Source organism: Pristis pectinata, chromosome 5, assembly GCF_009764475.1.
Source record: "Pristis pectinata isolate sPriPec2 chromosome 5, sPriPec2.1.pri, whole genome shotgun sequence".
Lineage (NCBI taxonomy): Eukaryota > Metazoa > Chordata > Chondrichthyes > Rhinopristiformes > Pristidae > Pristis > Pristis pectinata.
In genome coordinates this window covers 100,556,644-100,618,237 of record NC_067409.1, presented here as the reverse complement: position 1 = coordinate 100,618,237, position 61,594 = coordinate 100,556,644, and the positions used below count along the sequence as shown (strand labels likewise).

General features: G+C 40.0%; 2 protein-coding genes across 3 annotated transcripts; both read left to right on the top strand.

Annotated features, from left to right (window-relative positions):
* Positions 1-5,393: 5,393 nt before the first annotated feature.
* Positions 5,394-45,571, top strand: LOC127570260 (phosphatidylinositol-3-phosphatase SAC1-like). 2 transcript variants are annotated; one of them, XM_052015608.1, is made up of 21 exons: positions 5,394-5,528; positions 12,962-13,059; positions 14,596-14,670; positions 16,537-16,664; positions 19,869-20,018; positions 21,075-21,134; positions 23,403-23,436; positions 26,900-27,001; positions 28,260-28,345; positions 30,032-30,118; positions 32,035-32,085; positions 32,307-32,375; positions 32,465-32,544; positions 34,025-34,123; positions 34,266-34,404; positions 36,010-36,079; positions 36,586-36,658; positions 38,574-38,667; positions 41,827-41,919; positions 43,397-43,454; positions 44,078-45,571. In XM_052015608.1, exons 1-21 carry the CDS (start codon positions 5,497-5,499, stop codon positions 44,212-44,214), a joined length of 1,815 nt encoding a protein of 604 aa, XP_051871568.1. In that variant the 5' UTR covers positions 5,394-5,496; the 3' UTR covers positions 44,215-45,571. The 2 variants fall into 2 exon arrangements, with proteins under 2 accessions (XP_051871568.1, XP_051871570.1); XM_052015610.1 differs by lacking the exon at positions 32,035-32,085.
* Positions 45,572-52,194: 6,623 nt separating this feature from the next.
* Positions 52,195-60,873, top strand: snrpd1 (small nuclear ribonucleoprotein D1 polypeptide). Its single transcript, XM_052016574.1, has 4 exons — positions 52,195-52,285; positions 57,716-57,792; positions 58,996-59,187; positions 60,689-60,873. The coding sequence occupies exons 1-4, from the start codon at positions 52,272-52,274 to the stop codon at positions 60,763-60,765; spliced, it is 360 nt and encodes a 119-aa protein (XP_051872534.1). The 5' UTR covers positions 52,195-52,271; the 3' UTR covers positions 60,766-60,873.
* The last annotated feature ends 721 nt before the right edge of the window (positions 60,874-61,594 follow it).

The window sequence follows — 61,594 nt, the reverse complement described above, 5'->3', positions numbered from 1 at the left end:
CAAAGCAAGCCCAAACATAGAGAATCCAATTCTTTCAATCTGTCTCATGGAAAACAAACTGCTGATACTGAAACTCGAAATGAAAAACTGAAAATGCAGCAGATCAAGCCAAACGAATGAAACTGATTTGAAATGTATTCTTCACAGATTAGCGTGGACTTGGGGTGTTGCAAGAAGTGATTTGATGTGGGGGGGTAAAGGGGGATGGGAATAAGAGGTGCAAGGAATAATTGGAGGGAGAGGTGCAGAGTGGCAATGGTGAGGGAAGAGCTGGATCTTGCAATATTCTTAAGCAACAAACTGGAATAAATATGTAAAATGCTGGAATTATCCAGTAGGTCAGGTAGCATCTGTGGTGACAAAGTTACATTTCAGGTTCGTGACCTTATTATTCTTGTTCTTATTCAATAGCTGGATTTACAAATTCAATTCTAAGTTTCTCATCTGGGTGCTGTTTTATTAAGAGAATTAATGTCCAGTTAGTAAGCATAAAGATATTGGCCAGAAACATGGCAAGCTACTCTCATTCAAACAACTTTGTGTAACATTACATAGAATTTTACAGCATAGAAATGGGATATTTGGTCCAGCAAGTCCATGGTGAATATTCACTTTCTCTCTTGCGTGATGCAGCTTCCCCTCAAATGCATTCAGCTGTGTGTCTCAATCTTTCCGTGCATTACTGATGTATTTAATAGCACATTCTCACTCATCTTCATTTTCATATTTCCATGGTGTTGCTGGTCCATACCTCAAAGCTCCTCCTCCTTTTAAAGATCTCTGCAATTCTGGCTTTGTGATAATAGCTGAATTTAATCTTTTGCCATTGGCAGCTATGCCTGAAGCTGTCCAGGACTTAACTCCCACCCATAACACTGCCTCACTTTTCTCCCTTCTGAAACATGCTCTTTATTTTTTATATAAGATTTGCTGCCTATCCCCAATTGCCCTTGAGAAGATCAGGCCATCTTTTTGAGCTACATTCTGTGATGCAGGTGTGCTCACAATACTGCTAGGTAAAGAGTGCCAGGATTTAGATCTTGTAGCAATGAAGGAACAGCTATATTTTCACAAGTGAGGATGAGGCAAAACCTAGAGGGGAACTGTCAGAATTCCCACATTCCTTTTGCTCTTTTCCTTCCTGGTGGTAGAGATCATGAGTTTGGGACGTGCTGTCAGAATTGCTTAAGTGAGTAACAATAGTGCATTTCTCAGATGGTATACACTGTAGCAGTGTGCTGGTGGGGGGTGGAATTAATATTTAGGATGGTGAATAGGTGTCAGTCAAGCAGCCATTACTTCCTAGATGGTGTTGCTTGAGTATTGCTGGAGCAATATTCAAGCAGCTCAACACCATCCAGGCAAATGTAGAGTATACCATCATGATGATCTCTGTGTCCTCACTGGCAACAGGAGTAGTGCCAGATGATTGGAGAGTGGCAAATGTTGTTCCTTTGTTTAAGAAAGGGAGTAGGGATAACCCTGGGAATTATGGACCAGTGAGTCTTACTTCAGTAATGGGCAAATTACTGGAAAAGATTCTTTGAGACAGGATTTATGGGCATTCGGAGAAGCATAGGCTGATTAGGGACAGTCAGCATAGCTTTGTGAGGGGCAGGTCGTGCCTCATGAGCCTGATTCAATTCTTTGAGAATGTGACAAAGCACATTGATGAAGGTACAGCAGTGGATGTGGTGTACGTGGATTTCAGTAACGTGTTTGATAAGGTTCCTCATGGAAGGCTCATCCAGAAAGTCAGGAGGCATAGGATCCAGGGAAGCTTGGCTGTGTGGATTCAGAATTGGCTCGCTCATATTAGATAGAGGGTGATGGTAGATGGAGCATATTCTGCCTGGAAGTCAGTGACCATTGCTGTTTCGCAGGGATCTGTCCTGGGACCCCACCTCTTTGTGATTTTTATAACTGACTTGGATGAGGATGTGGAAGGGTGGGTTAGTAAGTTTGCAGATGACATGAAGGTTGGTGGTGTTGTGGATACTGTAGAAGGTTGCTGTAGATTACAACAGGACATTGATAGAATGCAGACCTGGGCTGAGAAGTGGCAGATGGAGTTCAACCCAGAAAGGTGTGAAGTGATACACTTTAGAATATCGAATTTGAAGGCAGACTACAAGGTTAATGGCAGGACTCTTAGCAGTGTGGAGGAACAGAGGGATCTTGGGGTCCACATCCATAGATCCCTCAAGGTTGCCGCGCAGGTCGATAGGGTTGTTAAGGAGGCATATGGTGTTTTGGCTTTCATTAGTCAGGGTACTGAGTTCAAGAGCCGCCAGGTAATGTTGCAGCTCTACAGAACTCTGGTTAGACCACACTTGGAGTATTGTGTTCAGCTCTGGTTGCCTCATTATAGGAACGATGTAGAAGCTTTAAAGAGGGTGCAGAGGAGATTCACCACGATGCTGCCTGGATTGGAGAGCATGTCTTACGAGGATAGGTTGAGTGAGCTAGGGCTTTTCTCTTTAGAGAGGAGGAGGATGAGAGGTGACTTGATAGAGTTGTACAAGATGATAAGAGGCATAGATCGAGTGGACAGTCAGACTTTTTTCCAGGGAGAAAATGGCTAACGTGAGGGGGTAAACTTTGAAGGTATAAGTGGGATGTCAGAGGTAAGTTTTTTTTTACACAGATGGTGGTGACTGCGTGGAACGCACTGCCGGCAGAGATTGTGGGGGCAGATACATTAACATTTAAGAGACCCTTAGATAGCCACATGAATGATAGAGGAATGGAGGGCTATGTGGGAGGGAAGGGTTAGATAGATCTTAGGGCAGGATAAAATGTCGGCACAACATCGTAGGCCAAAGGGCCTGTACTGTGCTGTTATGTTCTATGTACTCCTGCCTTGTCCTTCACAGATGGTGAAAGGCTGTGTGTGTATGGGTGGCGGATGTCAGGAGATGAGCCACTAACGGCAAGATACCTAACTTGTCACCTGATGTTGCAGCCATGGTCAATGGTGTTGCTGGTTACTCCCAGGATGTTGATAGAGTAAGGGGACTCAACGATGGCAATCCTTTTGAATGTTAAGACAATGGAGTGAGATGTTCTTTGTTGGAGATGGTCTTTGCCTGACACTTATGGCAGAAACATTTCCACTTATTAGTACAAACCTAAATGTTGTCTTGGTCTTGCTGCAAGCAGACATGGACAGATTAAACTGCTGCAGAGTTGCAAATGGAATTGAGTATTGTGTACTGATCAGACTTTTCAAGGATGAATAGTCATTGACGAAACAGCTGCACGTAGTTGTACCTTGGACCCTGAGGAACTGCTGCAATGATGCCCTGTGGGTCGGATGGCTGACCTTCCAACAATCACAACCATCTTCCTCTGTGCAAGCTATGATCTTATCTTTGGAGTATTTTCCCCATAATGCCCACTGACTTCGGTTTTACCAGAGCACTTTGATGCCACATTCATGCTGCCTTGATATTGAAGGCAGACACACTCATCTGACTGCTGGAATTCGGCTCTTTGTTTTATGTTCAGGCTTAGGCTGTGATGAGGTCGGAAGCTGAGTGGTCCAGGCGAAACCCAAACTGGGGACTTGTGAAGAGAATGTTGGAGAGTAAGCATCACTGCTTGATGGCACTGTCAATGTTGCCTTCCAACATTTTGCTGGTGATTGAGAGATTAAGTGGGTGGTAATTAGCAGATGCTATTTGCTTATTGTGAACAAGCAATATCTAAACATTTTTTCACAATTATAACTAATTACAAATGTTATAAATATACTTATGACCCAATAACAGGTTATAAATACAGAAAATGCTCCCAGCATGTCAATGAGCATCTCTGAGGAGAGAAAGGGGCAATATTTTGGGTCAAGGACCCTTCATCAGAACTGGAAGTGTGAAAACAAATGTGTTAAATTGGAAAAGAGGGAGGAGTGGAGAGAACAAAGAAGATGTCTCTGACAAGGCTCAGACCAAAAATGTCAAGGTAACAATTACTTTAAAAACTGGCAGCTGGAGACCGAAGAGAAAAATTAAATGAAACAGAAATACCTATATCTATGGAGAGAACTATGCTATGATTGTTTTAAATTCAATTCAATGGCTGTTGTGTAACCACATAAAAGATGAACAGCTGTTGATCAAGTTCATTGTTGGAGCATTATGGCAGGTTGAAGACAGCAGAGTAGAAGAATTTTATAGTGACTGGAAGTTCAGGGTCACCTTTGCCAACTGAACAGAGATGTTGTGCAATGCAGTCACCCAATCTGTGTCTGGTTTCTCCAATGTACAGGAGACCAAATTCAACAGATCAATTGCCATAATTTCTGCAAGCTCCAACAAAATTCCATCACCACACCATTCTCCATCCCCCTCCTCTCTCAGTACCCCAGTCACGTTGCAGCTATATAAAACTTTAGTCAGACTGCACTTGGAAATATTGCATGCAGTTCTGGTCGCCCCATTATTAGGAAGGATGTGGAGAGGGTGCAGAAGAGGTTTACCAGGATGCTGCCTGGATTAGAGGGCATGAGCTATAAGGAAAGGTTGGACAAACTTGGGTTGTTCTCCCAAGAGGGTTGGAGGCTGAGGGGAGACCTGATAGAGGTTTTTTTTAAGTTATGAGAGGCATAGGTAGGGTAGACAGAATATTTTCCCCAGGATAGAAATGTCAAACACGAGAGGGCATGTTTTTCATGTTAGAGGGGTAAAGTTTAAAGGCGACGTGAGGGGCAAGTTTTTTTTATCATGCAGAGTGTGGTTGGTGCCTGGAAAAGGTTACCAGGGATAGCAATGGAATCAGGTAGTTTGGTGGAGTTTAAGAGGCTTTTAGATAAGACACATGAATATGAAAAGAATGGAGGGATATGGATGATACACAGGAGGTGGACATTCAGACCGGCACAACATCGTGGGCCGAATGGCCTGTCCCGTGCTGTGCTGTTTTGTTCCATGTTCACTCCCAAGCAACTGCAACTTCCTGATCCACTCTTTTATTCCCAACTAACCACTTCCCACCACACTTTCCTATGCAGCCATAGGAGACATTTTGGCTCTTCCCTTCACACCGCCCAGGGACCCAAGCGGTCGCGCCAAAACATGGCAATAATTCACTAGCACTTTTCGCAAACACTCCCTCCGTTCTCTCCACCCCTCCCCTCTCTCCACCCCTCCCCTCTCTCCACCATTCAACACTCATTCGTCCTCCAGCTCCGGTGAAGGGTCCTTGCCCAGTGTCTCCCTCCTCACCGACGCGTCTCCCCGCATCTGCAGACTTTGCTCCAAAATGCAGCAGTAACGTGTGATCGACAACGACCCAGAGCGCCGGGTTCAGTCAGCAGCGGGACAAGAGCAGCGAGGCCGGCATCAGTTGAACCGAGACACGGGGCCGAGACCCCCGGGGATCCCCACCGGGCTGCTCGCTCCCGCGGCCCAGCCGGCGCGTCTCCGCGCGTCACGTCACGTCACGTCACGGCGCTGACCGGGGTCAGAGGGCGAGGCCGGAGGCGGAAACGGCAAGATGGCGGCGGCCGCGTACGAGAGCTTGAAGCTGTGAGTGCGGGTCGGGGGCAGGTCGTCTCCACCGGGGAGCAGGGAGCAAAGGAAGGAAGGAGGGAGGGGATGGGTGTAGCTTTGGCAGGACGGGCTGGGCACGTCGGTGAGTCAGGGAGGGCAAGGTGGACACCTTGGGGGGAGTGGGGCTGGAGAGCGGTGGACGTTTGCGAGGGAGAGCTGGACACATGGGAGGCGAGTGAGGGGTGGTGGACGTGGCAAGTGGTTGGGTGGGTGGAGGGAGGGTCAGTGGACGTGGAAGGGTGGATAGAGGGGGAGGAATACAGCTGGGAGGGATGGGAGAGGATCTGAGGCACGGGCATTGTGCGGATGAGAGGGAGTGGGATCATCTGGGTGTGTGGGAAGTGAGCTGTCAACATCTGGCAGAGGAAGGAATGAATTGTCGACTCCTGGGTGGAGGGTGGTGCAGGGAGTTACAGACATCTAGGATGTCTTAGAGGGTTGAGAGAGGGGTGATAGTTGAAATGGGTTGGGGGGGTGTGCAACAAATGTGCAGGACGAGGAGAAAGGGGTGCTAGACGTAGAGGGGGAGAAGAGGAATCTTTTAGGGTGGGTAATGGAGACTGACACCAGAGTGAAGGGTGACATGGTGTGAAGGGATTGGGTTGAGGGAAAGCAAAGGTGTTGGCCACATGATCAAAGGTAGTTATTGGCCACTCCTCAGTTAAATGGGGAATTGACCCTGATTAAAGAGAACCTATTACACCTGTTGAGTTCATTTCATGGATTGAAATGTGTTATGGTGGTTGGGGAAAAGCACATTTCACCCCTCGACCCCTGTTCCCTGGAACAGAAAAGTTAAAAGTAATGGCAACCCTTCATTGTTGAGAAATCTTGTTTTCTTAGAAAAATGAGGTGGAAGTTAGGGCTGGTTTACATTTTACAATGATTCTGAAATGCTACTTTTAACCCCTAGTTCAAGTAACAGCAATATGGAGTTAGATTACAGATGAACCACGACTATGTTGATTGATGGAGCGTGCTTCAAGGGCAATTGAAATGTCAATGCAGTTTGCCTTTTTTTAGGAACAAGATACATTCATTCAGTCCTTTTATGTTTCTGCATTTCAATGGGACTTTGGCTTATCTCTGCTCTAAATTGACATATCTAAATTACTTCTTCAGTCTTTAAACATCTTTGGTTAAGAAACTGTCAGTCTCAGTGTTGATTAATTTAACTAATAATAGTACTGGTGTTGTACCAATGCCTAGTGATAATAGTACCGATGTTTTATGAATGCATCGTGATAATAGTACTGGTGCTATACAAATGCATGGTGATAATAGTACTGGTGTTGCACCAGCACTTACTGATAATACTACTGGTGTTGCAAGAAAGCCTAGTGTTTAACAATTTTATCAGGAAAGATTTGCGAACAGTCATATTTCCCTGTTGACATTCAAGGAATTAAGAAATACTGACCAATAAACTTCAGAATGAAGGATGAAAGTTTACTTGAGGTAGAATTAAAGACAAATATTCCAAAGTAACCTTTGTATCTTGACAAACAGTAATGATTTTTAAAATTGTTCAAGGTTACTTTGTCTGCTGCTGTTACATTACACCTTTGCAAGACATCAAGACAACCCATAGGTTCAGGATCGTGTGGATTAACTGCAGAATGAAAATCCATGTGACAGTAGTATTCCTGTCTGTGTGGTAGACAGTTATCTGCCTAATGGTAAGGTGTCAGATGTGTACACAGTAGCAGTACTGTTAATGAATGGCCTCTGGTATGTCTACTTTAGTGTGGAGTTCTAGTTCTCTGGCACTATTTCAATCACTTTTTTTTTCCATTTCATGACTGAAGATGAGCTTTATCATTGGGAGGGAGGTAGATTGGACAATAAATTCATTTTGACATCTACTTGCATTCCACAGAGTATTATGTGGGTCACAAGCAGAAATCCTGATGTGCATCATTTGATAAATCTATGGCCTACTTATGGTGTGGGCATGACTCCTTCGTAACTTAGTTTTGAAGGGCTAAATAATCTAATCCTGCTCCAATTTCTTACATTCTTAAATTTATAACTTCCAGCATGAGCATATTCTGTGATGCTATCTGGCTTCTAAGTAAAGCTGTCCTCACAGAGGGTCACAAAAGGAAGATGATTGTTGAAGATTCCAGGGACATGAAGTAATGTATATCCAACAGGCTATACTATGAAGTATAGTCCTGATGTACCTCCAATGAGCCTTTCTTAATTAGTTGTTTGTTTTATTGAAAAGTTGAACTTCATTTGGAACACAGTAACAGTTTGCCAAATGCCAAGAGCTGTTTGGACAAATCTGCCCTTCAGATAAGTTCTGAATTATAAACTTGTATTTAACCTTTAATTTTGCAGTAAGAGCTCTGAAAGCTTTAGAAAGTTATCATTGAAAAGTCATTTGTACCTGTGATAGATATTTGAAAATAATGACCATATGGGGAGCAACTACATATAATAAAAACAACAAACTTCCAATGAATATTTTGGTGCATCGTCCAGAGAATTTATTGTTCTTATCTAAAGTATAACCATTCCTCTGACTGTGACCAATGAGTTTCCCTTCATTTCTAACCTGATTATCTAAATATTCCTGCAAATAGAAGTTGTTATGTGTATTCATGGATATCTGTACATAATCGTAGTCAGGAGACAAAATTTAATCACTAATGGTCATCAACCACTTATCTAGTACAAGTTTTATTAGATATTAGATCGCAGCTAAGTGACCCGTGATCACAAGCCATCTAATCAAAAGCAATCCTTAAAGCTTTTGAAAAGTTAAAAAGAGAAAATGCTGGGGATGTGAAAAATGATGTAAGATGTTGGAGATATTCTTTTTGATATTTATTTTACTTCCTTCAGTGCCTGATAGACCACGTGTCTTCTCAGCCTGGATAATGTTCCATGTCCCATATTTAGCATTTCGTCACAGTGTTCCCAACTGGGAATCTTGGATGGTGCTAGTCAATTGTACTAATTTAATACTTGCATCTTTGAAATTCAGAAAAAGGGTGGCACTGTCAGTGTCAGTTTTGTGAAGTGTGATTGTGCTTTCTTTAAAAAAAATGTGATCCAGCATTTCTGGTGCCCACCATTCCTTTGGATAGAAAGTTGGGCAAATCTCACTTGTATCTTTTGCAGTCTGGGGTTATCTGAGGCAGTGCATTGAAAGCTACTGTTAATTAATTCTGCTGAGTTGCACATAAATTGGAGATTTCACTATTAAATTCATTTATGTTTTGATTTTCTTAAAACCATTCCTTGGAGGAAATACACCTGCACTTTTTGCCAGGATCGTTTTTTTTAAATGTAGTCGGAGGCTTTTCCCCAGGGCTGAAATGGTGGCCACAAGAAGACATAGGTTTAAGGTGCTGGGGAGTAGGTATAGGGGAGATGTCAAGGGTAAGTATTTTACTCAGAGAGTGGTGAGTGTGTGGAATGGGCTGCCGGCAACGGTAGTGGAGGCGGATACGATAGGGTCTTTTAAGAGTGTTGATTAGGTACATGGAGCTGAGAAAAGTAGAGGGCTATGGGTAGGCCTAGTAATTTCTAGGATAGGAACATGTTCGGCACAGCTTTGTGGGCCGAAGGGCCTGAATTGTGCTGTAGTTTTTCTATGTTCTATGTTCTATCCTGCAGAATTGCCTTTACGAGATACTTGTCCTCAATTTCAAATTCATTCCTATCTTTTATTCTTCCATGTTTTTGACCTGCTTTTTATCCCTATGTGCATTTTATCCTTGTGTGAAATCACTGCTGCATGCTTAATGTCAATCTGCAGCAGCAGGATGTACGTTCCTCCCTTATGAAAACTGCTTCCCCATAACCGATGCTTGTTACCTGCCTGTGAAACATTCCTCTTCAGTATTCCCTCAATTTCCATACTTCTGCCCTCTAAAGACTTTCACTCTCTTGCATAGCTCTATCTTTCTCATCCTTACTTTGAAGAGGCATGAACTGTCTTTCTCTACATCAGTACTGTATAGGTGCAGGCTGTTGGGAATGTAGTTTGCTGAATGTGATAGCCTGTAAGTATAATAACACAGATTAATACAGCTACTTTCCATACCTTTTTTTGAAAGTTAATATTGGAGTATGTGATTAGTAAGGATGCCATGCTGAGTTCCCAATCATTCTGACCTTGGGAGTACATGATGGAGTTTTCCAGCTGTTTCCAGATACTTTTTTCTAATTTCTATGCATGGAATGAAGGAAAGTTGCATTCTTTTTTATATTAAAGAAAGGCCACCGATACAGCTCAATTGCTTCATAAGTATGCATGTGTGCACCTGCACATGCAGTTGAGCTTTGTCTTGAAGATATTAAAGGATGGGTTATATTAAGGTTACATGAAGAGAAACTATTTTTGCTAGTCAGGAAGACTATGAAGTCTAAAAATTGGAAGTAGGCCATGAGTGAAATTAGATAACATTTCTATATTGCAAAAGATGGTAGAACTTCAAAATTTTCTCCTTGAAAGTTTTTAAGAAATGTGGGAGTAAACAAGGCAGATTGCATTAGAACACAAAGCACCCATAATCTTATTGCATGACAGAATAGACGGAAGAGCTAACTGTTGCATTCCTGTGTTCTGAACATGATTGCACAAGTTATGCTCTACACCCTTGCAAACGCAACTACATGGTAGAAATGGAGAGGTGGCTGCTTTCCAGAAAGGAAATTGACTCACTAGCCATTACGCTGTGTGAGTGACATGCCTGATGCAAGTATGTGTTGAAAGTTGGCAGGTGACTAAGTTTATTGCAGCTGCTTAGAATGAGTTTGTTGCTAAAGGGTTGTATATTTGTCAGGATCATGCCTATTTGGAAGTCTGGTTGCAGATGTCTGCTGTAGGTTTTATGGAGAACAGTAGTTTTTGACTATGATCTTTAGCTACATCCCTGTACAAGACTCCAGCTATGGTCACATGAGTAGCAGTAGAGGACAGTTGCTAATGGAGCATGGGTTTGTTTTCTTTGAACCAGAGGGGGCTGAAGGGTCACTTCATTGAGATGTGTTAAAATTTGAGGGGTCTTGATAGAATAGATGGGTCTTATTTCATTTATCAAAGCAGCCAGAAATCAGAGAGCTTGCATTTAAAATAATTGGCAAAAGGATTTGAAGGTGGTAGGAGTCTGGAACTCATTGCCTGAAAAAGGTATCAGAGGCAGAAACCCTCAATACATTTGAAAAGTGCCTTGCTGAGTACTTGAAGAGATGTGCCCTATAGGGCCATGTAGCAAGTGCTGAAAGGTGGGATTAGTTTGGTAACTTTTTTTTCACTGACATGGACATGATGGGATGGATGGCCTCCTGGGTCTCAAATTGTCTCTGGTTACAACACTGTTGTTCTCCACAATCAGGCAATGCTGACAAGTGCTGTATAACCAGTAAAGCCCCACATAAATTTCTTGACCTTCCTGTTCTCAAGGACAGGATATAGCACCAAAGCAATGGGTTGCAGATAGATGTATCTTTAATAGCAATAACCTTGCTAAAGAGATGAGGTCTCCCATGGAACACCAATATCATTGTTCAGACACATGAACTGTTGAGGAGGTGTCCCGTCAATTGCAAATGTTTTGTAACATCAATGAGCTTAACAAACAATAGGTTTTCAGTGGTGGTTTTAGTTAACAGTGCATTGCACTGTACATGCAATCCTTGCCCCATAAAAAAAATCCATGTCTCATGCAGAGAACCCAAGTGTACCTGAATAAATCTTGGGTAAATCCATCTTAGATTTTTGGGTGATAGTCTTTAGCATCTTTAACATGATAATTGTCCCAGGTACATGGGGACTATGAAATAAAATTTGACTCCCAATCTACTAGGAGATATTGAGGTAGATGACTCAATCCTGGGTCAAAAAAGTAGATTTTAAGGAGTGCTTTAAAGGAGGTAGAGAGAGGTAGAAAGGCTTTAAGAAGGCATCTTTAGAGTTTACGACTTTGGAAGCTCAAGGCATAGCGACTAAGATGAAGTAGGTAAAAATAAGGGATAATCAAAACACCAACAATGGAGCCGAGCAGATATTCAGAAAGTTGTAAGACTGGGTGAGATTATAGAGGTAGGGAGGGGTGAGGCCATGGAGGGATTTGAAACAAAACTTGCTGCAAGTTAGGACATGAGTTTCAGAGAGTGCAAGTTGGACACTGGTGAGGAACAAGTCTAACAGCAACAACAGCATACAATTTAGGGTATCAACAACAGATGAACTGAGAGGCACAGTTGGGTAATGTTATGAAGGTAGAACTAGGTCATCTTAGAGCTGGCACGGGTATGTGGTTGGACATTCTCCGGGGATCAAATAAAATGCAAATTTAGGATCAGCCAATAAATTTTGTGCCCTTTCTCTTTTTGATTATTACATGGCTTTGTGCCTTGGAATGTCTACAAGTTATTAATTATATAAAAGGGAGCCTCTAATGGTAGTATATTTCTAGCTTATGCAGTGTGGGTGAATTGCTCATGAACTGACTTCGCTGCTTGGATCACTTTTTTTTCTCCATGGCAGCGGGCCTACCGGACCCAGATGGTCTTCCAAATATTTAATTGGTTGGAGTCTCTCTAACTGGGTACTTATGTGGACTGTGATGCAAATACTGATCCATTGCTCCTTGGGTGGTGTGTGTGTGTGAAATGGAAGTGAAATAGTGGTGGAGATGAGGATTGTGTAATTGGTAAAAGCTGAAATTGAATTTGAAAGGAAAAATCATTGCTATGATCTGCTGTGTGCAGTTCTGGTCTGCATATTACAGGAAAGATCCGATTGTGTTGGAAAAGCGCACCCGAGGTTTACAGGAATGTTGACAGGACTGGAAAATTGTAGCAATGGGGAAAGATTGGATAAGCTAAACTTGTTTTCTTTGGAACAGAGGATGCTGAGAAGAGACTTATTTGAGATGTATGACATTGAGATGATTTGATAGAGTTAGTATAAATTACCTATTCCTCTGATTGTCATTAGCTAGTCATCTACCTCAATATCTTCTAGTAGACTGGGAGTCAAATTTTGTTCAAGCACCAAGGAGCATGGATTTAAATTAATTAAATGAAAAATTAGAAGGGAGATGATGAAAATATTTTCACCCAGAGGTTGGTAAGGGTCTGGAGCTCACTCTGAAAGGGAGTTAGGCAGAAACAGCACATTTAGGCAGCACTTGAATTTGTACATGACAGCCATGACATTCAGAGCCATGGATCTAATGGTGGCATTAGGCTAGGCATTCTTTTTAGACCAGCAGGGGTATGATAGCCTTGTAAGCCATATAAGTTTTCCAAGATTCTGTCCTTGTTTATGTTCACCCCATGGTCATCCATAATTCGCTGCTTGCAAGATGCCTTTCTGGCAGTGATAAGATTAAGCTTTGATATTTTTTCATGTAGCTCAGTAACTTTTCAAAATTATTTTTAAGGCACACAACTCCAGAAAAATTCTACTTTGAGGCTTGTGATGATGGATCCAATGATGTTCTCACAATCGACCGGGTCTCTAATGAAATTACCCTTGGAGGTAAGATCTGTATTTGAAGCAATTCAGCGTAGTAATTTACTTTTTGGCAAGCAGCAACATCTTTTTTAATGAAACTTAAGATAGTCAAGTTCCTAGAAGTAGGTGCACATAATTATTATAGGGCATAATTATTATATTATCAAACCACAAGGCAAACATGCACTTTGCTGCTAGAGTGCTATTGAATATATTTGCTAATACTCCTTGTGTTGAGTTTGATTCAAGGAAAAAATAATGCTGTGTTAGGTGTTCAGTTCCTGCTTCAAAATTAATTGAAATGAAGCTTTGATCTTCAGGGCATTCCAAGCTGTCACCAGGTTGTTACTACAATTATTTATACTGACCTTGTGTATCTACTTAGAAATCCTTAATCTGCCTTATGAGACACAAGCACCTTCTTCTCATTTCATCCTTCCCCTCCACTCCTCACCTTCATACCTATCCCCGGTGAATGGTCTGTTGTTCTAGGGGTCGTAGCTCTTGCTAACAATGCTTAAAATCTCCGCCACACTCCTGTTGATCACATTTTACACACTATATCAGAGGACTACTTCAAGTTTATTGTCATGCGCATAAATGCCTTGAGAATTTGCTTTTTACAGCAGCAGCACAGTACATTACAAACATGACAAACAGAAATTACATAGATTTAAATTAACCTAATTATGTGTGTTCTGGTATTTTTATATTGGAACATTGCTATTATTAGAATCATTCCATGTTCAGGATTTCATGTTGGTAAATGTTACTCCAAGTTTGCTGAATTTCCTTCAGAAAGGATTCCCAGGGAAAAATTAGACTGCATAATTTGAGCTGCTAATCATTGTTTCAGATGTTGATTCTGCTTGTAACTATAGGGAATTTTCTCTCATTGACACCATCTCCACTAGTTTGAAATTAAACATTGAGTTATTTCATTCTTTTTACATAGTACATCTCTATCGCTCAACATAAGATCGTACCATAAATTATCCATCATTATCTTTTGTGTGGATATAAAATTAAATGCTTAGGGCATTTATTTAATTTAAGAAATCTGAGCAGTTGGGGTACCTCATATTTATTTGTTTAAAAATTTCATACATGTGTGAATTATTTTTAAAGATTCTCAATATGCCTCATTCTCTCTGATTGTAAGACTTATTTGCAGCACAGAGGCATGTCATCTAGTCTTAGTCCACTCTGTTCCCACATCTCTTCGTTCTCCTTTCTTTCAACCTCCTGTTCTTCTGTTTTGACATGGTCTCTGTTGTGGTCACCAAGTCCTGTAGTACAGCCTCACCACTCACCTTGGTTTTTGAAATAAGCTTCTCTTGCTTGCCATCCCAAATCTTTCAATTTTCTTAAAAATTGTCTCCCTTAATAACTATCTAAATATTGCTATTATCCTTCAACAATACACATCTTTTGCATCCAACTACTGTGCTGTGCTTTATTCTGAGTTTTGTATAATATTTTACATGTCTGAATTGAAATTCAATGTCTAATGTTGAAATCCAAACTATTAATGTATTTTTCCTGTTTTATTTTTCTCAGTTAAGAAAGATGTCCCACCCTCTGCAGTTACCAGACCAGTCTATGGAATCATGGGAACAATTCGCCTGGTGGCAGGTGGGTGATTTTTAGAAATGAGAGAAATATTTTCAAGTTTTAATTGGCTTGAACAGTAATACTGGCATTGATTTCATTTATTATTGCTGCAGACCTCTAAATATCACTGTTGTGAATCCAAATTTACTATTTTCGGATTGGTCTAGGCATTGTGTTTCTCTGAGCTCTGCTTTAGTTTAGTGTTTTACACCACACAGTTTGCCATTATGAGGAGATATCAAAAAATCACATTACAACAGTGGGCTGCAACAAAGTTAAGCTTGTTGGAGATGAGTCTCCCAAAACAGTTAGAATACCAATATATGAGCTGCTGGAAATCTGGAACAAAAACAGGAAATGTTAGAAACACTCAGCAGGTAGGCAGCATCTTTGGAAAGAGAAATAGAGTTAACTGAGTGTTTCTAGCATTTCCTGTTTTTGTATGGGCCATTGACATAGTTCAAATACTCTCAAATGAGACTGGCTGACTATTGGAAATAAAACCTTACGTAGTACCTAAGCAGAGAGGAGTTAGACTGAATAGTTTGTTTCAGTGCTAAATATTCTAAGACTTTTTTGCGCTACATTCTAAGTAGCGTAATTGATAATCCTTTCAAAGAACATTTTGTGCAATATTGAAGATGGTGGTTATTTGCCATGTTGCAGTCATTGAAAGGAATTTGACAATTTTTCTTCTGTCTAAAATTTAGTAATGTAATTGATGCTTACCAAGTTAATGTGTTATTTTCACCTATTATTTTTAAAGAAATAAATTATCGTCAATTTGGTATCCCAAAATATCTGCTGGCAAAGCTTATAGAAAGTTAACTTCTAAAATCATTAAACCTTGCATGATTTTTTTTGTTTCAAATGTTGGTTGTTTTAGCAGAAAATTAAATTCACAATGGGATCACTTGGCATGTTTCATCTCTGTCACAAGCTGTTTATTGGGTGTCTGCACAAACCCACATGAAGCAGTAGTCTAATCAAAGAGTACAAGTGGAAGTGTTTGCTAATTTTTAATTTAATTCTGCTGATGCAAGTAACATCAGGTTTTCAGCTTAGCAGTACTGCAGTATAGTTCAGTTGAATTTCAAATTACATGTTGGATATTCCTGCTTTTCAGAATGCCTGAAAGTGGAGAACGGAAAATCCTGCATTTACTTGGTGGTTTTTCAGGACATCTCAAAGTGCTTGGCAGCTAATTAAATAATTTAGAGGTGTTATCACTTGCAATGTGGCAAGCAGTTTAAGAACAACAGGTTCCCTCAAATTACCATGCAATAGTGATCAGATCATCTGTTTTTGTGATGTTGACTGAGGCATAAACATTGGCCAGAAACATTTGCTACTCTTTAAAGTCATGCCACAAGAGAGCAGGTGGAGTCCAGGTTTAACTTCTCAGCTGCAGGACATTTGCTGGCAGTCCCTCACTACATAATGTCAGGCTAGATTTTTGCACCTGCATCTCTGAAATGGGGCTAAAAACCATGACCCTCTGACTCGAAGGTGACAGTGAATGTCACAGTTTGACATTCACAGGCGATTGGAAATATTTGTGAATTAGCTAAGAATAAACCATTTAAACACTGTTAAAATCACAGGCTATTTAATTCTACCATTAAGAAAGGACTTGCAACTCCAATAACTCAAACATCTCCATAATAATGGCATTAAAAGAAAGCAAAATTGGAAAAAGGTTCTGGAGGGAAGGAGTTCTTGCATAATCTACATGGGTGACAGTTCTTGTATCTTGGTTTAAAGTTGGGGTTATTGGGTCTTTAAGCCCAATGTCTTAGGAAATGTGAAGAAACCCAAGGCTGGTCTAGGTCTGTTGTGGTCAATATTGCACTGTCTGATAAAAATCCTTTTCCAATCTTCCTACAGGCATGTACCTTATTGTCATTACCAAAAAACAGAAAGTAGGAGAGTTGTTCAGTCATTCTGTCTGGAAAGCAACAGAATTCAATGTCATTTCCTACAAGAAGACAGTGTTGCACCTTACTGAGATGCAGGTAATGGATATAATAATCAAAAAGCAAAACCCACAGATCAGAAATAGAAACAGAAAATGCTAGAAATACTCAGCAGGTCCGGCAGCATCTGTGGATAGAGAAACAATTTATGTTTCAGGTCAAAAATCTTTTATCAGAAGTTTCCTCTGATGAAAGATAATGAAAACTACAATAGATTTTTTTTTAAATGACAGGTACAAATGAGTTTCAGGTGTCATTCTCTTTATTGACTTCTAATAAGCATGGCACATGCTTTATTTGCAATGTCCTGTGATTTATTGAGCCTTGCATCTTCCTACTTGTCTCATTTTCATGATTTTATAATGCCAGTATAAAAAAAGCTGCATCTTTTATTCATGCCATCCAGGAGCTGGTTGGTGTGAGGATATGTTCTTTTGTACTTATTTGTAAGTGGTATGTGGGTTTTGCTGGTAAATCTAACATTAATTCCCTTGAGAAATTGGTGGTGAGCAAGCCCCTTTGAGCCAGTGGAGTTCTTGTGGTGAAGTATGGTAGTGACTTAGAAGGTAACTTGCAGGTGGTGGTAGTGGTTTCCATGCACTTGCTATCCTTGTCTTTCTGGGTGGTAGAGATCACAATTTTAGGACTACTATTGAAGAAGCCTTAGAGAATTGTTGTAATGCATTCTTAAGTGTACAAAGAGCTCACTCATTTTATTTCCTTTAGTCTTGTTGTCCGTGTTAAAACCCTATTGCATATCCTAACCACATCCTTTACTGAACCTCCTGCTCCAGCTCCAACTACAACTACATTTCACTTCCAACATTCCAAACTGTGCTTATTTGTTTTCTGCCTTGCATTCTCCTCTAATTCTCAATGCTGCTGTCAATATTCTGATGCTTTCTCGTGGCTCATCCAACTCCGTGGCCTTTTTTTAAATTATTAGTCATTCCCCATACTAATTTAATCTCAACAAATGCTTTATGAGCATTACAAATGTCTTCAAAATAAATAGTCAGTTTCTCAGTTTCCCAACAAAGATAACAAAAAATCGACCATGAGTAGTAACTATTGAGTGGGAACTTTGGCGGCTTCAGAATCTTTCAACTAGCTTGAAATTTGGGATCCTGTCAAAAGCCTTGCTAAAATTCACGACCAACACATCAAATGCAGTGCCTTCCTGTTATCTCCTCAAAGAATTCAGTCAAATTAGTTGGAGGTGATTTTCCCTTTGTATCCATGCTGCTTGTACCAGATTAATCTGTGCCTTTTTAAACAAAGGCTTATGGTGTTCCTTAAAGTTATTCCAATGCACTATTTAAGTTAAACTAACTGGCCTATAATTACTAGGTTTATCTCTACCTCTCTTTCTAAATGAAGGATGGTGAGAAGTGCCAAAATTACCAAGGCTTCATCCTCCACCTCAGTGTTCTGGGAGCTGGCTTTCTTCCTTTGCCTCATCCAGTGCTGACCTCTTTAGTACTCCAGTGTGCTTCTTCTGCACTTGATGCCACCTGTTAGTCCTATATTGAAGTACATCATCACTGCATTTAGAACCCCATTCCCACCACTGAGAGCTTCCCCCAACTCTGCTCCAGTGCAGCAGGGCTCTTGCCAGCATACCAATATCTCAGCATTCAATTAACCTAGGCACACACCTCTGCCTCTGAATGTTTCTCCTTCTTCATACAAAACCCAACACTGATTCCGTGTTCCTGAAATCCAGCAATACGTGTTTACCCAGACACTTAGGATGTGAAAGAAACTAGAAGGTTGTGTGACCTCTCCCCTTCCCACCAACAAACAGCAACTCGTCAAGCTTCCTTTCCTGTTTTACTGTTCTGCGCATATGGAAAGGTACAATGGTCAGCATAGACATGTGGGCCGAAGGGCCTGTTTCTGTGTTGTGAGACTCTATGCTCTAAATTTCTGTATTAGGACAGTACCTAATTTCTCAATGCACCCAGAACTCATTTTAAAATTTCAAGCACCTGCTTGTCTTCTGATGGTGTTCACAGCTACACTGAGCTTACACAATAGGTTATCCATAACCCACCCATCTCTGCCTAACCCCACCACCTCAGACAGTCTGTGGCCATTGCTGATTTATGTTCTTTCTTTCTTCATGTAATTCCCCTAATATACTTATAATCATCTTTTAGTTTCTTTGAAAAGTGTTATATTGTGGAACTGGCTGATCAGCATACAATTCAAATGCCTTTGAAATTGAAATTTCATTTCAGCCAAGACTAGTGAAATCACCAGTTTCTCTGCTGATTGCGAAAGGGCCGCACAGAAATATTTACAGCACATACCTGTATATCTCCCTCTGCATATATATTCATTAAAATGGTCAAAGTAGTACATCAGCTTGCGCAGTTGCACCTGTCAACCCTATCTTGAAGCTTGAATTTTTCTTTAGCTGCATCCTGAAATCATTGAGAATATTCTAGCCAGCAATGTTAACCACAGAGTAATTCCAGATTCTCTTTTTTATATAGGAGGTAGAATTTCAGGATCTAAAGACTGGTCAGTGCTCCACCTCAGCTGCAGATTAATATACTCTACAGGATATGGTTTAATATTCATAGCAGTATAAACCATAATCTTCCATGATGCTCCACATATGGAATTTGAATCTGTGATCTGCTGATTCAGATGCATAGGTGCTACCACTGAGCCACATTTACAAAATCCTTTGCGATTTGTGATCTACATCAAGATGCTAATAACATCAGTAAGGAACTTTGTTAACCAATGCAGTTCATCTTTTTCGGATTTTGTTTTTATATAACTGCACAGTGTCACAGCTAGAACTGCCTCAAAGCTCCAGTGACCTGGATTCAATTCTCATCTTGGATGCTGTCTGTATGAAGTTTGCACTTCTCTCTGTGACCACAAGGGTTTCCTTTGGGTGCTTCAGTTTCTTTCCACATTCCAAAATGGTGCGGGTTGGTAGATTTATTGGCTGCTTTAAATTGGCCCTAATGTGTAGGTGAGGGATAGAATCTGGGGGAGGAGTCGATGGGAATATTAGGAGATATAGAGGGAATGTGATTCTGTGGGCCAGCATAAACTCAATGGGCCAAAATATCCACCTTCTGTTTTGTAAAGAACAAGGAATAATATCACTGTACATTTATTAACTGGTTTCGTGCCTTGCTTTTTATACTTGGTATCTGCACAGTAATAATGTTGGAAAAAGTTTTCAGAAAATATTATTAATTTGTTCTTATTCAACAGATGCTGGATAATAAGACTTTCTTGGCAATGCTTAACAATGTGCTTAATACTGATGGATTTTACTTCTCTACAACTTATGACCTGACTCATACTTTGCAACGCTTGGCCAACACCAGTCCAGAGTTTCAAGAGATGACTCTACTGGAAAGGGTAAGGTTGATTCAGGGCAAGAGGATCAAGAACAGGAAGCCATATTGTGCAGTCTCCTCCAGATTCACCAACTATGGTTCAAAGTCCACATCAGTGCTACATGTTCCACAGCAGCAAGTTTGAGTTATCAAATGTGAAATATTTATCCTGGATCTTTTTGAAAATCTCATGAAACATTTAGTGAAATAATAGGTTTTCAAAAAGAATTAGGCTTTTACATAACAATCCCTTTTTCAAATCCACTAAATTTCATAATTTTGTGTTGTTTTGTACAAGTAATTATCTTGCTCGTTAATTTTCACCACATTTCCTTCCATGCGTAAGGCCTGGGTGTTGACTATTCCATTTTGAACACTGGTTACAAGGACCTAAGTGCAGTAGTTTTAGGATCCAGTCTACAGAAATCAAAAGGTACCACAATCGACAAGCATAGTTCTGAACTAAAGATCGACCTAAAGGTCAGCCCATAATAATGGCAAGTATAAAATCCAAAAAAAGGTTCTCAACCGTGCCCATCTGAAAGTTTGTTTAAACTAGTGTAGATTGGATTTCATTACCTGCGAAAACTTAGATTGTTTGATGGTAACTGCAGTAATCCTGCTTTAAGACTTCCAGCTAAGCTCCAAATTAAGAATAGTCTTGACTTTGCCATATCTTGTGTCTGCAGGGTGCTAGTTTTGAGAATGTAGGAGGAGGAGCAGTTTGACAATATTGCCAACAGTATATTTGCTTTGCTTGTTTGTGTGCCAGACTTTTACTGACATCAACACTAACAGAGAAAAAGCATCCCACTATGCTTGTGTGTTGGTTGGCATTCAGCAGCTGAATGTGTTTCCCTGTGATGCTGGTTGGCACATCAAGTAGTGTTGGTTTAAAACATTCTCTCTTAGCATGGGTTATTCTGCACAGGTTTCTTCAGGAAAGATGAAGCAAGATAAATCTGTTGTATTGTGTTAATTGCATGTTTCAGTTTGCTGCATTTATCTAATTAAGTGGTGTCAGTTGCATGGATATGTTTACCTTGTACTAGTGTTTACAATGCCATTATCCTCATAGGCAGATCAGCGCTTCGTATGGAATGGGTACCTCCTGCGGGAATTTGCTGCACAGCCAGAGGTAAGTTCTTTGGTAGGGTTTGAGAGAAGTGGGGACTTTGTTATTCATTGTTATTGATAGTTCTGAAGAATCTGAATATGTCCTAGTATCAATGAATTATTAGGCCACTTCTTTCTGCCCACCATCTTTTTTTTTGTTGGACCTTGGCCTTCAACTGCTTCTAAAGCTGTTTTTTTTTCCCTTTTGGGCAGGGTGGAGATTCCAATCCAAGAATTCCTTGCTCTGGAGTTAATTAGACCCTGGATCCCTCGGGAACTCTCATCACACCAAACCTAATGTTTTCTGTTAGGGAAGCCAAATAGTAATTATGGTGGACTTTAGATTCGTCCAGATGCTATGGGCACTCAGCAGCCTCTGCTAGTTGAGAGCTGTCAGGTGCCTGTGAGGTGCTGTTTGAGAAGATGGGGTCCTAGAGACCTTCAGCATTAATTTTCTTGTGGCAATGTTTCTATAGCTGCTGTTGTTTTGGGATCCAGGGTGTTGAAAATAACAGAGCAAATTAGGCATGGTCAGTTCGACAGTCATTGGTACCTGTTTTGGTGTGAGTAATGCAGACCTCCTAGAGCCTTTTGCTTAGGTGCTGATATAATCTAGTATTTGCCAATGCCAGGATCAGGGATTTTGAAGCATCTTATCTGGAGGGTGACTCTGCCGGAATTGACTTTTACTTGCCAGGTTATTGTGTCTTTTTTGACCCTAACATAGGTTCGCCTTGAGGATTAATTTATCTCCCTCTGGGTTGAGGGAAAGGGTTTTTCAAGATCAGAGAAGTCCTCCTTGGCCTCATCTGTAGCTTACAGTGTTGGGCTACAGGTGCTGAAGACTGGAATGTCTTGGTTAGAGTGAACTGGAAAACATGGGATCTTCACTTATTCTGCATGGATTTCCCAGAGAACATGGACTAACATTCTTGATGGCTAATCCCCACCCCATGAAGGCAATGATCCTCTTCCATCTTGCCTTTCCAGAAAAAGGTGTACCCACCACTTGGTTATTTGAGCTGGTCATGTTCTCGTCTTTTGTCTTAGGACAATGATGTTGATGTCAAAGTGAGGCTCTGATATTAGAGCACTGTTCAGATCTGGGGTTATTGGCTGTTGGGACAATCCATTGGGGTCCTGACACTCCAGATCCCAAGCTTCATGTTCAGTGGAATTTGCCTGTGTGTGACTTCTTTTAATGTGGGACAGCTATTGCATATTAACCACCACATAGACTTGACATTGTGAGACCTTGATCCAGTGGCAAAGGTATCCAGCGTGACTTGGAAACAAGCTCTGCTACAAGGACAAAGGCACGCATATATGTGTATACACAAGTAGGTATCTGCACACATGCTCTTTTCTCTTGCATGCAAACACACAGACACACATAACATGTGTATGTTGGCTCAGGCACAGGTGTTCTTGCCCTCTCCCCCCATTTATACCCATTCTCCCCTTCACCTTTCTCACCCTGGATCCTCCCATCCCTGAACCTCTTCATTTACCCCACTGACCCCTGATCTCCTCCACCCTCCATTCAACTCTTGCACCCTCCATCTTGCATCCTACTGTTTGGGCATCCCTTCCCTCTCTTTCATCTGACTCTGTTCTCCACCCTCCACATCTCCTATCAACTTCACCTACGCCCACCAAGATTCTGGGCGATATCTGTGGAGCCATATCAAAAGATGAGCAAATTGTCTTAGGAGAGATGGAAAATGGGATCAGAAGAAAAGTGTTAAGAAGCGATATATCCCTTATGTTTTAGTTTAGTAGAAGTAGAGCCTTATGCACTTGTTCTAAAAAAACATGGTTGTTTGGTAAGGAGATGAGTCCAGATTTTTTTGTCTTGCACTCTGTACCAAGTGGAGAAATGGGGGTGAAGTGATCTCATTCCAAGTTACTCCTCATGGTTGATGCTATTCCAAGAACCTTTGTTCAAGGCATGTGGATATTTTGCTTACGCTGACATGTATTATCAATTCCTAATTCCCACGAATTGAGGCAGTTAAGAGTTAAGCCCGATAGGTTTAGGTCACGTAGTACAGACTGGAAGATGTTGGTGAACCAGATAGGTTTTCACATCGATCTGATTGCTTCCTGGTCATATTGGCTTTTCATTTCCAGTTTTGATTATTTGAACTTAAATTCTCCATTTCTTGCAATTTAAACTTGTATCTCTGGATCGTAGTAAAACTATGGTACCATATCTATAGTGCTGATATGTCAAGTCACATGGTGTCAATAATGGAATTGATTAATTCATTTTTTCTCTGCCCAACAGCTTCACAGGTTTGCTGTGCCAGTGATTCATGGTTGTATCCTTTTCTAGAAATAAAGTGGCAGCAATAGCCCTGCAAGTGACTAAGATGTATCTAACTGATTGATGGGAATAAAACATTGTTGTTCAGGTAATGGAAGTTCGTCCTTACAGAATTCACAAATCACTACCCAAAAGTTTGAGATACAGAATAAAATTCACTCTCTTGGAAATTATGTTTAAAAAAACCTGTAAAATACAAATTTTTTTCAACTCTTGTTTCTTGTTGCATGCACAGATGACACAGCTTCACATTAAAGACTGTTTTGGTGGAATGCAACTCTTTCCCCCCCACTATTGCCCTGTAATACAGGGGTTGCCTGTATTGTTTTACTATTGCATTTAGGATTTGCAGCTAGAAATAGAACTGGCTCTGCATTGAACAGGGTCAGTATGGGGCATTTTACATGGAACGGGGAAAGGTCAGCCCGGTGCATCATACTGCGAACAGAAAGTGCATCATTACATAGAACAGGGAGATCTGCCTGAGCATTGTACAAGGAACTGAGATGGGTTAGCCAGGAATGTTTTAATGAAGGCAGGTAATGGGTCAGCCTTGATGTTCAATTGTGTAATTCCCTAAGATGATGCCTTTAGATTTAATGAAACACTAATTGGCTACATTGCTGGTTACAAGCCTTTATTATACTGTTATATCTGGAAGTTTATATCTTATAGCTTGGGTAGCAGGTTTGATAGCTAAACTATTTTCTCCCTATTTCTGTAAGTAAGAGAATGACATTTATCTACCATATATTTGCTCATTCATTCAATGTTTAAATTGCCCTGCATACTTCTCTCAACTCTCAATCTCACCACCTGTTCATATGGGATTGCAAGCTGTGAGGATGATGCAAAGAGGCTTCAAGGCACTTTTGGCAAGTTGAGTGGGCAAATGCATGGTAGTTGCAATGTAATGTGGATAAACAGAAAGGCAGAGTATTATTTAAATGATGGTAGATTGAGAAATGTTGTGTGCAAAGGGACCTGGAAATCTTTGCACACCAGTCACTGAAAACAAATGGGCAGGTTCAGCAAACAGTTAAGAAGGTAAATGATATATTGCTCTTTATTGCATAAAATTTTGAATACATGAACAAGGATGTCTTTCTACAACTACATAGAACCTTGGTGAGACCACCAAGGTTCTCATTGTGTGCAGTTTGATCTCTTTACCTCAGAGTATTCTTGCCGTAGAGGAAGTGCTGAGAATGTTCACTGGACTTATTCCTGGAATGACAGGACATGTAAGGTTGGTTGATTAGGGCCATAAGAGCAACCAACAGAGGCACAGAAGTTAACTTTGTTGCCTTGCAGCTGCAGGGACTCAGATTCGATCCTAATGTCAGAAGCTATCTGTGTGGAGTTTGAAAGTTCTCCCTATGACTGCACGTGTTTCGGTCAGGTGCTCTGGTTTCCTTCAAGTTCCTAAAAATGTGCTGATAGATTATCCCTTAAGAGAGGTTAGTGGCAAAATGAAACAAGTGGTAGATGATGAGTATTTGAGAGAGAATAAGCTATGGGGATACAGGTGAAATAAGGAGAAGGGAAATAATACCGATGGGATTTGCTCTTCTGGGAGCCGATAGGCTGAATTACCTCCTGTGTTGCAATAACTAAATAATTCAGGAACTTGGCCTCCATCACTTTCTGTGGTAGAGAATTTCACGGAATGAATAGTGAAGAAATTTCACTGAGTGAAGAAATTTCTTCTCACCTCAGTCCTAAATGTTTTGCCCCAAGTTCTGAGACTGTGACCCCTTGTTCTTGATACCCGAGCCATTCCTGTTAATAATGTGACATGTCCTCTCTTAACAAACTTTTGTGACAATTTACAAATATTGTGATGGGTATAAAGCATTAACATTGTTGAATCCCTGTGTGACTGCGTCTGTAACAAGAATACTGTCTATATTTGAATTTCCGAATAGTAGTTGGTGTTCATCATTGCTTCATTTCTTGTATTGCTTAACTTTTAGAAGTCTAAATTTAACAGATTAAAATTGCTTGCTTTCTTGACCCTTTCTCATTTTATTGTTATCCTAGATGGTTGCTTCCTGCTTGCAATCACTTTTACTGCTTGGTGATATCAGTAAGGTGTAAGAGTTCACAGCACCTAATTTGGAATTACAGTTGCAACCTACACACAATTGTAGTAGCAGTCAATGTAAAGACTCGATGTATTTGAAGATCCTAAATCCTTTTGAATGCCTCTAGACACACTATGGGTATCATTCTCTTTCTGTCCCTTCACACATAGCTCCCACTTTATTTTTAAAGAATTGAAAATGATACAATTGCACTTTTTTTATTTTTAACTTTTCCGTGTGTTTTTGTATATCTTTCAAAATTACAGCTTTTGATCGAGGATCACCACAATTTTTGCAAATACTATCTCCTACGCTTCAGGGTTTGAAGCAAGACAGGATGAATTGGATCGATTTATGTGGTTTTCTTCAATCATAGAACTTTTATTAAAGTATAGTTATTGATTGATAGTTCCATGTTGTATCTGCAACATTGCAATTCTCTGATATATCGGTAATGGTAGTTAAAATGGAAATTGTATTTTCAATAAAGTGATGAATCTGCTGTTCATAACAACCCAAGATCCTAACTAAGAAACTTCTAAACCTCCTTATTAATAAAATGAACTTTTTTCATGTGCAATATGTTACTCGGGAATTTAATTGATTACCTAGCATTTAAGAAGAAAACTGATTTATTTTTAATATATCCAAGATGAACAAGTTGGAAGGGCAGAAGTGTAAAGGTCCCACTTATTACCATATTCGCCGTAACTGATCTGATGCAGTGTTTTTGTTATTCACTATCAAAAGGAAAAAGCTTGAAGGAAGTGCCAATGGAGCATCCCAATGATTCCATACAAAAGAAGGCAAAACTGATATTCTCCAAATAAAACTGGTAACAAAACATATCATGCTGTCTGTCTGTTTTAATTCCTGGCACTTCCTTCAAGCTTTTTCCTTTTGATAGTGAATAACAAAAACACTGCATCAGATCAGTTACGGAGAATATGGTAGTAACAAATGGTAGTGGGACCTTTCACACCTTTGCCCTTCCAACTTGTACAACATGCTCTCTCCTAGCTTCAGCTATTGGTATCTGTTTCCAGTTGGAGTCCTGATAGAGATTCCAAGATATTCAGTACTCTGTTCCCACTTCAAACTATCTCATTTTTATACAATGTGGTGTTGTCCCAATTTCTTGACATTTTGTTTGGTGATAGGTCATTTGTGGTATACCACATGCCTCACAGTTGAAAACCTTGATAGACTGTTCTCGATGTTTTTGCCTTAAACTATCTTGCATCAGCTATGCAGTTGATATCTTTGAAATTATCTGTGCAATGTTATATCATGCTGATGTAATTCCTTCTAAAAGTGGAAATTTTACTGTTCTTAATTTAAGCATCCTTAACCATTTACCTCTTATCTCAGTCGTTACTGTGAAATGTTGTAGTATAAATGGAAAATACTTTGACTGGACAATTCTCTCTAGAAGGAGTTGTTTCAGGGCTGGAGTTCGATATTATGTTAGAGGTAAGTGGACAGATTTTGTTCTTAACCAGTCAGCCAGTAAACTTTCTACTTCATATATATAGCTTGATTTTTAAAAAAATTTTTGGTCGCTAAGGTAAAAAAAAGTTAATGTTGAGGCCATTGAGCAGGTGCAGAGAAAACACAAGGTTGATCCCTTGGTTTTAAATCATTGTATTGTAACAAGTGACTGGAGAAATTGGAAGTCTTAGCCTAATGAAATTGACTGAGGAGGAATCTTTAGGAAGCTTAGAAGATATTGGATGATGAAAGCTAGAAGCATTATGTAAAAGTAGAACCATGCATTTGAAATAGACTCCTATGTGAGAGCTGGTAAAAGTTGGTTTGGATGTGATGCCAAGATTGACCATTTCCTAAAATCATCTTATGGATAGGATTACAAAAGTAAATAATTCGTCAAGCCAGATGAAGTGACAAGAATCCAATAGATATTTCACAAGCAATGGTAGTTAGTTTTAATTGTGACACTTGTTATGTTTGGTTTGTACACTGTTTTGTTTTCCTGAATAGTTGACTCATGGTGCACCATATGGCCTCCTTTGTGCATTTCTTGAAGATTTTCAGAATCGGGTTTATAATCACTGTCTTATATGATGTGAAATTAGTGGTTTTGCTGCAGCAGTACTGTGCAAAGACATAAAATTACTATAAATTACAAAATAAATAAATAGTGCAAAAAAAGGAATAATGAGGTAGTGTTCATGGACCGCTCAGAAATCTGATGGCAGAGGGGAAGAAGCTATTTCTGAATCGTTGAGTGTGGGATTTCAGGCTCCTGTACCTCCTCCCCGATGGTAGTAATGAGAGGAGGACATGTCCCAGCTGGTGAGGGTCGTTAGTGATGGATGACGCCTTCTTGAGGCCCTGCCTCTTGAAAATGTCCTTGGTGGAGGGGAGGGTTGTGCCTGTGATGGAACTGATACTAATAGAGTAGGTATGAGTATGGAGCATAGGTGATACAAAGTGTTGGTATGGCATAGTACTTTGCTGTATTCCGGTAGGATATAGGTTCCCATCAGTTAGTTATCAAATAATTGCCAGCAGTTTGTTTTTAAGGCTCGAGGATTAGATGTTTTTGGACTAAGTGCTAGAAAATTGTAAGGAGCTGCTTTGCAGGAAACAAGATTTAGTAGTTGAGTCTTCCACATGTAAGGTGTAATTTTAATTCAGAAACTCAGTCATAGTTTACCTGGGATTTTTAAGAAATTTCTAAGCTTCATGTTTAATTTCTTTTTATTAGGTATTGACTCTGAGGGGCATGCTGCAAACTTTGTGGAGACGGAACAAATCGTTCAGTACAATGGTTATAAAGTATCATTTGTACAAGTGAGTGATTTCCACTGTATTGTACTAGTCAAACAACAACTTGCACTTCTCCAGCATCTGTGAGTAAACATCTATTGCACTTCCCAAATGGAAGTGAACGAAGGAGTAAATACTAATGCATGGGTAAAGTGATTAGAAGGGGCAACCAAAGATCCTGTGGAACAGCCGGACTTGGAGGAAGCTTCTACTTTGGAAGGGCAAAGTAAATAAAGAGTGGGAAATTCAAGAGATTGCAGACACTGTGACATAAAGAGTGAGGCAATGTAGAGCTGGACAATTGGCATTTATGAACCCTGTTTTAGAGATAAAAACCTAAGGCACTCTCAGACATTTAACCAGACAATATTAGCACCATTACAAAAGGAGATAGGAAAACAAATGATTAAAACTTATCAAAGAAATGGTTTTAAACAAAGGAATTTTCCCTCCAACCTTCTTTCTGTACAAAGATTATGGCCTAGAGCACCACTTGGTGGATAGAGAGTGTTGGGGAACTGAAGGCCGCATTCGGAGGGATGTAGAAGAAGGGTGCATACTTAAAGAAGATCATAGAGACAAGGGAGGATTGTGGCCATGAAGGAAATTAAACACTAGGATGAGTATTTAAGAGTTGAATATGTTGGGACTGGGATCTGATGTAGGTGAGTGAGCACATAGCTAACAGATAAGCAAGACAGAGCAGAGTTGGATATACACAGTGACATTTTAGATACCCTATGGTTTGTGAAGGTTATCCAGCTCTACATTAGAATAGTTCTGAAGGTGATAAAAGCATGGGTGATATCAGCAGCAATCAGAAGTGGTATTCTCGAATAACAAGATGTGGTTGAGAAGTTTGTTCTTGGACAATTTAATGTGTTGTTCAATGTGGCAGTACAATGGTTACATATCTGGGTTTATAACCTGGAGGCCTAATGAGGTCCAGTATTTCAGGCATTTTGGTTATGTTTTGTGATTATTACAACTAAGCAATTTGGCTTCTGATACGGCACTGACTGACATACATTCACTCTTGGTCTGGCCAGTGCCTCAATTTTTAACATGGTCATCCTTGTTTATAAATTCCTCCAAGAGCTCACATCTGCCCATCTCAGTAACTTGGTCCAGTTCTAAAATCCTATGAAATCTTTCCTCTAAATTTGACCTTTTGCACATCTCTGATTTTTATTTTTCCTCTTTTTAAGCTCTGTAATTCTATCCCTAAAACATTACCCTCCTCTTTGTCTTCCTTTTAGACATTGCTTAATACCTGTCTCTTTGGTTAGACTTTGGTTCACTTGTCCCAAAATCTCCATGTGTACTTTGGAGTCAAATTTTCTCTCTATTGATAGTCACTCCAATGAAGGACCCTGAAACATTTCTTTGTATTAAAAGAGTCTATATAAATATAAATTGTTGAGCAAAAAGAATATTTTTTTTCCCCTTCTGAAGACTTGCTCTTAATGGAGATCAAGTGAATAGAGACCAAGGAAAACAACTTTGTTTAGTGCAAAAATAAGGGTCGAAATGTAAAAATGATAAGAAAAATAAGGATGAAACCACTTACTTAGAATTTATTTCAAAGTTTTAATAGCTTGCCTATTTTTAATATGCATGCTTAAAAATGGTTCTGAAGATCTGATTAACTGTGAAAGGTGATTCTTGAGGACTACCTGATGTTAAATGAATTTCTCTTCTGCTTTCAAGACACGAGGGTCGATCCCCTTCTTCTGGTCACAGAGGCCAAACTTGAGGTACAAACCAAAGCCACAGATCAGTAAATCCATGAACCATGTGAGTATATTTAAAATAAAATGAACTGTTTTATTAATCTTTGCCCTGCAGTAAGTGAGCTGTTCTACTGTGATATATTTAAAGTTTTATGTTGTATGAAAGCTCTTTTCAGGGATGATTAAATATATATTTTACTAGACAGAATTACATTTACTTGGTATCTCAAAATCTATTGCTTGCATGAGAAGACAGTAAATCTGTGCAGTTGAACAAAACTGTTGAAGACATAAGAAAGCCTGCTGCTAGCATGTATTATTGAAGATAATCCTTTGTCAGTTTTCACATGTACGCTCAGGGAACCTGGCCCAGCCCACCGCCACCTTTCTCGATCACTCCACTGTTGTAAGTTGCCACAATGTTGGTCCAATGCTAATGCTTGATGAGAGCTAATTTCCTCCAAGTAAATCTTGAGAAGACTGAAACAAATTGCATTTTCTAGTCACCAACTCTGTTCCTCTACCTAACCACACACTTACACTGCCAACTTTCTGAATTGAACAAGGCTGTTCAGAACCTTGGTGCGTTATTTGAGCTTGAGAGGAGCTTTGCACCACATGTCCGTGCTATCACCAAAGTCACTTACTTCTACTCTCTCTCTATATATACTATATATGTATTGTCCTACTCTGCCCCCATGGCAGTTCATTTTCTGCTGAAACCCTAATTTGTACCTTTGTTAACGTTAGATCTGCTGGCCTGCTTGCCTCTTCCTACTCTTTTTAAAAGGGTCTAATTTCACCCCTCCCCATTCACTAATTCCCCATGCTTGCTGACCTGCATTAGTTCAATTTTAAACAAAGCCTCAATTTAAAATTTCTCACTGTTGCTTTCAGTCTCTCCATGGCTTAACGCTTCCAAATCTCCACAGCCCTGAACATACTCGCCTTTCACCTGCTGATTGATAAAGAACTGCCAGCAAAGTCAGCTCGCGTCACTTACACACCTGCTGTCTAATATCCTGCTCTGCCACTGGATGCAGTAATGAGTGCATGGGCAGAACTCAGGCATGCTGAGCTGAGAAACCAGATACTCTTTGCATCTGTTTCACAGCTGGCCCATGTACTGCAGTCCATTCATTTGAAAGGGTCACTGAATTGGATTGAATAGATAAATGGTTTACTTTTTGCTTTATTTTACTTGATCTTAATGCTTTTAGTTAATTGAAAGTATGCTTAAATGTTATTAGGTCAACAGTTTTTAATTGTTTTGAGTTGTTTTTAAATGTCTACAATTATTACGGACATTTAACAGCAGTTCAACAGTCTTTCAAAATGTCATTCCAGTAGTCTGTGGGAAGGGGGCTCGGGATCCATTGCCTGAGGTCTAGTTGCTGGTGGTTCTGCTACAGCAGAGAGGTCTGGAGTTTGGACCTGCGGGGCCACAATTATTATGTCAGGGTGAAGGAATAAATTGGATGGCAAATGCATGCTGGATCAAGCATGATCCAGCTTATTTTCTATAACCCTATAACCCTCTGACACGCATGCCTTAATCCTGATCTGTGAATATAAATAAGCCACCACAGGTATCTGTGCCTTCAGCTTTTGAGGCCCAATAATCTGGAATTCCTTTCCAAACCTTCCGTACCTCTTTGTGTCTTTCAAGTTGCTCTCTTAAATCCTGTCTCTTTAACCAAGCTCATGGATATCTACTGGAATATCTTGTATGTCTTGATATCAATTTTTACTTGATACTAGTATAGAAATGGAAGTTGTTGTTGCACTTCAGCATCTGTTAAGCCCTTGCACGTACAGTGATGGTGAATATTTCATTTTGAACTCATTGAAGTTTTCACAAAGTGTTTTTCCCTAAGTCTCATTTTAATGCAGCCATGGTGTTTGTAATCAATTGTTAAATATGAGAAATAGGGCAAGTGATTTGTTTTGGCTCAGAAATTGGCATTTTCATCCCTCCAGGAATGTTTGTCTAACATTGCAGTACTTGGGCAGCAAATTGCGCTCCATGCGGTAAGTGTAGAAATTTGCAGAATGTGTCAGTGTGCTGCATCAAATTGCTTGTCCTATTAACAACCACTGCAGTCATAGAGAGCAGTTCTAGAGCTTTAGTGCACAACCTAGATTATTGGGATGTTTTGATGCATTAAAAAGCACTCTAAAGTTGTTGGTGTTTTTGACTGGATTTGTCATTAAAGAGGATTGTAAGCATTCTTTTGTGTTTTTGATTGCAGATGGATGGCTTTCAAAGGCATTTTGATTCCCAACTTATTAGCTATGGGAAGCAAGTGATAATTAATTTGGTATGTTTTTGCTTTTATCAAATATGTGTATACTACAGTATTAACTTCGAAGAAATTCTAAAGCATTGTTTTATTTTAATATTTTACAGGTTGACCAGAAAGGTCCTGAAAAATCTCTTGAACAGGTTTTTTCCAAAATGGCAGCAAGCCTAGGGAATGGCATGGTTAAGTACGTTTCCATAATATCATTTTCAGAATTAAGCACCACCAAGGTTCTGTGCATATATTTTTTTAAAAACGTGGCTTGCTTAGTTTACAGTTTCCTCCTCCTGGTGTACCATTTACAGTACAGGAAGGAAAGCATTGCCATTATTGCAAAAGAAAAGTGGTTCAAGCATTTGGGTGTCTTATGTCTCAAAACATTTTGTAATTAGTTATTTTCAAATGCAATGACATGCTGCCGAAATATATGTGACAACCTTTTGCATGTTGGCAGCATTGAAGTCATGCCCATTGTTATTGATGTTGGTGGTGAGAGAGATACGTTGAGTAGAACACAAGAAGAACTTTCTGTTTATAAAAAAGGACTAGTGTTTCTACTGTGCCATTCATGGCCTCTGGTCAGCTGAATGCACATTACAGCCAAATTTGAAGTATATTCAGCATTGTACTGAAGAAAAAGTGGCAGCCAAGACAAGCTCTGTAATTGCCACAGTTAGAAACAACAACCAGCAAACTGGCCGACACATAAACATTTATTAGCATTTGTGAAGATATTCGTCGCTGCTCCATAAAGAATTCTCCGTTTAAATCTGTTTTAAATTTGTGTTCACAATCTGAACCTAAGCTTCTTCTGAAGCCTTGAAGCATTGTTCCGTTGAATTTATTCCAGTAAATATTCAATTTATAATCCCTCCATAAAGTTCTGACACATCTTTCATTCCTTTTCTCCTGGGCTGTTCCTCAAAGCTGAACTCTTTAGTACCCAGGAGTAGCTTGTTCTGCTCCTCTATATTGTCTGGTCTGAATGAATCAGAGGTTAAGGATTTAAGTCCCACTCCAGGAACCCGATCACAGAATGTTCAGAATGGTATATCCATTGCAGTTCTGGGTGAGTGGTGCACTGCCTGAGGTCCCATATTTTGGATGAGATGTTAAACCAAGGCCTCTGCCCTCTCAGATAAACATCAGAGAACCCATCTCAGTATTTCAAAGAAGAGCAGTAAAGTTCTTCCCCCCCATTGCATCACATCCTAACTCGGAAAGGTATTGCTGTACTTCCATCTTTAAATTCCTGGAACAATCTACCAGCAGCACCATGGGAGCACCATCACAAGGACGACTGCAGCAGTTCAAGAAGATGGCATGCCACTATCTTCTTGAGGGATATGAGGAATGTGCATTAGATGTTGATCTTATCAGCAATGTCCACAAACAGTAAAAGAAAAGTTAAATAAAAAGCAAAGTAGCCTGATCCACTTTTCGTGTTTCAGGCAGAAAAGCAGATATTAAAGTTAACTTGCTGCTTGGCACCCAAGATGAACAACATTAGACAATAGTATCTCTACAAGACTATTTTCAAAAAATAATAAAGTGTATTGGAAAGTCCTGAGGTGCACAAAGCACTTTGTAAATATTTGTATTCTCAATTTCCCATTTGCTTTTCTCTTTTTATTATGTCTCTAATAACTTTGGTGGCATTTTTGCAGATACTGTGCATTTGATTTCCACAAAGAATGCAGCCACATGAGATGGGATCGGCTTCAGATCCTTTTGGATCGGGTGGCAGATCAACAGGATGAATTTGGGTAAGTAGTTTGTCTTATTATTTAAAGAAAAAGCCTTTGCTATTCATCATTAACGTTAGCTATTTGGTTGTTAAAGAAGAATCTTGATTATTTCCATTTACCTTTTATTTAAACAGTTTGCTTACTTCTGTTTTAATAACAGTTATTTCTTGGTGGATTCTGATGGGAAGATGCTCTTGCAGCAGGATGGAACTTTCAGGACCAATTGCATTGACTGCTTGGATCGAACGAATGTGGTGCAAAGTTTGATAGCACGTCGTTCTCTTCAGTCACAACTTCAGGTTAGAAATTCTTTAATAGTTGTTAGTTAATGATGATTTAATGTTCAGATGCTCATAACTCAGAAATGCCAGTGCGTAATAACAACTTGTATTAATGCAGCGTCTACAGATTAGCAAAAATATGCCAAAAGAGCATTATCAAACTGAATTTTACACTAAGCCACATGAGGCAAAATGAACTTAACCAACCTTTGATTTTAAACAAAAGTAGTAGATATTAATAAGCATCTTAAAGGAGTTGTCTATTTTTGTCAACTCTTGAATAGGAGAGAAACCAGGCAAGGTATGATGTATCACCTTGAAAGCATATATTTGCAGAGCAGAAGAAACTTATTCAAACTTCAGTGATCATATTATCAAGGTAGTAAATTGCAATTGGTAGTAAATTATTGATTTCTTATGATTTTTTTGGGGAGGGATTTGGGAATGGAAACTTATCATGGTCTGTGCTATTATGTGCTACTTGTTTCGAGTTTGCTTGGCAGTGCCAAAGATCAGCCCTCTGGTGTATATTTATGCTGGGGATGCAATTTTATTGCTACCTCTTAAAATAATGCCATTTTTCAATCTTTAGTTGGGTGGTATTCAGTGTTTCCTGATTTCAGGTGCCCCCCCCCCCCCCCCCCCCCCCCCCCCCCCGGATACATCTAGTTAGTTTAGTATTTTGCTTTGATAAAGCAACATAAAGCTGAATTATTTTAGAAACAAATTGAAAAACTAAAGACATTATACCTGCATGCTGTATGGGTAAGGAGTTAGCCTCCACATGTACTTAGTGTTTACTCCAAGCTGAGCAATTGCACTCTTGGTGTCAAGATACAAGTCACCAACTGTGTTGTTGGACCTAGTCACAATGTTTCTTGGTTTGATCTGCACAATAACTGAAGGCTACGTTATCTTGAAGACTTGAACAATACCAGTTGATCCCATGCAAGACAAGTTTTTTCACTGTACCTCGGTACAAGTGACAATAATAAACCAATACCAGTCTAGAAATGGTTAAGAAAGGCTCTCTGACAGGGAAACTCTGGGGTGCATGACAAGGAGGCACTGGATGGCTGATGCCAAGTGCCAGTCTTCCTGTCACAGGGCCTTCCCCGTTCTGGCCTGGCTGGGTCTAAATCCTGGAACTCTGCCTAACAGCATTGTGGGTCTACTCACACCTCAAGGACTGCAGTGGTTCAAGAAGGCTGCTCACCACCAATTGGAGGGCAGATGGGATAGGCGATTAACTGCTGGCTCAGCCTGTGAAGCCCACATCCTTGAATGAATTGAAAGAAAGTTCTTTTAAGGGATATTTAATTTTAAATAAGATCTACATTCAATCTGTTAAACTCCAGCACATGTAACTCAATCTCTTTTGAGAGAATAGCCATATTCGAGAAATCAATTTAGTGAACCACTATGGTAATCCTTCTAAGTGAAGTATATTCTTCCTTTGCTAAAGATTAAAAGTGTACACAGTACTCCAGGTATGCCCATACTAAGCTCTATTAATGGTATCACGATTTCCATCTTTTATGCTCCAATCCCTTTGCAATAACAAGAACAAACTCAACAGGTGATGCATTCTATTATTAAAATAATTCTTTCTGTTGTGTTTAGAGGCTTGGTGTTCTTCATGTTGGCCAAAGAATTGATGAGCAAGCAGAATTTGAAAAGGTTTACAAAAATGGTGAGTCTAAATTTATCTTGCGGAGTCTCTTTGCTGAAATGTTTTCATACAAAACAGTGGGCTCCTCCAGATTTGGCCTGTGTGTACCCGGATGGTTTCACATTTGATTGCTCAGTTCTCTGATTCCACCAGTAGGAGCAGAATGATTATTTTAAGTATGATGGAGGGAGGGAGAATTTTCTTATTTGTTATCCATGCTTCCTGCTAGGTGGCTATGTGCTTGGATATTTGGTGTTAATAGAGTGAGAATGGCTGTGATGCTTCCAAGCCTGCTAGCAAGAACAATGTAAATACTGCTCAATTAGACCAAGACCCAAGAATGTCCAATTGGACTACTGGATGAAATACATGCCTTTTGAGTGGGAAGGGTAGCAGTGGAGAAATTTAAGGCAGAGAATTAAGCTCAAAACTAAAATCTCATCTTTCTTATTTTTCTGAACACTTTGAAGTTGTTACTTTTGCTGATTAAAGTACTAGAGCTTAGCAACAATTTGATTTGTTCACAGCATGGGCAGATAATGCGAATGCATGTGCCAAACAGTATGCTGGAACTGGGGCCTTAAAGACCGACTTTACAAGGTAATTATCTCTGAGATCAAGTCTGATTACTATAGATTATGCATTTTTTTTTGTTCAACAGAATACTCTTTTGCATGGGACATGAAATGGGAAAAATGCAACTTGATCTGTGATGATTTGAGGAAAAAAAAGTGATTTTGATTCCATTTGTTGTTTAAGGGAATCGCAGTATTTTATCCCCATTTCCCTTCAAATTTCTCCTCCTGTTATTTATCCCAGTTTATTTGAAGCCTACTGTTGAATCTTAATATTGAATCTATCCTCTATTCTTTCAAGCAATGTATTCCATTGTGTAAATGATTCTTATGCTAACAACCATAACGCTTTAAGTTTTGGCTACTATCCCTTCTGCTACAAGGAAGAGTTTCTCCTTATTTGCTATCACAACCTTTGAGATATTTATCATCGCTATCAAATCTCCTTTTAAGCTTCTCTCCCAATTTAGAACTTGCATTGTTTTATTCTAATGTGCTGCTGAGCAAAGCTGATGTGTAAGCGGCAAGTTTGAAAGTGGATACTGGAAACTGAATGACTACCTCTTCCAAGATAGCAGTGACTAAAGACTTGGTGGAGATGTATCTCTCTGGGTTGCTGCTATTGACTGTTTTGGCCTGAAAATCAAACCTGCTGTGGGGATTAGGGCAAGGAAATAGGGAGTCTGGGTCCAAGGTGGTAGGTTGACAACCAATTAGTATAGTTGTGTTAGGTCCAAATTGGAAGCATGTCCTGGTACACTTGTGTAGATGTTTAAGCCATTGGGGTAAAGAAGCACTGTTAGAGAGAAATGGTAGGGAACATTGCTCCTCATTTGACATCAACATACCTGGTGAAAATAATTAAATATACTGCTGGATAACAAGTGGTACAGTTTTTCCATTTTTATTCAATCTTTGCCTTAATTTGTAAAGTGTATTATTAAAAAATGAATTAGAGATATCAGTGAAAGCCAATGATTTCTTTGAGGCCTCTTATTTGGAGACCGGACTTTGAATTCAGCTTCCTGTTACTGGAGTTGGAATACATGCCCAAATATGTTAAGAGTGGTGGCATCATGACTGTTGATCTTGACTTGAATCATTTATGTGATGTGTGTGTTGTTAGCAAAGCAAGCATTTATACTAGGCTGTGTGGGGCGGGGGGCTGTGAGGAAGCCCTCCTGCAGTGTTGTTAGGTAGTAAGTTCCAGGAGTTTGACCCAGTTACATTGAACAAATGTCAATATATTTTCAAGTCAGGATGATTGTGTGTGACTTTGCAGGTTGTGCTGACTGTGTACCCCTGGATCACAATCTTGTGTCCAGATTGCATCTCCAAGGGCAATCCAATTTTACTCACTGTATATGACCCATTATAAGTTTGATCAGCCTACATTTTCAAAATATTTCATAAAGCAGATTAAGGTTTGCCAGTAGTAAGAATGCAACACAAAAAATACTTGTGTGTCCTTTGATGTTTCAGAGCACCATTGTTAGGAACAAATTTTTGGAAATGTGTATAAGTTTGGGGAAATGTACATGCTTCAATCTGCTGCTGCATTGTATTCAGTGATTAGCGTGTTATCTTAAGTGTAACTCATTCAAATAGGGTAAATTAACTGATCATTTGATCATAGAACTAGCGATCAGAAGTTAAGCTTAAATAGTTGGGAAATTGAAATACTATTCAGGAATATCTAGGATGTGCTTTGAGAAAGCACCAAATTTTCCTTGCTATACCAGAGAATCAGTGAGTTGGATTACTGAAATCATTTGGAAAAGTAATGTTGTCTTCTCCATATTTAAAATGTGAACAGTTGCCATCCACTAGATATTTTGCCCTTTTGTTTCAATTTACCTGCTACTCATTAGCTGCTTAAACATCTTCAGCTTAACTAACTACCATTGTTTTAATTGGCTTCATTCATCTGTTTTCTTTAGGACAGGGAAAAGAACTAAATGGGGTCTTGTCATGGACGGATGGAACTCAATGATCAGATATTACAAGAATAATTTCTCTGATGGATTTAGACAGGTAAGGCATCATTCTGCATTAGTTTTCCATGGATCCTGATTAACAATGATTGTGCATTCCCATTTTACACTTTTTTGTCCCAAGTGACAATGTGGCAGAGATAAGGAGTCAAATTTCTGTGGGCAGGCCATGGATGCTCCGCTCTCCATCTTGATTGAAAGAGACAAAGACCTGTGAAGTCAAAAACTACCATGTATAAAAGTTGATACAGCTCCCTACGTTTCTCTTTAAAGTTGTTATATAGTGAAGATCATGTCCATTGTGCCTGTAGATGGACAAAATCCAGACTGTGAATCTGAGAGTAGCTCTTCAGCCACTGGATGGAAGCAGCAGAGGAAAGACCCTGGTGATGATTTTCCCTGCAGCGGAAAGCAGGGAGACTCCTCTGTAGCAACCACAGTTTAATTTGTTTCCTTTCATGAAACTGGTCAAGATTACTGTCTCTGAGGACTCTATCCAAAGGCTGAGAGATCAGGTTGTGAAATTGTGACTGAAGTTACTCTCTGCCAAGTTTTTGAACTTCAGCAGGGATATTGTTGGGTCCAGAGGCCATTTGGGTCATTTGGTATAAAGCGTTTTGAGTTCTTGGTGAGGGGTGGTGGATAGTTTGTTGCTTGATGCAGTCGAGAACACTTGTGTCATAATTGTGCTCCTTCCAGCTGGCGTTGACTGCCGCTTGTTCTTGGCTCAAAGTGGAATGAACCCTTAGGTGTTTGGGACATAGAAGTCTTGTTAGTGTTGAAGAATCCACAGGTGTCAGGGCTGTCAGTAAGTTGCTAGACCATCTGTGCCCTTTCCACCAACGATAGGTTGTTTTCTGTTGAATCTTGGCCTTCAGGTGCCTGTTTCTTTTCCTTTGAGGCATGGTGGAGTTTACAATCCAAGATCGCCTTGGTGGTTAATTAGCTATTTTATCTACTGATCAATCTCATCAAATGCTTGACATGTCATGTCGAGAAGCCAAGAATCTTCAATGGTGCTAATTGTGGCGGAATTTGGAGAAGTTTAGATGCTTCGGACACACCACTGATCCTGTTGGTTGGCAATGATCAGGTTATATGTGAGGTGTTGTCTTTGTGGGATCCTTGAGATCTTAAATATTGACTTCTCTATTGCCTTAGAGCTGAGTTGATGGAGAGAACAGAGTAGATTAGGCCGTTCTTGGTGCAGCAGTGACTGATCCATGGTGCAGGTAATGTGGACATCCCTTGGTCTCTCACCCAGATGATGATGTAATCTAACGGGTCTAGAACAGGTGTTGCTATGAGGTTCTGTGCTTTTCTCTTTGATGAAACAGTATTGTGATAAGACTGTCCTCCAAGCATTTTGTCAGCCCATAACTTGTTTCACAAAGCAGGAAATTATCTTTGTGAAATGAAGGGTAATGAAAAAAAAAAGTCCAATAGACTTTCACTTGTTTGAAGACGTGAGGGGTAGGCACAGACGGTAGTGTAGTGGTTAGCGTGACACTATTACAGCGCCAGTGACCTAGGTTCAATTCCGGCCACTGTCTGTAAGGAGTTTGTACGTTCTCCCCGTGACTGCGTGGGTTTCTTCCAGGTGCCCCGGTTTCCTCCTGCATTCCAAAGATGTACGGGTTGGGAAGTTGTGGGCATGCTATGTTGGTGCCAGAACCCAGCACATTCTACGCAAAGATGCATTTCACTGTGTTTCGATGTACATGTGACTAATAAAGAAATCTTATTTAAAGCCCATCCTCGACAGAGAAAGGAAAATTAGGCAGCAGAACCACTTCTACTTTTAGTGCCACCATTGAAGTTATCAATTAACAAATCCTCATTGTTTCAAGTCCAGGCCATTGCTTACATTTTGATGATATCACTTGGATACTTAGGACTTGCATTGAAAGGCTTAGCTTACTCATCAGGCCTGATACCTCGTAGTTTATTGAGATCAAGAGTTAAAACTGTAACCTCATAGAGATTCAAGGTTGGGATTGAATAGGAACTGTCTGACAGGTGACCTTCTATTATCTTTGTCTTTCTGAATCAAAATCATTTCTTTCCCTCTTTCCCTCCCTCCAACTGCCATGCTGATTGCTTCTTTGAACTTTCATCCAATATTCTGTTTTAATATGGGTCCATCTTTATTTTATTTCTTTAATATTCAACCAGAGCTGTTTGATTTCAAGTAACAAAACCTGAGAACTCCAATAAAGAGTGACAACCCCTCAATTGTGCTTATTCTTTATCATAAACTAACATTCTGCACCCATTATTTTCTCCAAATGTGGGATTACTTTATTCTACTCTTCTTCCCATCTTTCTGGTCCAAATGACTGTCTGGGTCAAATGACCATCTGAGTCAAGGATTATGGGTTCAAATCTCAATTCAGTGACATGAGCACAAGTCCATACTGACATTTCAGAGCAGTATTGAGAGAGTGCTGTATTGTGGAGGTTATAGTTTTACAGATGAAACATTAGACCAAGGAGAAAGTAGGATTCTAAGGCTTCCAAGGCACACTCCCAAAGGAAAAGGAAGATAGCACAAGACAACAGACAGCACTATAAACAGGAATGCATTTCCTACGTTATATCAATGACTCTGCTTCAAGAGTATTTCATTGGCTGTAATAAAAATAGAAAATATTAGAACTAGTCAGCAGACCAAGTAGCATCTATGGAGAGAAGAACAAAAGCTAATGTTTCAGGTCAGAGATCTTTCACATGTTAACTGTTTGTCTCTCCACACATGCTACCTCATCTATTCTGTATTTCCAGCATTTTCTGTTTTCATGTTAGATTACCAGGGACCCCTTGTACGATAAAATGGACTGTTGACCTCACAATCTACCTTGTCATGGCCTGCACTTTCTTGTCTGTCTGCACTGCACTTTCTCTGTAACTAACACCTTATTCTGCATTCTGTTATTACTTTTCCCTTGTTCTACTACAATGTATTGATGTGATGAAATGATCTGTATGGATGGCATGCAAAACAAAGTTAAACCCAAAGTTTCACTGTACCTCAGTACATGTGACAATAATAAACCAATGTACCAATTTTTACTTTATCATTTCCATAAAGATGCCTGACACAAGCAGAAGGAGAAATAAAAGCTGCTATATGCAGCTCCTTTTTAAATAAACCTAGTTTTCTGTTTGTTAATGCATAATACATTTATGCCTCTTCCAGGATTCAATAGATCTGTTTCTTGGAAACTATGTGGTGGATGAGGCAGATACTTTGGCATTTTTACATGACCAGAAAGAGTGGAGGTTCCTAGCGGTGAGTTTGGAATGGCGACTGAACCACTTTAAATGTCTCTGACGTTATAAGAGTCTTAAAAACTATCTAAATAGACTTAATTACATTGTTTAATCATTTTTGTTATTAAAACTTCTTAAAAGTACTATTAATATTATTGCATGGTACTTTGGTTATCATTTGAATCTTTAGCACTGTTGCTGACTTAGGGTTGATGTATTTTGGGGACGCAAATACTTTGTATCATCAGGTGGTTGTGGGTTCAAGTCCTACTCTAGAGACTTTAGTACAATGCAATACTGTGTGCTATACTTAAGGTGCCACCTTTAAAGTGAAATGCCAAATTGAGACCTGTTTGTGCGCTCGGATGCAAAAGATCACATGAAGAAGATCCTGAAAAAGATCAGGAGAGTTTTTAATCTGGTGTCCAGGCCAATATTCATCTCTTGCTCAACAGTACTAAGAAAAAAATATTTGTTCCTTGTCACATTGCTGATTGTGGGAATTTGTGTGCAAATTAGCTGCTAATTTTCCTGCATTACAATAGTGTCTGTAAAGTGTTCTCAGACATTCTGAAAGGAACATGAAAGACTCAGTATAAATGTTAGTTTACTTCTTAGTACTCAGCAAGATCCAGTGCCCTTCAAATGCCCATCTGAAAAAGCAGTCTACTGAAATGATCATATTTTATGCATTAACCGGAGACTATCTTGTATATCGTGCTGGATTAACCAGAGACTATCTTGCATATCATGCTCTGGATCCAACCCACTAGCCAAATTTGCCTGTCTGTGCACACTATCATTTTCCAGCTGTGAATGGCCAGGTGACCTCACATACCTGAAAGTTGTCCTGCAGAGAGGATTGGGCCTCCAGTGGCAGCCAGGCCTTAGATTGTAGACCTTGCGGTCTAATTTCCAGAACAACCTGATCAGCTTTTGAAAGTGCGCTACTGTCAATTACTGCTGAACTATTTTAAATGTCTCTGACATTCTAGGACACTTAAAAACTATCTAAATAGACTTAATTGCATTGTTTAATAACTTTTGTTTTAAAACATCTTAAAAGTGCTATAAATTAAAAACATCAAGGCAGAGTAAAATGAGTAAACCGCTTCTTGCAATTGAGCTGTGTCAGGAGCCCCTTACAAACGAATGGAGTCTCACGCCCCTTCCCAGCTACCCCAGATGTAAAGCTGAGGAGCCAGATGCAAAGTGCATCCAACCTCTGTATTCTGCTGTGTGTTGAGTCCAGCAATGGAATGAGAGGTTGAAAGTGCTGGCATCTGACCTCCAGCTCATCTTCAACTTCCATATTTCATACACAGAAGTTGGGGAAAGCTGAAGAGCAAGTATTATAAAGCTAGTAGTTCTCTGGGGAACTGCCAACTAGAGAAGTTATGCTCCAGCTCACTGTATATTTAGTATTAGTGTTCAAAGAAAAATACGCCTGAAACAATTTCCTACATTAAATGTTATTTCTGTATGTTCTATTACAGCTGCCTATAATCATGATTGTGGCTTTCTCGATGTGCATCATCTGCCTACTTATGGCAGGTAAGCAAATATTGAATTAGAACAAATAACCATTGTCAAAGATACAACTTTTCCTGTATTTTGGGATTCAGCTTCAATTAAAATTCACTTAGGTGCATATCTAAAATAGTATGGATTCTGGAAGTCTGAAATAATGTAGAAAATGCAGGAAAGATTCAACAGGACAGACAGCACATGCCAAAAAAGAAACAGCTAAGGTTTCAGGTTGTTGACAAGATTATATGGTTAGCTGCTTCATCAGTTATGGTTTCATCAGTGTAATGCCATTCCAATATCTAATTGATGTGGAAGGATAGTGCAGTAATTATGCATGTTACAGGTAGAAAATAGCCACTTGCTGGACCTTGCAGTTTAATGACATTAATACTTATAAGTAATGAGTAGATCTGCAGAGAGTAGCTTGCAATGAGTCACCATACTTCGGCGCCACCTTGCATACTTCCAATTTTGCCTTGGATTTCCATTGTCAAGGTACTATTGGATATTTAAATAAACAGCTGTACAATTGAAAATTTAATATTAAACATCCTTGATTACTTTCTAGTCACTACTAGAACCTGTTGCTGCTGTTTCAATTATCACAGCTTGACACTTGTAATTTTACTCTTCGAACCTGATGTTAGGTGACACCTGGACAGAGACCTTGGCTTACGTGCTCTTCTGGGGAAGTGCTAGCTTTGGGACTGCTGCTATCATCCTCTTCAATGGCAAAGAGTTTGTCGATGCACCGAAGCTGGTTCAGAAAGAGAAGATGGACTGAATGTGTACCTGTGGAAAGCAGCTTAGCCGTCAAGATTCTGTGCAAATGTGGAGGATCTTCTGACCTGCTTTCCACGCACCAGGCCCTGCATGGTGGATTTTAAATAAAACGATTGACTGGAACCAATGGTCACGATCTGCAGTCGAGTCGGATCATTCAGCCTTAACTGTTATAAACTTATTCTTCCTTTTGGCATTCTGAACAATTATCAGAAACCACACTAAAAAATTCCAGTAATTGTGATCTTCCTGCCCTGGCATCTAAACAAAAAAAGCAGCTCTGGTGTTTCATACAGGGTATAAGTTCAAATGCAATGACCCTCTGATCTCTTTTCTTTCTTCCATACAGCTTGTTTGCATATATCATGAACCAATAGTGGAGCAATAACATATCTGCAGAAATAAGTTGTTGCTTCCAGACTTGAAGTCGATTAATTCAATGTTTTGTATAAAGTTTGGATATCACCTTGGCGAATAACTTCCTTTTGATCAGTTCAAAGCTGCTGCTTCCCAACATTGAGCAAATATCTATCTGCAACAAGTGACTTTTATCCAAGGGGCTGTAATTTATATGCAAAGTTGTACAGCAAACTTTAGATGACTATGGAATTTATATTATGTTACAGAATCAACTGTATCTTTAGTTGTCTGTTATTGCTGTTTTCTTTTCCTTAATTGCAATATACTTGCATCATAGTTGAATGTTTGAATCTGCTCTCCAATGAAAAAGAAAATTTAGCTAGGTAGAAGAAACCCTTTATATGCATTTACTTTATCACTTCCTACTTAATGAACGACAATAATATTTAAATATTTAAGAAACTGATGAATTATTCATAATGAAATGGTTTATGTTGCCACTGCTATCAGAAAAATAATGCAGTCAGATTCACCTTTCCCCCTCAGACAGTGCCTAGTTTCTGTTCATGTCATTTTTAACACTCTTAAATACATGTGTGAACTGTTAAAGCTAAGAACTATTTTTACTGTGCATCTTTATTGTAGATGTACAAAACACATCTGAAGCTGCAGTGGAACAGCCAATCTGCAAAACGCCTTCAAATTGTTGTGCAATCATTGAGGTAGATGATGATTCAGTCAGTGTATTTTGCAAGTTGAAAGCAGGTATTGACTTTTAAGAACTGAATTATCAAATTGGTGTAAGAAATTGGGTCAATCATTCACATAACTCACCCTGTCCCCTTGTAGTTTTATGGGTGAGCAGGGATGGTATATTGCTATTTATATAAGTGTAACTCTACTTAGTTTTCTAATCATTTTCCATTCCGTTGCTTCTCCACTCTGTGTTATGTTTGTGTTCCTTTCAGAGTAATGAATAAAGACTAAATAAGAGTTAAGATTTTCATTATATCTTTTTCAGGTTTATCATTAATATATATCTGAGCTCAACTTGGCTCGATGTGCTTGTACAGTGGAACCTGTGAATTACAGAGGGCCTGGGAGCTGGCTGTATGTGTGCATAAATATTTGAAAGTGGCGTGAAAGATAGAGAGAGATGGGGCATGTGTCATCCAGGATTTCTTAAAGGCTTAGAATACACAAATGGGGACAATTTGTTGGAGATTTTTGGATCTCTGGTTAGCCCATAATCGGAGTATTGAATCTAATTAGAGTTGTACTGTTTGGAAACAGGCCCTTTGGCCCAACTGGTCCATGCCCACCAAGATTCCCATCTAAGGAGACAAGACTGCAGATGTTGGAATCTGGAGTAACAAGCAATGTGCTGGAGGAACTCAGCAGGTCAGGACTGATGCAGGGTTTCGACCCAAAACATTGACACTGCCCTTCCACAGATGCTGTATGACCCACTGAGTTCCTCCAGCACATTGTTGCTTAAGATTCCCATCTAAGCTAGTCCCACTTGCCTGCATGTGGCCCATATCCCTCTAATCCTTTCTTATCCATGTACCTGTCCAAGTGCCTTTTAAACATAGTTAATGCACCTGCCTCAACCACTTCCTCTGGCAACTCATTACATATACTGACCACCCTCTGCATGAAAAAGGTGCTCCTCAGGTTCCTATTAGATCTCTCCCCTCTCGCCTTAAACCTGTGCCCTCTAGTTCTTGATTCCCCAACCCTGGGAAAAAGACTGCGCATTGACCTTATCTATGCTCCTCATGATCTTGTATACCTCTATAAGATCACCCCTCATTCTCCTGTGGTCCAATGACGTTCCAACCTACTCAACCTCTCTCCATTACTCAGTCCTCGAGTCCTGGCAACATCCTTGTAAATCTCCTCTGCATTCTTTCCAACCTATTGGCATCTTTCCTATAACAGGGTAACCAAAACTGAACACACTGTTCCAAATGTGGCCTCACCAATCTCTAGCAGAACTGCAACATAACATCCCAACTTCTATACTCAATGCCCTGAATGATGAAGGCCAGCGTGCCTTGATGAATGATGAAGACCACCCTGTTAGGGAACAATGTACTTGTCCTCCTTAGTCCCTTTGTCCTACAACACTCCCCGGGGCCCAACCATTCACAGTGAAAGCTCTTCCCTCATTTCTCTTCCCAAACTGAACTTATCTGAATTAAACTCCATTTGCCATTCCTCAGCTTACATACCCTCTGATCAAGAGCCCTCTGTAAATCCTCCGAGCCATCTTCACTGTCTATGGCACCACCTATTTTAATGCCATCTACAAACTTAATAATCATGGCTTTACATTCTCATCCAAATATAGATGACACCACCGACCCCTTGGGAACACCACTAGTAAATTTCTGGTCACCAGTCACCAATCTGGTCAAAACATTTAAGGGTGGATGGAAAGATGCGAGAAAAGGTGCAAATAAAATTACTAAAATGGCGCAAGCAATGAGGGATTTCAGTGACAGGATTAGATTGGAAAAGTGGTGTTTTCCTTGTAAGAAAGAAGGTTGAGAGGAGATTTGACAGAGGTGTACAAGAGCAAACTGGGATTAGATGGGGTAAATGGAAGATGTCCCAATTGACATATGTTTCAAAGATCAGAGGATAACTATTGTGACAGTCAAAAGGTACAGGGAGATGTAAGAAAAAACATTCTTTTGCAGTAAGTGTTTATGATCTGCAGTTTGCATTATTGTAAGAATTTTGGCAATACAATCGGCTTGCAAAAGGGAATTGTAAATGGACAGAAAAAATCATTTGCATGCTGTTAGAAGCGTGGGGGTATTGGGAGAGAATGGATTCCTCTACAAAGAGCTAACACAGAATTATTGGGCTGAATGGTCTGTGCTGAAACAATTCTATTATAATGGCATTAAACATCATCATTTGTAACTATCCTTCACTCCATAAACATTGCAAGTACTGTTTTGAAAAAAATCCCAACAATTTGGAAGAGCGTGCTGAAATTATCATTAGGATCCAATTTGGCACCATATGTTCCCACTCTTTCCTCATAACCCTGCAACTTATTCTCTTCCATGTGCCTATCATGTTGAAGGTACTAGTTTTGTTTCCATCATTGTATAGGCTGTTAATTGAAAATGTTAACTGCTCTGCGTGAAAATAGTTTTGCCTTGCATCCCACTAACCCTTAACCTTCTATCCCAATCACCAGCATTCTGTTCACTAAAATATGGGAATAAGAAATGAAGCTATTGCTAATCAATCTCTGGCAACAATTAAAAGGAACAGAACCTAATGAATGGAGTCCCACCCAACTGGATGACATGGGAGAGGTGCTGGAGATGGAAGGTGTCATTCAACTGAAAAGATACAGGTTGCAAAGGATGATCCTGTATAGTTCATCAGTGAAACAGAGTGTGTAAGTAGGCAACGTTTTGATTAGAAAAAAATTATTTCAGTTTTGTGATATTGATGGTAAGGTTTTGAACATGCATTCTGTGAAAGATGGACGTGGATTTGGGAGATGACAGCATATGAGTTTCAAAGGGGAGAGCTAGGTTGGACGAAGGGGCAGTAGTTTTCAAAGAGGAAGGTAAAGAGAAGTTGAGTGATTAGGTGTTAATGGAAATTGATTTGAGGAAGCTGGAATCAGGACTGTTTTGGTACAGGAGGAGACGCAGCCATTCATCTCATTGAGTTTTGCCGGTGGTTCTTTAGAGCAATCCTGCCACTTGCATTTCCTCCTCTTTTCTCATTGTGCTGCAAGTCACTCTTTCCCAAGCGTCTATCCAATTTCCTTTTGAAGCCACTGACTTCGCTTCCACCACTCTTTCAGGCAGTGACTGTGTTTAAAAATAAATCACCACACCCATGTATCTTTTGTCCAAAATTTTAAATCTGTGTCCTACCCTTAAATTATCTGCTGTTGGGAGCAGCTTCCATCTATTTACCTTGTCTAATACAGGAGAGGTGGCTTGATGGCAATATAACTCAGAGGATCACAATTTACTTGTCATAATGGAGCAAATGGAGGATGGTGATAAACTTTAGGAAATTTTTAGGAATTCTTAGCCAAATTTAGGAAGGATCCTTCATAATCTTTCACCATTGATGAGTTGTAGACTTTTGTAAGGTCAAAGAAAAGAATGTACGGTGATTGATATTTCTCCCTGCACTTAGATTAGTTCTATGATGCAAATTATGTCTATTGTGCCCTTGATGAAGAGAATCTGAAGTGAGACTATGGGTGGAGTCCTTTTGCCTACTTGGAGGAGATGGCTGAGGAGGATTTTTGCAATAAACTTCACTGTGACAATCAGACTTATCTTTTCAACTTGGACATGATAATGGTGTCCCTGAGATCCTCCAGCATGTCCTCCTTCTCCCTGATGAGCTCATGAAGTACCTCTTCACACTGTTATAGTACTTAAGGTGTGACATTATCTGCTCCAGAGGACTGGTGATTTTCATCGATTGAATTGCTTTTTAAACTTCTTGTGGGACAGGAAGATTGTAATTTTAACATGCTATGGAATGGGGTCGAGGACACTCATGCCAAAGACAGTCTTGGTTAAGGAGATTTTTGAAATGCTCCTTACAATGGCTACTGACTGCCTTGGTGTCCTTGATGCACTCTCTTCTGTTCTTGGATGTGAGTCTTTAAGTATGTGGGCCATTGTGGTCTTGACAACATGCAGAATCCATGTGTTATGAGCCAGGTTGCTATTTGGTGAATGTCCCTTTAAGGCACCTGGACAGTAGAGTAGTAGTGTGTGCGCGTGTGTGTGTTATCTCCAAGACGGCAAGTCTATAACAGTGTGCTGGCTGTTTTGCTCAGAGAGTCAAAGAGAGATAGAGAGAGACACTGACTGCTGGTCTCTGTATCGATGGATGAAGAACAACAGCTGTGTCTGTCACTACAATCCATGTATGGATTTTTGGAGCAATCAAGTGGAGTCCACTTTGTCATTAACCTGTACTGGAAAACAGGTGTTTCTGTGGGCAGCCACATATCGAATGCCTTCGGGGTGGCAGATACTTTGGAACAAAGCTGTGGAGATCATCGGAGATTGAGGTGTCGTATGGGTTTTATCGTGGAACATGTGGATTTCGTAATTTCTCTCTACATTCTCTTTAAATATTCTCTTAAGTCAACAGTGGTTTTGCAAAAGACTTTGCTCACGTTTCACCTTATGACTTGCTGAACTGAACTTTGAGAACTATTCCTAGACTTGGGGTTTGGGAATTTGACACACGCACACTTTGAGTTTAGTTTTGGGGTTAATGTTTAATATCTAATGGTTTTACTTTTATTATTACAAGTAGTTATTAATAAAATAGTTTCTAACACTTATACGTGGCTCGTTGTGTTTCTATTGTTGCTGGTACGTAACACATGCATGTTGTAGTTGTTGGCTTGTTGGACCTGCTATGCCTTTTCCGCCCACCATCTTTAAGTCATGTGTTGTTGAACATCAACCTTCAGGTTCCTATAGAATATTTTTCCTCTTGAGGTGCAATGAGGCTTCCAGCCCAAACACATCTTGTGTTTATGTTTATCAGCTCCAGATTTTTCCTGGGGGTTGGGGGTGTTATTCCCATTAAATCAGTGCAGGTATTTTCTGGTAAATCAACTTGCAGGTCCTTCCCGGCTTATGAACAGCCGACTTATGGACACCCTGTAATTTGGGAAACTGGCAGGATGGGTGAGGACGGATTTGATGGCTGCTGCGGGGCTGCAGGCATCTTCTGCCAGGTGGGAACAGGACATTTCCATGTGCCTTCTGTCTTCACTCCCCCCTCCCCTGAGCTGCAACAATCGGGGGCTGGGTCGAGCGGAACTGGAAATGCTGAGCAGACTCGCTCGCTCACCGAGTCAGTGAGGCCAGCTGGCGACTGCTCTTCCTGTGCCTGCTCCCTCTCCTGTCACAGCTGGTTACGTGATCCTCTCCCACATAGTGTTCTTGTTCATTTCCGACTTATGAATAGTTCGGGTTACAGACAGTTTGCAAGATGGGAACTTTGTCATAACCTGGGGACTGCCTGTAGTCTCTTCACAGTGCTAATAGTGATCAATTTTGGTGCAGATCAGGTAACCTGCAGTTCCTGACTGTTGGGATTCATGAGGCATTACATGATTAGAACTTTCTTTGCAGCATCTTTGAGTCCTGCATTGATTTTTCTGTGGTAGCATTTCTGTTCTCACCACTGACTTAGGCCCAGGTTGATGGAGACAGAGCAAATTAGGCAGTGGTCTGTCCAGTAGCCATCACCTCTTGTCATGTATGGGCTATGCAGACATCCTTGCAGTTTCTCACTTGGACAATGATATAGTCTTAACTGGCACCAGTGCTGGGTTTGAGTGTTACCGTGTGGCATTTTACTTGTCTCTTTGATTAAACTGTCAATTAATTCACCACTGTCCTAGTCCTAGTGCAGACTAAATTTGAGTAAGGCTGTGCCGTTGCACAAAACCTTAATCTTCCTTGCTGCAATACTTGATCTCAGCTGCAACAAACTCCCCAAAGGCTAGGTGGAAAGTTCTACCTAAAGGTACTGGAGAAGTGCCACCAATCCAATTGTGGTTCTGTAAAATCCTCCATATTCACTGGCAAGATAAGCAAACCAATGTCAGTGTCCTCTCCCAGGCCAGCAGCCTTTGCACCAGGCCCTAAGTATTGGCTTTGATGGGCAGGCCACATCGTTCACCTGATCAAAACCAGACTCCCAAAACGCCATTCTATCCCACACGCAGCCATGGCAAAAGGTTACCAGGTGGATAGAGGAAACACTTAAAGGATTTTCTCAAAGATTCCATAAAGAAATGAAACATCCTCACAAGGGTCCCTGCCCTATTACTGCTCAGAATGGAAAGGGAGTGCCCAGAAGGCTCTAAAAACATCAAGTCTCTTTGGGTGCACACAAGTTCATTGTAGGTGACAGATGGAGTGTACCACCTCCCATTATTACCCATGCTCTTGGCCTATGAAGCACTGTCTACCCCAAGTGTGGAAGAGTCTGTGGGATGCACAGTGGTCTCATAATGGAGAGGGACTGCTGAGAACCACAATTAACTCATAAGTTTTAAACATGATCAATTACAATTAACTTTTTAAATTAATTGATTACCTAAACAACTATGTTAGAGCTGTTGATAATTGTTATGTTAACATTATATTGTAATGTAATCATAGCCACTTCATGGGATACTGCTGGTGAGTATTTTTTTTATGTCCCTTTATTTAGATTTCAAAAGATCTGGGAGACATTTCAAAGTAGAACGTAATGGCTTGAACCAACTCTCTTTGGGAACTTTCCTTCCCGAATTATTTCAATTGGGAAACAAACACTGCAGATGTTGGAAATGTGAAACAAAAGCAGAAAACGCCAGAAATACTGAGCAGGTCAGGGAGAACGTGTGTTGTGCCATTCGTCCTTGATCACACGGACGTTTTCTTTATTCCTTTCAGTTGTCAATTTAAAACAAGCCCGTTTTCTCCCAGTTTTGATGAAACGTTCACTGTGTTTCCTCCACAGACGCTACCTGACTCCCTAAGTACTGCCTACACTCTATTGTTCCGCACGGCTACTGCCGGCAACCGCGCGCATGCTCTGTGCTGCCGGCGCTCTGCCGGCAACCGCGCATGTCCTGTGTTGAGGCGGGCTGCGCCGTTTTCGACCGCCGCGACCATGAAGTTGGTTCGGTAAGCTGGGCGGCGCCAACTCGGGGATCAGCGGCCCAAGCGGAGGCGTGTCCCCGGACGGAGGGCGAAACTTGAGCGGTGGGGGGCTGGTGGGTGGGTTGAGCGAGAGATCGGGACCGTCGCCACTGCGGCCGGTCGCAGGCCTGAGGCCTGGGTCACACGCGGTGGAAGCCGAGGGCCGGGGCCGGGCCGGCGGGGACCTCCGGCAGGCCGGGGTGAGGGGAGGGAGGCGTCCCCCACGTTTCACGCAGCCCTGACTAATGTCCCTGCTCTGGGCGGAAGCCCGAAAGCCGTTCGGCTGTACCCGCCTACCGGAGCCCCCATTCAACATGTAGGCAGCGCCATGAACGGAGCCAAACCGGTATCCCGGGGGCGCTTCACAGGAGCGTCCTCAACGCAAGCTCGGCATCGAGCCGCATCATGCGATGCTGGGCCTGGGGGCCGCAGATTTGGTCGGAAGGAACCGGAGTGGGCCGTGCGAGCCTGTTCCATCGTTCGGTAAGATCGAGGCTGATCTGGTATTGTGGCCTCGGCACCACTTTCCTGTCCGGTTCCTGTCACCTTTGACTCCCTTGTAGATCAGAAATACGTCCAGCTCAGCTTTGGGCACATTCAGTAATTTGGTTTTCTCTCAACTGCCTCCAGTGCAAGTATTTCTCTCCTCAAATGAAACCATGCTTGTACTTGATGTTGCCTTGGTAATTCCCTGAACAGTTCTCCTTGTAATAAACGACCTGAAGTACCTGCAAGCTCACTTTCTGTTTCATGTAATAAGACACTGAGATCTTCCATGCAGTAGCTTTCTGTAATCTCGATCCATTTAGGGAACATTCTGCTTTTCTAATTCCCTTATTAAAAAGAATAACCTCACATTTCCCCATCGGTACTTCATCTGCCAACTTTATGTCCATTCATTTTGCTGATCAAAGTAATCCTCACAACCTGCTTTCCCAACTATCATCTGCAAAATTTACAACAATGCACTTGGTCAGATTATCTAAACCATCAGTATAGATTGTAGTCTAAGACTGATCCAATACCATGAGCTTTCGTTCTGTAACCTTTTATGAGATTCCTTATTGAACGTCTTTTGAAAATCCAAATAAACGATGTCTGTTGTTTCTCCTTTCTCCACCCTGCTAGATGTATCTTAAAGGAAAAGGTTTTAAGGAGCATCTTAAAGGAGATCAGGAGGAAGGAGAGACTTGAATTTTGATAATCCCTTTGACGTACCCTCACTGCTACATCTCTCAAACAACAATGGGATAATGACCATATTAATTGCATTAGTGATGTTGATTCATGGAATATTATTAACAAGGACACCTGGGATAATTCCCCTGCACTTCAGAATATGCTTTGACAACTTTTAAGCTAATGAAAACAGCAGACCAGATCATTTCATTCAAATGAAAGCATCATAGATGGATGTTATCTCATGAAGCAGCGCATTAATGCACCAGTTGCTGGCCTACCTATTTAGGTTTGAATGTTGAATGCATTTTAGTACAGTTAGAAATTGCTGCTAAAAAAGGTGATGTATGGGAGAAACTGTGTTTGTTCAGTTACTGGTGAAATAGGTGATACTAGGGCAGTACAGTGGTGCAGCTCCAGAGACCCAGATTCAGTCACTATCTCTGGTGCTGTTTGTGTGTTCTTCCTGTCAGTGCACAGGTTTTTCTGGATGCTCCAGTTTCTCCCACATCCCAAATTGTGCGAGTTGATAGGTTAATTGCCCACTCTAAATTACCACTAGCGTGTAGGTGACTGGTAGAATCTGGAGGGGGGGGAGGTGGGGGGGAACTTGATGGGAATGTGGAGGGAATAGAAAAAAAGGGATTAATGTAGCATTAGCATAAATGGTTGGTGTGGGCTTGGTGGACTGGAGTTTGTGCATCTCTCTATGACTCTAAACATAGTTTCTCCATAGTGTTGAGTTTTATCAGATGTGATAAGATGTAGCATCTTAACATCTCATCTTAAAATCTTCCACTTGAGACAAGGGCTCCTGCAAAACATCTTGGTATGGTTTTCTCAAATAAAGGTGCTGCACTCTAAGGAGCAGATATCTTCATCCAGTACCATTGTGTTAATATTGGATCTTGTGACAGACTTCTGAATCTCTGGATGCAAGAGCTGTTTGGGGGAATGGAATAGCTTTAAGATGTGAAGGCTATATACTGCTTCATTGGTTAAATATATTTATCAATCCATTGGAACTTTTCTATAAATTATCTAGGTTTAGATTTGCTGCCAGTTCTTTGCTATTATATTCTGGTTATGTAAGTGAGGCCATTGGTGTCTAGCTGAAAAAAATTCTTTGCTCTCAATGCTATACTTGGTGAAATAACTTTCTTTATTGACAATATGTGTTTCTAGATGCAATTTTTGCATTTGGGTCTTATTCCCAAGGCCCTCCTAGTTTTGCAGAATTGGTGTTTTTCCTGATCCACAGAATTGACAGATGCCATTTAGAACACAGAACATAAGAGCACAGTGCAGGCCCTTTGGTCCATAATGTTGTGCCAACATTTTATCCTGCTCTAAGATCTATCTAACACTTGTCTCCCACATAGCCCTCCATTTTTCTATCATTCATGTGGCTATCTAAGGGTCTCTTAAATGTCCTGAATGTATCTGCCCCCACAACCTCTGCTGGTGCGTTCCACGCACCCACCACTCTCTGTGTTTAAAAAAAAAACTTACCCCTGACATCCCCCTTATATCTTTTTCCAGTCACCTTAAAATCATGCCTCTTGTGTTAGCCATTGTCGCCCTGGGAAAAAGTCTCTGTCCACTCTATGCCTCTCATCATCTTGTGCACCATTTGGTCCTTCATACCTTTGACTTTTGCCACCAATCACTTTTTCTCTTGGCTCTGCATATGCTATCTGTCAAAAGTTACTATTCTGTCTTCCACGACTTATTCAGGCAGTGTATTCAAGATCATCATAACTTATGTAAAAAGAAAATCTCTCTTTTGAAATTTGTGGCCAAGTATCCCATGATTATTTGGCACTGTTATCAGTGGAAATGATTTCCACATCTATTTGGTGCCATGTTAGTAAATCTGAATCTATTCCTGCTTCAGTATTTTGACAGGCCTTCCTAAAATGTACTGACCAGAATGGTCATGCATTACCTGAGCTAAGGCTAGATAATTATTTGCTTCTCTTTGCAAGCATCCTGTGTGATCGTTTAAAATTGTCCTAATATTGTCAAAAGACCCTCAAGATTCCTTGTTCCTGAACCTCTTTAAAACTGTGTGACTTTGGTTATTTTGTCTTCCCTCATGTATTATTTTTCTGTATTACTTTTCATCAGTTGGTATTCTGCCTTTTCAGCTCATCTGGCTAAATCATCCTGGGGTCACTTACTACCCTAGTGTTGTTTATTACATTTGAGTTTTGTGATGTGTACAGACTTTGAAGTTATACTCTTCATTTCCACGTCTAGGTCATTCATATACATTAAAGAGAGTATGTGGTTGTCTTATTAACTGTTGGGAACCACTGTCTACTTCTCTTTGGCCTTAAGATCAATTGTTCACCAGTTATGTCTGTTTTTCACACCGCCACTGTACCTTTAATTTTCCTATCAATTATTGTCTTACCCAATAATCTTTGTTTCTCTTCCACTAACCCATATTCCTTTGGCACTTTCTAAAATTAGCCCTCTTTTTAGTTGTGTATTTGCGCATTTGATTGTACATTGTCCTTTGCCTTAATCACAGTTGATGTTATGATCAGTTTCCCAAATGCTCTTCCACTAAACATGCTGTTGTCCATTGATGTAATAAGATATTTAATCAGACATCTCCTAAGAGGAAGGGATGTGAAAGGCTCTACATAAATGCAAACCTGTCTTTTTCTTTCAAGGCCGTTCACAGTCAGTGAAGAATTTTTGAAGGGTGGTGGTTGAAGGGACTTATTCGGGCTGGAGGCCTGTGAGTAGTAGTGTTCCGCAGGGATCTGTACTGGAACCTCTGCTGTTTGTGATGTACATAAATGACCTGGATGAGTATGTTGATGGGTAGGTTAGTAAGTTTGCAGGTGATACTAAATTGGTGGAGTTGTGAATAGTGTAGAAGACTGGTGATGGATACAGCGTGATATAGATCAGTTGCAGATGTGGGCAGAGAAATGGCAGATGGAGTTTAACCTGGATAAATGTGAGGTGTTGCACTTTGGTAGGACTAATGTCAAGAGACAGCACACTTTTAAGGGCAAGACCCTTAACAGTGTTGAAGAGCACAGAGACCTTGGGGTGCAAGTCCATGGCTCATTGAAAGTGGCTACACAGGTAGACAGGGCAGTTAAGAAGGCTTATGGAATGCTTGCTTTCATTAATTGAGCATAGGAGTCAAGAAGTTATGATGCATCTCTATAGAACTCTGGTTAGGCTGCATTTAGAGTATTGCGTGCAATTCTGGTCACCTCACTATAGGAAAGATGTCGAGGCTTTAGAGAGGGTGCAGAGGAGGTTTACTAGGATGCTGCCTGGATTAGAGGGCATGTGCTATCAGGAGAGGCTGGACAAACTTGCTCTCTTTTCTCTGGAGTGGTGGAGGCTGAGGGGTGATCTGTTGGAAGTGTATAAAATTATGAGGGGCATAGATAGGGTGGACAAGCAATACCTTTTTCTCATTATTGAGCAATCCAGTACCAGAGGGCATGCATTTAAGGTGATGGGGGTAGGTTCAGAAGAGACGTGAGGGGTACTTTTTTTTGGATGGATGACTGGAATGCATTGCCTGATAGGGTGATGGAGACAAATTCATTGTGGGCTTTTAAGAGGGGTTTGGATGGACACATGAATGAGAGGAAAATAGAGGGATATGAGCATTCTGTACGTAAGAGGAATTAGCTATGTTGGCACAACATTGTGGGCTGAAGGGCCTGTTCTGTGCTGTACTGTTCTATGTTCTATAAATAATGTATATTATAAATATATCTAATATGTAAGATTTTATAAAATACCTCATCCTTTGAAATATAAAGGATGCAGTTTTTAAACAACTCTAATATATGTTCATGAATCCTAAATATTACTGTGTTTTGACATTGCATTTTGAGGTATATAACGTTATTGAATACATGAGCACTGTATAAAATTCATGCAAGATATCTCTCAAGTGGGTGGGCCAACAATAGCTAAATTTAAAAAAAAAAATTTGATTTGCTGTGGATTGCAAAGGCTGGAATTTGAAATCTTATTAAAGTTCACAAAATATGTCAAAACACTTTATATTTTCTGATCATGCAACCAGGAAAACACTCCTTATGCACTGAGGTTTCATTCATGATTCACAGAGACAAAATACACATTACTGTAATGGAGCTTCTTGAACAAAATGCATTAACTTGGTTGATGTGTCCTTGAAAAGCAGCACTATTCACATTTGGCTCATTTGGGAATTTTTCTTTGCAGATTTTTGATGAAGTTGAGCCATGAGACCGTGACCATTGAATTGAAGAATGGAACGCAGGTGCATGGAACTATCACAGGTAAAGTAACAGAAACTAAGAAACTTGGATGAGCATTTGAAGGCTTTTAACCCACAGGTGGGAGTTCATTAAATACATTTTAGAATAAAAAGTTAGAATGAACAATGGAATGTTGTAAAAAAAAATTGAAATAAAAATGTAAAAATGCTAGAAATATTCACCAGGTCAGGCAGCATTAACGTTTCTGCTTTCCTTCTCTCCAGTTTTACTTGGCAGTGATTATGAAGAGTCATAGGGGAAGAACACCCAAACTCAGTCACTGATATAGTTTTGTGAGACTTGTTACAGGGAAGTTGGATGACAAAGTGGGTTTGAATAACTTTGTCCTGGAGGATAAAGTTGGAATGGGGAGAGGGAAGTTGGTGAGGTGGGATGGAGAGAGGGGAAGTTGTGATCATCTCATGAACATGCCTGTTAAAAGCCTTCATGCTATTTATACAGAGAAATGGAGTATTTTAAATTGTTAAATGTTATGTCTCACAAGGCACAGGGTGGGCCCATTGCCCAGCCACCAGCTTGTGAACATGGACATTGTTTTGAAGTCATTTGTGTCATTGTTGAACATTCTCATGTGATGTTGGTTCTAGTCTGTTGCTGCTAATGCTGGTGCTAATGGATAGCTTGCTTCAGAGAAAGAAATTGCATATATAAACAGCCTGTTGTATTTTTAGGGTGTTTCAGAACATTCCTCTTCCTCGTGTTTCCTCAGCATGGCTCCAGTTGTCTTTTTTTTAGTTTAATACAACAGTCAAGTTAAACAGCAATGAGATAAAATAACCCAATAATGTGTTGCGATGGTGTTTGATGGATTGGCATCAGCCAGGATATGAAGAGAACATCCTAGTTCTTTGAATAGTGCCACAGAATCTGTTATATATGGTTGATTAAGTATTTGTGGCCTTATGTTAATGTCTCGTCTGCAAGACAGTACCCATAATAGTGCAGTACTACTTTGGTATTGATACCTATCCCTACTTCCCTCTATAGTTGGACAATGACACATCCGTAACAGCTGAGAACTAGAAAAATGTTTTCAGTGCAAGTATGGTGACCAGACCAATCTTAATTTGTACAACTTTAAGGAAGCTCCACTTAACCCAGAGGAGGAAGCATGTTGTATGAAGTACACTGGGGGACTGGCCCAATATGTTTGAAAACCCTTTTTGAAATGCACAATGGATTTCTATTTGTCTTCAATTCTAGGAGTGGATGTCAGTATGAACACTCACCTGAAAGCAGTGAAGATGACATTGAAGAACAGAGAACCTGTACAGCTTGAGACCCTTAGTATTCGAGGAAACAACATTCGTTACTTTGTTCTCCCAGACAGCTTACCATTGGACACACTCTTAGTGGATGTTGAGCCTAAAGTCAAGTCAAAAAAGAGAGAAGCAGGTATGGGATTGGCTAAGTGATTAACTGGAATGTTTAGATGTAAACAGATCAGCTCTTCAATTACAGTATGATATTGGTAAGCAAACTCCTACAGCCAGGATCTGGATCTTCGTCCAGCCCAAACCAATAAATTGTTGCCTCTTTGGTTCTTAGAATCAGCTTGGTCAGTTTAAGCCAATTCTTAGGTGACCTTTGTCAAATGCATATACATATGTAACTGGTAGGGAAGATGATAATGCTAGAACACTAAGGAATGATTTTCTATGGTTTGGTTAAAAACAGTGGTGTACAGTATTTTTGGTTGGGGGGGTGCAGATCAATTATTTGAATCGTTTCTGACAGATGCCTGTGTGAACATACAATCTGCAGGTTCATATGTTTACACTGCTTAACGTGTTATACTTTCTGACATCTACGTAGGCATATTACACCTCTACAACAATGTACAACATGTTGTTATTTGAATTATGTGCACTCGACTAACTACAGGTAATGGGTTGACTTTTGGTGATGAGTTGCTTCAAATTTTTACTGGTTTTCTTTCATTGGAATTTTTGAGCAGAGAACTCCATCCTGAAAAGAAGTTTGGATCTTGTAAGCAGGTTGGATGATGATTACTCATCTTATTCCTAGACTTCCATGAACAATTTTAACAGTGATTACCTCCTCCTGCACTTCCCAAAATAAAGCAAAGCTTTAAGCATTTGTAGATTGTCAAGGGATAGTTATGTTATTTTAATGTCTTCGTCTTACAATGGTGTGTGATGTACTTGGACATTGGAGCAAATGCTTGAATTTCAATGACTATATTAAACTTCATGTTGGAGTCAGCTGTCACACTGGAGATCAAGCTAGCTGTTTAAAATGTGTGATTTTAAAAAACATACCATCTCAAACACTGCAATTTTAATGTTTGTGAATATTGCTAATTATTTTTACAATGTAAACGTCACTGTTTTCTTGCCAAAAAAAAACTGCCAAATATTCTGGTTCCCAGTTTGCTGTTAACCATGTTCCCAGGATGGAAACACAAAAGTTTGACTCATTGTTAAATTCACCCCAAGGACCAGAGGGGACCATCAGCCCCGGTCCTGATGTCAAGAGAGTAGGCAGCCTCTTTGTTGTCAGCCCTTGGTGTATTGTAAGCAGGTTAGAGGGTGATGATTATTGGCTTTATTATTCAATACAACTGTTTCATAAATGAAATGAAGTTTGGCTTTTGTGACTACTATAACTTCCTGAGCATATAATGCAGAATCCTGTAGAAACGACCACTGCATTAATGTGCATTCTTATAACTGGAAACTGGAAGACATCAACGTGCTTTTATTTCAGTAATAAATTCTGCTCAGATTCGTGCAAATGTACAACTGTAAATGTGCTGGTGGATCAGTGCTTCTACATTGTCTCTTTATTTCAACCTGGTGTTACATTTGTATGAAAATAATAATGACAATCTTCTTTCTTTTAACTAACTTTGGCTCTTATGTTTTAACTTTAGTTGCTGGCCGAGGGCGGGGAAGAGGCAGAGGCCGGGGAAGAGGCCGTGGCAGAGGGCGAGGTGGACCAAGGCGATGATGTTCTTTTCCACCTTGTGGAGGGCATTTGCAGTTGATGTTTGTAAAAGTTTTGTTTACTCAAGAATTTTTGCATTATTTCTGTTTTTAATAAAGTCGGTTAACATCATTTTGTTTTTCATTGTTTCGTTCAAATGATGGTATAATTAAAATAAGGCAAAAGAAAAATGCAGCTTTTTTATATTTTTAAAAACTGATCTGGTATTGATCTGTCTGTGAGTAGTAAAATGAATGCTAAAAAGGCCAAGATATGAGTGAAGCCACCCAGTTATTACAATAATTGTACTCTTGTTGACAGATTTCACATTGTGTGATTTTTTTTAAAAGCATATGATTCTTATCTGGAGGTTCCCCCACCCAGCTGGAGTATACTTACTTTCTTCTCTTAGTTTCTCCTGCATCAACAGTAAACTCAGTATTTTAATAGCAGAGTTACTTTTGATAAAGAGCTAGCTCATTCAGCATCCACATTTGCCTGTTAAAGAAACTTGAGAGCAATGTGGTAGTTATGAAGAAAGTGAAAAGTAATTAGGGTTGCTAACTTATCAAACTGAGGAAGAGCCACAAATTAATTTTCTGTATTTTCACTGGTAGACTTCATATGTATTGGGATTTACCAAACAAAATTTGACACCAATAGAAATACTTATATATATTAGTGGGGGGACAAATCTTTACATAATCTGTTAAGCAGCATAGTCTGTAATTAACAGCAAATATTAATCGACCTTTATAAACATAATTGCTGCATGATTTGCTTGTTATATGTTCAGATAGAAAAATATTATCATTTTATACAAAAGGCACCAACTGTTCAGAGGTTCCAGAAT

Bases quoted from the DNA above. Each gene is read 5' to 3' on its own strand.
- LOC127570260 (XM_052015608.1), top strand. From the start codon at position 5,497: ATGGCGGCGGCCGCGTACGAGAGCTTGAAGCT. The intron at 13,060-14,595 runs GTAAGATCTGTA...TATTTTTCTCAG, and splicing joins TAATGAAATTACCCTTGGAG to TTAAGAAAGATGTCCCACCC. The intron at 28,346-30,031 runs GTGAGTGATTTC...TCTGCTTTCAAG, and splicing joins ATAAAGTATCATTTGTACAA to ACACGAGGGTCGATCCCCTT.
- snrpd1 (XM_052016574.1), top strand. The intron at 57,793-58,995 runs GTAAAGTAACAG...CTTCAATTCTAG, and splicing joins GGTGCATGGAACTATCACAG to GAGTGGATGTCAGTATGAAC. The intron at 59,188-60,688 runs GTATGGGATTGG...TTTTAACTTTAG, and splicing joins GTCAAAAAAGAGAGAAGCAG to TTGCTGGCCGAGGGCGGGGA.